The 71,190-nt window shown below is 34.7% G+C and overlaps 5 protein-coding genes and 1 long non-coding RNA gene across 17 annotated transcripts in view; 5 read left to right on the plus strand and 1 right to left on the minus strand.

Annotated features, from left to right (window-relative positions):
- The window catches only part of LOC107872800 (transcriptional corepressor LEUNIG), a 12,679-nt gene extending 2,117 nt beyond the window's left edge, over nucleotides 1-10,562 (plus strand). The window contains exons 5-19 of one of the 4 annotated variants that reach the window (XM_016719406.2): nucleotides 1,316-1,684; nucleotides 1,758-1,855; nucleotides 2,158-2,236; nucleotides 2,333-2,408; nucleotides 2,600-2,649; nucleotides 4,608-4,925; nucleotides 5,054-5,272; nucleotides 5,787-6,032; nucleotides 6,114-6,255; nucleotides 7,224-7,333; nucleotides 7,433-7,582; nucleotides 8,328-8,483; nucleotides 8,597-8,713; nucleotides 9,329-9,535; nucleotides 10,180-10,562. In XM_016719406.2, coding sequence (XP_016574892.1) covers nucleotides 1,316-1,684; nucleotides 1,758-1,855; nucleotides 2,158-2,236; nucleotides 2,333-2,408; nucleotides 2,600-2,649; nucleotides 4,608-4,925; nucleotides 5,054-5,272; nucleotides 5,787-6,032; nucleotides 6,114-6,255; nucleotides 7,224-7,333; nucleotides 7,433-7,582; nucleotides 8,328-8,483; nucleotides 8,597-8,713; nucleotides 9,329-9,535; nucleotides 10,180-10,323 — 2,481 coding nt within the window. In that variant the 3' untranslated portion in view covers nucleotides 10,324-10,562. The remainder of the gene's footprint in view (nucleotides 1-1,315; nucleotides 1,685-1,757; nucleotides 1,856-2,157; nucleotides 2,237-2,332; nucleotides 2,409-2,599; nucleotides 2,650-4,607; nucleotides 4,926-5,053; nucleotides 5,273-5,786; nucleotides 6,033-6,113; nucleotides 6,256-7,223; nucleotides 7,334-7,432; nucleotides 7,583-8,327; nucleotides 8,484-8,596; nucleotides 8,714-9,328; nucleotides 9,536-10,179) is intronic. The other 3 variants (XM_016719408.2, XM_016719407.2, XM_047413638.1) reach the window with 3 other exon arrangements.
- Nucleotides 10,563-11,423: 861 nt separating this feature from the next.
- On the plus strand, nucleotides 11,424-16,133 carry LOC107872801 (transcriptional corepressor LEUNIG). Of its 8 annotated transcripts, none has more exons than XM_047413644.1 (7): nucleotides 11,424-11,976; nucleotides 12,931-13,040; nucleotides 13,200-13,349; nucleotides 13,976-14,128; nucleotides 14,232-14,348; nucleotides 14,964-15,170; nucleotides 15,751-16,133. In XM_047413644.1, exons 1-7 carry the CDS (start codon nucleotides 11,961-11,963, stop codon nucleotides 15,892-15,894), a joined length of 897 nt encoding a protein of 298 aa, XP_047269600.1. In that variant the 5' UTR covers nucleotides 11,424-11,960; the 3' UTR covers nucleotides 15,895-16,133. The 8 variants fall into 8 exon arrangements, with proteins under 8 accessions (XP_047269600.1, XP_047269599.1, XP_016574896.2 ...); XM_047413643.1 differs by having other exon boundaries at nucleotides 11,704-11,976; nucleotides 13,973-14,128; XM_016719410.2 differs by having other exon boundaries at nucleotides 11,704-11,976; nucleotides 14,964-15,179.
- Nucleotides 16,134-34,798: 18,665 nt separating this feature from the next.
- Nucleotides 34,799-41,741, plus strand: LOC107872799 (protein TIFY 8). Its single transcript, XM_016719405.2, has 6 exons — nucleotides 34,799-35,707; nucleotides 36,422-36,609; nucleotides 36,760-37,205; nucleotides 37,304-37,391; nucleotides 40,425-40,656; nucleotides 41,299-41,741. Exons 1-6 carry the CDS (start codon nucleotides 35,431-35,433, stop codon nucleotides 41,376-41,378), a joined length of 1,311 nt encoding a protein of 436 aa, XP_016574891.2. The 5' UTR covers nucleotides 34,799-35,430; the 3' UTR covers nucleotides 41,379-41,741.
- Nucleotides 41,742-46,207: 4,466 nt separating this feature from the next.
- Nucleotides 46,208-51,472, plus strand: LOC107872796 (proteinaceous RNase P 1, chloroplastic/mitochondrial). Its single transcript, XM_016719402.2, has 6 exons — nucleotides 46,208-47,565; nucleotides 48,521-48,610; nucleotides 49,123-49,304; nucleotides 50,187-50,307; nucleotides 50,787-50,858; nucleotides 50,949-51,472. The coding sequence occupies exons 1-6, from the start codon at nucleotides 46,381-46,383 to the stop codon at nucleotides 51,057-51,059; spliced, it is 1,761 nt and encodes a 586-aa protein (XP_016574888.1). The 5' UTR covers nucleotides 46,208-46,380; the 3' UTR covers nucleotides 51,060-51,472.
- A 3,360-nt stretch (nucleotides 51,473-54,832) lies between these two features.
- On the minus strand, nucleotides 54,833-56,108 carry LOC107872798. 2 transcript variants are annotated; one of them, XR_001674976.2, is made up of 2 exons: nucleotides 55,785-56,108; nucleotides 54,833-55,258 (listed from the first exon to the last, which is right to left on the minus strand). It is a non-coding gene; the product is annotated as an uncharacterized LOC107872798 (long non-coding RNA). The 2 variants fall into 2 exon arrangements; XR_007056576.1 differs by having other exon boundaries at nucleotides 55,395-56,108.
- A 209-nt stretch (nucleotides 56,109-56,317) lies between these two features.
- Nucleotides 56,318-59,029, plus strand: LOC107872797 (psbP domain-containing protein 6, chloroplastic). Its single transcript, XM_016719404.2, has 3 exons — nucleotides 56,318-56,722; nucleotides 57,882-58,198; nucleotides 58,721-59,029. The coding sequence occupies exons 1-3, from the start codon at nucleotides 56,374-56,376 to the stop codon at nucleotides 58,889-58,891; spliced, it is 837 nt and encodes a 278-aa protein (XP_016574890.1). The 5' UTR covers nucleotides 56,318-56,373; the 3' UTR covers nucleotides 58,892-59,029.
- Nucleotides 59,030-71,190: the final 12,161 nt, after the last annotated feature.

Genomic DNA, 71,190 nt, shown 5'->3' on the forward strand with positions numbered 1-71,190 from the left:
TGTTGGTTTCTCTCATGTCAATATTTGGTATTACCACCAGCTGCAACTAAGGCAGCTGGCCTTTTACTTTAACTTAAAAATCTTTCTGGATAAAAATTTCACTAACTATTATCTGATTAGTGGGAAAAGATACTCAGGTGCTTTGCTTTTTATGCCTCAAATTGTGATAATTATGCAATGTTTTGCTGAACTTTATCGACGCTAACCGTGATAGTAATATTTTCATGGATTCATGGAAACTTTATCACTTCTCTTTAATAGTAATGACATTTTTGTTGTTGATATGGTTAGTGAGTTTTATGTGCTGTATTTTCTCTCCCATTGTCCGGATTCCTTTCCCCTTTTCTGTGTGCGAGGTCGCAGCAGAGAAACCCAGTTTGGGACATTCCATGTATCCTAGGTCCTCTTACCAACCACATGAACCTGTTCATATTTTGGGTCTTGTAAGAGCATGCCGTTGTCCTTGAGATTAGACTGCAGATTTGCCAGATAACTTCTTATTCTTACTGTATGGGAATACAAAACGTAATCAATTCTACGTTTTGACCTAAAGCATCTGATACCTGTTATGATGAATTCTAGAGTAACATCCTTTTACAATACCTGTTTTCCTGCTATAATTTTGATGTTTGAGTTTTTGGCACGTTAATGATCTGTTGTGTGGTTTATTACATTAATAAAAAATGATCTATTGTGTGGAAGGCAGTGGCAATTTTTAGGCAAAAAAGTGGGGGGCACGTGAACCCGTGATCCCTCCGTAAAACTAGGTATTTTATTTATATATTTTTAAAACTTGGTGTAATATTATATTTTGGAACCCAGCTACTACAAGGTTAAATGGTGCATTTGGTTGAATTTAAGTTATTTACCTTGAGGATTAGGAATCGGCTCCACTTAATACTTACATTTCACCCATGCTCTAGAAATTCTAGATTTGCGGGGTGGATGGGGATGATTGATTTAATTTTGGCTGTGATCATGGCTGGAGGTGCACTGTCAACCTCCTACAACTATAACGAACAATCAAATAGACAGACCAGAAAAACTGTTTGAGTTTGTAGGTCGTGAATTGTTGGAATCTGCAAGGTTTTATCTGATACCGAGAGGACATAATTTTGGGCAGTGAATTTTAGCTTCTAGAATGAGTTGTCATTCTTTCTACTAGTTGTATGTTTATTTGATGACCCACTGATTAAAAAAAGTGTTTATTTGATGACTGTCTCATTATCGGCTGGCTTGTTAAAAGATCATCCATTCTAAAGTATTTCACAGCTTTTCATTTGCTTTGTATACAACGTAAATGTGGAAATTGCAGACACAAATAATGAAGGCAAGGGAGCAGCAGCAACAACAGCAGCAATCCCAACAGCCTCAAAATCTGCAGCAACAACAGCAGCAGCAACAGCAACACCAGCAGCATCAACTGCAGATGCAGCAAATGTTATTGCAGCAGAGGCAGCAACAGCAGCAGCAACAGCAGCAACATCAACAGCAGCAGCAACAACATCAACAACAACAACAGCAGGCACAGCAGCAACAGCAGCGCAGAGATGGCAACCATCTCTTGAACGGCACAACTAATGGGATTGGTGGAAATGACTCTCTCTTGAGACAGAATACTGGAACTGCAAATGCATTGGCTACAAAGATGTACGAGGAAAGATTGGATGACGCATCTATGAAGGTAGTAGTCTTGGACTAAGGTTTGGAAAGAAATAACTCCTTTCAGCTATTAACTTTAGAATTTTTTGTTTCAGCAAAGATTCAGTGAGAATGTCAATCAGCTTTTAGATCCAAATCATGCGTCTATGCTGAAATCAGCAGCAGCAGCAGCCTCAGCTGGGCAGCCCTCGGGGTATGATTCTGAATTAAGTTAAATTTATTTACCTGTTCATACCAAAATGAGACATCGGTAGAAATAAGGTTAGCATTATTTTTAGAGAACAAAGTAAGGAGAGCAAGTAGAATGAGTTGGTTTGCACTACTTTAAGTAACCTGGTTTATACTCTTACTACACTTTCTAATTGTTTTTTCTAAAGCATAGTTTATTGCTTAAATGTAAACCAAGAAATTAGTTTATTTCAGTTGACCGCAAGCAATTTTACATAATTAATCTGTCTAAGTTCGACTAAGGTGTTTCTGGTTTCCTACGTTCAGGCAAATGCTGCATGGTGCTGCTGGTAGCATGTCCCCACAGGTTCAGACACGTAGTCAGCAACTTCCAGTGCCTACACCAGTCAGTATTCTTCTTTCTCTAGTTTCTTTGTTTGAGCGGTTTCATTTTCAGTAATTTCAATCTTTAGTTACATGGTTTATTGCCTCATTGGAGCAGGACATAAAGACTGAAATCAATCCGATACTTAATCCCCGAGCTGCAGGTCCCGAAGGATCCTTGATTGGAATTCCTGGTACCTTATCTTTGTTGATCCCCTTTGTGCTTTTGCTTCTTTTTGAAAACCCGCTCCTTGATATATCACTTACTTTTCTACTTCGATTATCAAATAATTATGTGATATTAACTTGAAGGAAATGGGAAGAAGGGATCTGTTTTCATAAACTTCTTGATCTACAGATGAACTGACTTGACTTGTTGTATTAGGATCAAATCAAGCTGGCAACAATTTGACTTTGAAAGGATGGCCCCTCACTGTAAGTTTCTAACTTTTTGCCTTGTAGTTTCTTCTTGCTTCATTGTCTTTTGACAGTACATTCTCTTTTAAATAATGTTTTGATTATATTTTGCAACCCCCCCCCCCCCCCCCCCCCCCCCCCCCCCCCCCCCCCCAACAAAAACAGACGTTATATGTTATTGGCTTCTACATACCAATATGAGTCCCAGTAGATCTGTCTGTGATTTTGCTGATGACTTTTACATGGGCAGTATACGGCTCAAATAATATAAACGTTAACCTATTTATAGAAAAGATATTTGAGTTTTGCCTGAAGGATATTAGTCATAACATGGTATCAGGAAAGGGTTCAATGCAGCTGCCCACTTGTTTTGATGGTAAAGGAGTTCGTTCAGAAACCTGGTTGTACCAATACCTTATTGTAGTTTTAAAGGTTATATTGTATTTCTGCAAATAGCATCTGAAACCTTTTCACGTGTCAAGTGACATTGTTTCCATGAGTGCATTTGTTGCAACTTGTGTTGTTGAGTTCAACCATTACTTGATGTTGGTAAACAGTTATTTTAGCAATTCTTGAAATAGGTGCACAGTTTTGATATTCAGTAAGCAGTGAATGTGAAATCTGTCTACTTTGGGTTCTGCTCCATGGTAATCAATTTTTAAGGCGTTCAGGCTTCCAAATACTATAAACTCGTAAAGTCAAAATTGCATATGTAAGACCTTTTTTCTCTCATCGACTGAGTGGGTTCCTTGAAGTTTGCTCCCAGCTAGCGGATAAGGCATATGCTTTGGGTTTTTGAAATTTAGCATGCTGCAAGGACATACTTGCTTTGGAATTACTTACTGATAGTTCTTAAGCTTGCAGTGAACTTTTGGTACCCCTTAAGTAATGTATCAGAATTTGATGAAACCAACATGGTGATTTCATGGAAACATTGTATATTTATCTAGGATAGATGGTTAGTGGGTAGGAGTGTGTCCTTATTAGAAGGGAGGAGTGCTTTGTTTGTGGTTGCGCCTGTAGTCATAGTGGTATGCATGTGTCTTCTAGTTTCTTGTTCGTTGTGGTCTGATGATGTTGCGATTTCGGATAGATAGTTTATAGTAGTACTCTGGGGTGTCTTGTTTCTTTTATTATTTAGTGGTGTGTTATCTCATTTTTGTTGTTTGTTTTTATGTTTGTTGTTTGTTATAATGTTATTTGTCTTGAGCCGCGGTTCTATCGGAAGCAGCCTCTCTACTTCATCTGAGGTAGTGCGCGTAATGGTATGGACTGCTACACTTTACCCTCCCCGGACGCCACTTTGTGGGAATACACAGGGTATGTTGTTGTTATATTTATCTAGGAGTAGGAGTAATGTAGGGCTTACCCTTGTGGGATTACACTGGGTTGTTGTTACTGTTGTAAGGCTTCGTTATTCATCCTCTATTGGAGATTATAAATAGCGCATCCAATTTGATGCTTTCTTTTTTTTTTTGATTAAATTTGATGCTTTTTTTTAAACTTGTAAATCAAGTGATTGGACCCTTGTACTTTAACATAAAAAATTGTAATCTTTCATCTTTTAGGCATTTTTTTCTTGTTTTTGGGTGTATAAAAGATTGACGTTATATATTAATTACTCCCTCCATTTTATGTGGCTTAGTTTGATTGGAACAAAGTTTTAAGAATGCAAAGTAGACTTTTTAATCTTGTGCTCTTAGACTAAAGATGTGTATAACATACGGACTTATCCTTTAAATCTTGTGATTCTAAACGTGCCATGTCATTCCTACATGAGATTGTCGCGAAGCGTAAAATGGGATTGTTGGAGCTAAAAACTAGTACTGAATATAGAGTGGCATTCTTTGAAATAGAGTAAAAAGAGAAGACACAAATTGAAATGGAATGAGTATATAGTTTCTTGACTGAGATGTATATTTGTAGTTTTGTTGATATTTTACAATTTACATATTTTTCTGTGTCATGCGTGTCAGGGCTATGATCAGCTTAGGTCGTCGGGGCTTCTCCAGCAGCCAAAGTCTTTTATGCAAGGTTCTCAGCCCTTTCATCAACTGCCAATGCTATCACCGCAACACCAGCAACAGCTTATCCTAGCCCAGCAGAATTTGACTTCACCATCTGCAAGTGATGTTGAAAGCAGAAGGCTACGAATGCTCCTTAGTAATCGGAACTCTAGTATGGGCAAGGATGGCCTTTCAAATTCTGTTGGTGATGTTGTCCCAAATATGAGTTCACCTTCACAGGGTCCTTGCCCTGTTTTGCCTCGTGGAGATCAAGATATTTTACTCAAGGTACCATATCTTTTTCTATCGCGCCGTGAAATGTTAGCTAAATTCTTGCTTGTGTTAACCATGTATTGCAGCGTGCCACATACATTTATCAGCATAGCTAATTACTAGATTTTCTTTCTCATGTATAGTTGAGGATGGCCCAATTCCAGCAGCAGCAGCAGCAACAACAACAACAGCAGCATAGTGGCAATCCACAACAGTCGCAACAGCAGCAGCTTCCCCAGCACACACTTTCTGGTCAGCAACCACAGAGTTCAAATCACAGTCTACAACAAGATAAAATCATGGGTAGTGGCAGTGTTACAGGAGATGGAAGCATGTCAAATTCATTTCGTGGAAATGATCAGGTCTCTATATTTCTGGTTTAGTACCATAGGAACTATTTTGCAGATAATCACGTGGCCCTTTTGCAGCACTTCCGCCTCTTAATCTATTTTGCAGATGGCTAGTTACTCTCTGATCCCCCAAAAAGAAAATAATGGGCCCATGGAAAGTATCCTTTGAGAAGAAAAAAAGAAAAAAATTGGGGATGTGACCCGGGTGATTGACTCAGCCCGTCACCAGTTTGAAAAGTTCTCTTTTTAGTGAAAACTTATCTAGTGCATAAACGAAGTGCTATGAGAATCAATCCGATTTAGTGAAAACTTATCTTTGCATGCTATTTCACCTAGTTTTCTCATCCATCCCCAACACCATAAAATCTAATTGTCAATACTATGAATGTGTTTATGGATAGAAGCCCTTGATCTCTTACAACTTAGAAGTGATCCATGAAAAGATTAATATTGGAGATTGTTATTCTCAGTTTCATAGGCTTGACGTTGTTAAAGATTCCTAATAATATATTTCTTGTCTTTCAAGGCTTCAAAAAACCAGACTGGGAGAAAGAGAAAACATCCTGTTTCATCTTCGGGGCCTGCCAATAGTTCAGGAACTGCAAACACTGCTGGACCTTCCCCAAGTTCTGCTCCTTCAACACCATCAACTCACACACCTGGAGATGTGATTTCAATGCCTGCCTTACAACATAGTGGAAGTTCTTCGAAGCCATTGATGATGTTTGGAGCAGATAATAATGGCACTCTTACTTCACCTTCAAATCAATTGGTAATAGAAGTGCTTTATCTTGTGCCAGTGGATGAAATCTTAATGGGTTATCTCAGTCCTCATTGAATGTAATTTTGGCAGTGGGATGACAAAGATCTTGTGCAGGCTGATATGGATCGTTTTGTGGATGATGGTTCTCTTGATGATAATGTTGAATCATTTTTATCTCATGACGAGGCGGACCCTCGAGATGCAGTTGGTCGTGGTATGGATGTTAGTAAAGGTTAGTGAGGTCCACTTGGTTCTCTGGCTTAAGATTTTGTCGTTAATTTGTTTGGTCTTGCTCTGAGCAGCTGTTGTTTATGTGACACCTCCTTTTGTGTTTTAAATGTTATGTAATCAAGGAAGCTCTGATAAGTAGCAAGTAACTGCTGTAATCCTTTCATCTCTCTAAGCCTTTCAATATCCAACTCAATCTTAACTTTGTGTTTGATACTTTGATTTCTGTGCCTAGTCCCCCCCCCCCCCCTCCTCCTCTAACACACACACAGAAAAAAAGAGTAAAGTCAAAGAAAGAGAATGATGATTTTACAGGGAGCTATACAAAAGGTTTTACGGAGATTGCCTACATAAGAATGTTCCTTCTATGGTGCATTTCCTTCCAATATTTCTGTATCTTTATGGTGTATGTCTATGGTTCATGTTTAAAAAATGGATCTGGGGCCTAATTCAACTCCAAAAGCTAGGGGAGGATTGCGCAAAATCATATAAAGAGACCACAATCCATTCCCTTAAAGAATATGGGACTAAACAGTTAACACTTTCCTGCACGCCCAGGACTGGCCAACTGTAGTGTGTTAACGTAACACAGGAACCCAACATTGAAAAACACAGCAACAGAATCACAATGTAGTTGGCTCTGATACCATGTTTAAGATATGCATCTTGTGCCTAATCAAGCTCCCAATGGGAGTATTGCTCTAGATTTGAGACAACAGCTCATTCCGTCAACCGGTGTGGGACTTAACAGTTTGTAATGGTTTATGAAATTGTTGTTTTGCTGATCTGGGTGTTGGTTGTGAAGATTTGTATTTTTATGTCAATTCATTGTGTTCCTTATTAGCAAAGAACGTGAATGCCCTACACTAAATCAACATGTATAATTTGTCAACTTGGAAATGTGTTGGCTGCCTAGTTTATGAAGAGTTGTGCATTGGGGCATATTCTGACAGGAAAAACCTTTGATCATAGGGTTCACATTTAATGAAGTGAGTTCTGTTCGGGCTAGTGGCAGTAAAGTTGTTTGTTGTCACTTCTCCTCTGATGGAAAACTGTTAGCTAGTGGTGGCCATGACAAAAAGGTTAGTCTACAAGTATCAAAAATCTTGCCATGACAAATCCTTATTGTTATGGTTCTTAAAAAATAACTTGTACTGCTTATTGTCCGTCTTTTATTTCAGGCTGTTTTATGGTATACTGATACCTTAAAGCAAAAAACAACACTCGAGGAGCACTCGTCTCTCATTACTGATGTTCGTTTCAGTCCAAGCATGGCAAGACTTGCAACATCTTCTTTTGACAAGACTGTCAGGGTTTGGGATGCCGACAATGTTAGTCAACACTGTTGTTAGTTTTTTCATAATTTTTTTCTCATTATTAGCATCTTTTGTGTTTTGGATTGAGATTTTTTCCATCCAAGTTGTTTCTTCGAGTGTGCTAAATTATCTGTTTTGGGATATTTGTCTTTAGTGCTTCTAGGCTGTGCAGTTTGATATCTCTCCTATATAACATATCAAAGTTATTGGTAAATTAAACAAAACATAACGTAAGATTATCTTCGGGTTTCTAGAATATTTAGCTTTTGTTTGTCAATATTTTTTATCTGATTTTGCCGTGTGGTCTGGAAGAAGTTTCAACAACAAATACACACCCAGTGAAGAAGTTTATATTTGTTTAAAAAGAAAAGTAATATGTAATTGAAATTGACGGAATCTGCTGAAGTAAATTATATTACGGATCAAGAGTGAATGTATGATACTCATATTACTTTTAGACGGGCCGTATCCATGTCGAACATTGAAACAAACCAAAGTTGGTTTCTTTAGAATGGGTGGAAGACCTTGGTGACTGTCATTTTGTCAATGCAAATTCATTTAAATGGTTATGAGGAGAGGTTGTGGTAAAATTGCATTAATGAACATCTTTAGGAGGATCATGGTGCAGTTACTTAAATGTCCAATGAAGAATAGAGGATCATGTTGCAGTTACTGAAATGTCCAATGAAGAAAAGAACAGAAAGATTCACTTGTTTGTTCTTCTTGAAGTTTTCCTAATGTACCCTGTAATTATTTGCAGCCCGGCTACTCACTTCGGACTTTCACTGGGCATTCTGCTGGTGTAATGTCACTTGACTTCCATCCTAATAAAGAAGATCTCATCTGTTCTTGTGATGGTGATGGTGAAATAAGATACTGGAGTATAAACAATGGTAGCTGCACAAGAGTGTTCAAGGTAAAATTCTTCATCTACTATTATATGTGCATTAGCATTGGGGATTGGGGACGCTGATGCAAAATTATATGATCCTCCCATCTCGTCTGAATGTTATTTCATGTCTCGAGTAGGGTGGGACGGCTCAGGTGAGATTCCAGCCCCGCATTGGTAGATATCTTGCTGCTGCTGCTGAGAACGTAGTATCGATACTTGATGTGGAGACACAAGCTTGTCGGCATTCATTAAAGGTTGGTGTTGCATATATAATGACACACTTGGTACAACTTAAGTTATTTTGTTATATTTTAGTGTTTCAGTAGCTGCTTTTGAAAGTTGAAAGATGTTGATCCATCTTGGCAACTTGGAAAATGACTTAGATAGTTACAAGAAACATGAGATATTTAATCATTTATTAATTCCTTACTCGACCTTCACAATTTCCATAGTATCATATTCCCAATGTTACTCTGAACGAAGATAGGATTATGTCAAATAAATTTCCATGTAGGCCAAGAAAATGAGTTTGCGCAGATAGCTTCATTGTCAGTTGTAAGGTTCTTTTAATTGCAGTAAGACTTCTGTTTCGCTAGTTACCATTGCTTTATATCTAGCTTTTATTCCGTTTGCAGATTTTAGGATCTTCACACAGTTTATGAGAATAGGCACCTGCTACTTACCCTAATAAAGTATGGAAGAGAGGTAGACATAGTAGAATGAGAGACGATTTTGTATAAATAACTTTTCGTATTGAGTTTTTTCAAGACTCTTTACATGCACTCATAGCTGTTATCGTATGTTTCTTTCTAGCTCTGATTGTGTTTCCAGTTCATTGTGTGCCTAACATATTGCTGTTGTTTCTGAAGGGCCACACGAAACCAATTCATTCTGTCTGCTGGGATCCCTCAGGCGAGCTCCTAGCGTCTGTTAGTGAAGACTCTGTCAGAGTTTGGACATTGAGGTCGGGTAGTGAAGGAGACTGTCTACATGAGCTTAGTTCAAATGGCAACAAATTCCACTCGTGTGTTTTCCACCCTACATATTCGTCATTGCTTGTTATTGGCTGTTACCAGGCAAGTCAAGTACATTTTTTTGTTTGGAAACGTCTAGCAGATTATATACACTTAGCGGTTTATTTTGTGATGTATATCTTTCTCCTGTTAAAATGAAAAAAATACTCCTAGAGAGTAGTCTTGGTGGAAAACTGAATATTCAAAAAGTATCTGAAATTTTGTTGCATGATTTAAAGTCAGTTTTGGAAAAGGACTAATTCCCCGTTGTACCTTCAGTATATCGTCTTCCTTCTTTTTTTCCATGACAATTTTGTGAGCCATTGTATCTGAATATCTTCACTTATATGTTTTTAACTTTTTAATCTTAAGCCTTCAATTTCTTTTTTGAGTCGGCATCTCTTCATATCAGTGTGTTCGTACTCTTAACATAAACTTTCTAGTACTTGGCTCCAAAATCCTACATCCAGGCCTGCTTGTGTGCACCCTGACTATTCCACCGGATACCCCTGCCACCCTCCACGAATATAGTTAATAGATAACTGTATCCACGAAGACTTAAACAGATGAGAAGTAACTGTTCTTATCTCTATGTCTATTGAGATTTGAATCCTGGCCCCCCATGGTTCAGCTGAGGGCTGAGGCTATTTTTCAATCCACTAGATCTATAGATTCAGAAATTTTAATGCATGAATTGCATTTTGCAGTCTTTGGAGCTATGGAACATGAATGAGAACAAGACAATGACCCTCACAGCTCATGAAGGATTAATTGCTTCCTTGGCTGTATCGACAGTGGCCGGTTTGGTTGCTTCAGCTAGTCATGACAAGTTTGTTAAGCTCTGGAAGTAATATGTTCTTTCCATGGTTCCTTTTGGAGCCCATGTTTTATGTCCATTGTAAAATATTTTATTGGGTGTCTGAAGAGATATTGCTGTCTTGTCTTACCTAGCGTTAGGTTTTGTATTCTGTTTTTCTTTTTTCCATTTATGACTGGAAGAACCATGTACTAACCCCATCCCCTGGTCATCTTGACTGTTGATGCTTAACTTCATCTTATTAAAACCTAAAAGAAGAAAATTTGCTGTTGAGTTTCTGCTATGTTCTCTCCACAATTGGTTATGTCAATTGGAATGATCAAAATGTAGTTACACAGTACTGGCGCATTACTAGGGTATTGAACCTTTTCTTTCTTGCTTTCTTGTTTTCCACCCGGTGTCCGGAGGCCGGACTAATTTAATTTCAGACTTGCACTGGGAAGTCATACATTAGGGGTAAAATATGCTACATAACAAAGATGGCTCCCTGTTGCTCAAGGGCGGTAACTATAATATAAAATAAAATAACTAAAAACGCAAACAAGGGCAAACATGGGAGTCCAAGAAGGATCGGGCCATGAGGATCTAACTTGATAGATAATATTTGTAAAAGCGTTACTCTGAGCATTCATGTATTTTGTTCGTGCATCTGAGATAAAAAATTCTTACGCTTCAGTGCATTTATGCATGAAAAAATTATCTTCAATTTGTTTAATTTACTTACCGGTATAGTTAAATTTAGGAAAATCACAAGTAAATATCAACTAAACACTCTATTTCTGCGCGTTCGCATATTTTTTAATCTATGACATAAGTCATACTGCATAACTTATAGTAAAGCATGGAGAGATTATTGTACCACTCTGTAAATGAAGTTTCGACATGTGTCTTTCACTTCATCAAATTCAAATAAAAAAGATAGCGTACTATATCACTCACTAGCAAAGTTGACAACTTTTGCTAGCGTATGATTTACGAGTGTTATACTTCAATTCCAACTTGTGTACATAAAGTTTACAACAAACATGTATGTAATGCCTAATATGCCAAACATCGTCACAAATAGACTAATATATCCTTTGGACCTAAAAAGAAAGAAGAAAAGAAGAAAGACAATATATTCCAAGATGTAATCATTCTTCTATGCATTTGTTCAACTTGCTCTCCCACTTAACATGCATTTATCTATTAATCTATAGCCTGTTTGATCCAAATTTATTTTATTTTTTCTCAAAAGCTTTTTTCATAAGTTTAAAAAGAATACCTTTTCCCTAAAAATATTCTTCTGAAAAGAACTTTTTTTAAAAAAATACTTTTATAAAGTTTGGTTAAACACTAATTAATACTCAAAATACTTTTAAAATTTATTGATTAAATACAAACAACTTTTCACTAAAAATATTTTTTTTAAAAACACTTATAAAAAAAAAAGCACTTTCCAAATAAGTTACATTTTAGAAGTTTGTCCAAAATTGTGGGTATTATCCATTTTAGCCTGTTGAATGGTGAGACTATTGCTATTTCTGCTCATTCATTGTACCAAACATAAGAGTAGTAAGATGTGAGTGGGCAAGAGAACCAAGAACACACAACCCTTTCTTGTCTAATTCTCCCTTGTCTGATTTCTTCAACTAATTTTTCCTTTTCTTGTTAAAGGCAGTTGGTGTTGGTATGGATGTTAGTAAAGGTTAGTCAGGTTTACTTGCTTTCCTGCCTTAATACTTTCTCCTGAATTTTTCACTTGTGTATGACACCCCTTCCTTTTTTTTTTTTCATTGTTATGGTAAAACTTTATGCAAAGGAAGCTCTCATAACTAGTCAGAAAGAGAATGCTGGAGATCACCAACAAAATGAATGTTTCCTCATGTGGTGTATTTACTTTCTAATATCTATGTATCTTTATGGTGTATGTCTATTGTTCATGGTAAAAAAAAAAAAAATGAATTTTGGGGCTAACGTAACTCCAAAAGCTAGGAGAGAATTACGTAAGATCATATTTAAGAGACGACAATCCCATTCCCTCAACTAAAATTGGATTTAACACTCCCTTCACGCCCAAGACTGGCTAATTGGAGTGTGGATACCCTAACAGGGGGACGGGACCCAAAGTTGAGAACAACAACGACAGGGTAGCTGGCTCTGATACCATGTTAAAGAAATGGATCTTGTGCCTAATCAAGCTCCCGAGAGGAGGATTGCCCTAGATTTGAGACCACAATTGCTTCAACCTATGTGGGGCTTAATAATGTTTCTTTTTTTTATAACTGTGGTGTTCGGACCAGCTTTCGCATAACTAGCCTAAATTCATGGGATGCTTGCCACCTCCCACCAGGAACAGTTTTTGGGTAACTAACTCTGTCCATCAAGGCTAGGACAGATGGGAAGAATCACCTAGTGTTTTTTTTGTCTCTGTTGGGATTCGAACCTTGGCTTATGAAATTGTTGTTTCACAGATTTTGGTGTTGTTTTTGAAGATTTGAGCTTTTCAGTCAATTCATGTTGTTTCTTATTGGCAAAGGATATGAATGTTGTACACTAAATCTATATGTATAATTTGCCAACTTGGAAATGTGTCAACTGCCTGGTTTATCTAGACTTATGCATTGGGGTATATTCTTACAGGAATAACCTTTGATTTCAGGGTTCACATTTAATGAAGTGAATTCTGTTCGGGCTAGTGGCAGTAAAGTTGTTTGTTGTCACTTCTCCTCTGACGGAGAACTGCTAGCTAGTGGTGGCCATGACAAAAAGGTTAGTCTAGAAGTATCAAAAATCTTGCCATGAACATTATCATTTTTTAAAAAATAAAGAAAATCTCCATTACGATGCCTTATTGTTATGGTGTTTAAAGCCATATTCCTGGTTCTTAAAGAATAACTTGTACTGCTTATTGTCTCTCTTTTATTTCAGGCTGTTTTATGGTATACTGATACCTTAACGCAAAAGGAAACACTTGAGGAGCATGCGTCTCTCATTACTGATGTTCGTTTCAGTCCAAGCATGGCAAGACTTTCAACATCTTCTTTTGACAAGACTGTCAGGGTTTGGGATGCCGACAATGTTAGTCAACACCGTTGTTAGTTTTTCATAATTTATTTCTCATTATTAGCATCTTTTATGTTTTGGATTGAGATTTTTTCCATCCAAGTTGTTTCCTTGAGTGTGCTAAATTATCTGTATTGGGATATTTGTCTTTAGTGCTTCTAGGCTGTGCCAGTTTGATATCTGTCCTATATAACATATCAAAGGTGTTGATAAATTAAACAGAACATAACATAAGATTATCTTCGATTTTCTAGAATGTTTAACTTGTCCTATGAGCTTTTGTTTGTCAATATTTTTTTAACTGAGTTTGCTGTGTGAAGGCCGGAAGAAGTTTGTATTTGTTAAAAGAGAAAGAGTAATATGTGAATAAAATTGACGAAATCCACTAGATTAAATTATATTACGGATCAAGAGTGGATGTATCCATGTTGAACGTTACCTTGGTGACTGTCAGTTTGTCAATGAAAATTCTTTTACATGGTTACGAGGAGAGGTTGTGGTAAAATTGCATTAATGACCAAATAAGAAAAGAAGATCGTGGTGCAGTTACTTAAATGACCAAAGAAGAAAAGAAGCAGAAAAACTTAGCTTGTTTGTTCTTCTTGAAGTTTTCCTAACATACCTTGTATTATTTGTAGCAGGGCTACTCAATTCGCACTTTCACTGGGCATTCTGCTGGTGTACTCTCACTTGATTTCCATCCTAATAAAGAAGATCTCATCTGTTCTTGTGATGGTGATGATAAAATAAGATACTGGAATATTAACAATGGCAGCTGCACAAGAGTGTTCAAGGTAAAATTCTTTGTCAACTATTAGATGTGCATTAGCACAGAAGATTGGGGACACTGATGCACAATTATACGATTCTCCATCTCTTATTGCATGTCTCGAGTAGGGTGGTATGGCTCAGGTGAGATTCCAGCCCCACATTGGTAGATATCTTGCTGCTGCTACCGAGAACGTTGTATCGATACTTGATGTGGAGACACAAGCTTGTCGGCATTCATTAAAGGTTGGTGTTCCTTACACACTGCTACAACTTCAGTTACTAACTTTATTATATTTTAGTGTTTCAGCAACTTCTTTTGGAAGTTAAAAGATGCTAATCTCAGCAACTACGAAAACAACTAAGATATTTAGATAATTAATCATTTCTTAATTCCTCATTCGACCTTCACAATATCAATAGTACCATATTCACAGTATTACTCTTAACGAAGATAGGATTATGTTGAATAAATTTCCGTGACAGCAGAGAAACTGAATTTTTGCAGATGGCTTCATAGTCAGTTGTAAGTTTCTTTTAATTGCAGCAAGACATCTGTTTCACTAGTTATCATTGCTTTATATCTAGCTTTCATTCCATTTGCAGAGTTTAGGATTTTTGCACCTTTAATGAGAATAGGTACCTTCTATTTACCCTAATAAAGTATGAGCATACATAGAAAGAGTTGAGGAGAGATGGAGGAGGTAAACATAGTAGAAAGAGAGAGAATTTTGAATTAATATACTTATTGATTTTCTTCAGGCTTGTACATGTACTGATAGCTGTTGCGTATGTTTCTTTCCAACTCTGGTTGTGTTTATAGTACCCGGTGTGCCTAACATATTGCTATTGTTTCTGAAGGGTCACACAAAACCAGTTCATTACGTCTGCTGGGATCCCACTGGTGAACGCCTAGCATCTGTTAGTGAAGACTCTATCAGGGTTTGGACATTGAGGTCTGGCAGTGAAGGGGATTGTTTACATGAGCTTAGCTCAAATGGCAACGAATTCTACTCATGTGTTTTCCATCCTACATACCCGTCATTGCTTGTTATCGGCTGTTACCAGGCAAGTCATGTATGTACATTGTTTTTTTGGTAACGTCCAGCAGATTATATTCACTTATCACTTAGCAGCTTATTTTTGTGATGTATATCTTTCTCCTGTTGAAAAGAAAAAATATGGTGCTAGAGACTAGTCCTGTGTAATTAACCATGAAATACTGTTGCATGATAGAAGTCAGTCTTGGACAATGAGGAATTTCCTGTTGCCCCTCCACTATGTCAACATCTTCCTTTGTTCTTCACTTTTATGTTTTTAGCTTCTTAATCTTAAGCTTTCAATTAATTTATCCTCCCCCCGTCCCCTCTCCCCAAAGGATAAATAAGTGAGGTGGTTCACGTTTATAATGGTGATATCCGGGCCTGCTTGTGTGCACCCCGACTATTCCACCAGCTACCTGCTATCCTCCACCACCAGTATAGGTACCAGATAACTGTGTCCACGAAGACTTGGACAGATGAAATGAAATTACCCAACTCTGTCCGTGTTGGGATTTGAATCCTCGTCCCCCATGTAACTGAGGCTATTCTTCAATCCACTAGATCTATAGGTTCACGAATTCTAAAGCATGAATTGCATTTTACAGTCTTTGGAGCTATGGAACATGAACGAGAACAAGACAATGACCCTCACAGCTCATGATGGATTAGTTGCTTCCTTGGCTGTATCGACAGTCACCGGTTTGGTTGCTTCAGCTAGTCATGACAAGTTTATTAAGCTCTGGAAGTAATTATATGCTCTAACCATGGTTCCTTTTGGAGCCCATGTTCTATGTCCAATGTAAAATATTTTATTGGTGTCTGAAGAGAGATTTGTTTCTGTTTTCTTAGCATTAGGTTTTGTGCATTTCTGTCTATGATGCATTAAACGTTCGTTATGTGTGTGGTTCGTACAAGGATTGAACTACAAGGGTCTAATTTAATAGTTAATATTTCTAATAGAATTTGCTATTCAAAAACTATACAAAAAGTATTATACATTGTAATTTTCCTCATATCAAAATAATGAAAAAATATATTTTAAAATGTTGGTTAAAATTTATGTTACTCAAAATTATGACAACTAAAAGAAAACTAAGGAAATAAATGAAATTACGCTCATGTTGCAAAAGGTGTCTGGCCATGAGACAAAGATTTTGGGATCTTTTCTTTGGGCATGTCGCAGCCCAATATTTATACTTTTCTATCACAATTTATGTGTCATATTTTATTTTTTTAATTCGTTCAAAAAAAAATATTATTTTTCTATTTTCAAAATAATTTGTTTTCAAAATTTTGATTTTCTTTTTAAATGAAATAATTTATGATCACACAAAATTTAAGGTTTATTTTATACCATAAATTTCAAAATTATTTTATTATTTCTACTTCATGCCTAATCAAATGGTGTCACATAAATTGAAACGAAAATTTAAAATTTAATTCCATTTTTTTATGTGTTTTTTGCTTCATTTATTTTTACCTAATAAAAATTACAATTTTGATAATTCAGATCTTAACTCGATTATTTAGATCTCAATGAGTATACTACTCTCATACTCCTTTTTTGACATAGATATTACTATCTATGGAAATGTACTTCATCTGATCATTTTTAGTTTATCACTTTATATCTATTTTATTCTTGTTATTAAATATTATTTATTTTCTAATACTAATGACTTATAACTAATTAAAAGTGATATAATATAAAAATAATTGTGAAAAAATTTAAGTAGGTCTCATATAAGATACCAAGTTACTTTAAAAGATCAATAGTTAATTTATCATTTTGTATCTATTTTTTAAAAAAATATTATTAATTTTTTTAATGCTAATATAACTTATGATAAAATTAGGAGTACTGTAACAAAATTATGATTAAAACAACTGAAATAAATATGTCAATATGCGTGATTGAGCAGCTTCATTCTCACTTTATTAATAGATAATAGAAAAAGAAATAGATATCCCTTTGGACCAAAAAGAAAAATAGATATATTCCAAGAAGAAAACATTATTCAGTAGATTCTGTACAACAAAACTTGGCTTTTGCACTTAACATGCATTAATCTATTTTTTTTTCCATTTTGAGGTACTATCCATCCTAAATCGGTTTAGATTGGCTTATAACTTATGACTTATAAGCTAAAAGTAAAAGTCATAAGTTAAGATTTCAAATATATAGATTTTAATTTATTTATGTTGTTTTGGTTAACTAAATAAATATTGAAGGGATGATTTTAGGTGAAGTAGAAGTAGACCGAGGAAATATTAAATGGAGTGATTAAATATGACATGGAGCATCCTTAGCTTACCGAGTACATAGTCCTAGATAGAAAGATGTGAGGATTATTCGAATTAGGGTAGAAGAATAATAGGAAGACGTGCGTCTTTGCTGGTAGGTAGGAGGATTTTATTTTGTTATCCGTACTAGGGGGCATATTGCGTGTCTTGTTTCATAGTGTTATCATTTGTTATCGTATTACTTAGTGATAGTATTGTCTATGTTACTATTGATGTGTTAATACCTATTATTTCTTGTTCTCTTTATTATTTTTTTTCTAGACTATTTTAGTTTTGAAACGATCTCTACCGAAAACAACCTCTCTCTCACCTTTGGGCTAGATAATGCCTCTTTATCTCATCTTTGGGCTAGGTAGTGATGTGAACTGCACACCTCACTTTTTGGGAATATACTACGTATGTTATTTGCTTAAAATTATTTCTTAGTCTTGCTCAAACAACACAAAAATGCTTAAAAGTTATTTCAACTTAAAATATACACCTAAAACAAGTCAAATCAGATAGTCTTTTAGCCTGTTCAATTTAAGAATTCAGTCGTTTGACTTTGTCTTGAGACGGAAGTCTATTGGAAACGAGCTCTATACCTCATCTCCGAGAAAGAGATATAAACTGCATACACTTTATCTTTCTCAAACTCCATTTTAATACACTGATTATGTTGTTTTCTTTTTAATGGGCATTTTACAAAATCAAATTTGATATCACTGAAATACTTCATGAATATATTTGTTAATATGTGATTAGAGATACCATTGGTCTCCATTTTCAACTGAAACTAAGTAGTAACGCGTCATTCTCTTTCACACACAAATGTCAAACTCCCATCTAATGTTGTCGGTCCTTTTCTTTCTTTCCTTTTTATTTTTCTCAGATTAATTTCACGATATATTCATTATCTTTCATCAGGTGGCACGTATTAGATAAATTTGTTCATCAATAACATAATAAATCGGCAGAAACATAGATCTTTATTGAAATTTAAATCTGAAACCTCATAATTTTCAACTATTTTACTAACCACTAAACCACACCCTTAAATTCTTCTTTTCCTTTTTATTTTCTCCCTCTCATAAAGTTTTTCCTCTCTTTTCTACAGTACAATCTTTTTTTTGAGAAGCATTTTGGCTAGCTCTAATACAATTTATTGGCTTCTTTTTCACTATCCCAAACTTAACATGCAATATTTTGTTCAATTGTTTTCCTCGATCTGAATATAAGCACAATATGCTCGAGTACAACAACATATCACTGTAATCCACAGATGAGATTTATAGAGGGTATTATATATACGAACCTTACTTCTATCTTAAAAGGTTGAAAGGTACCCTAAAAGAAGCAAAATATTTTCGAGTAATGTGTTAAAACGCTTTTTATTATTGTCCTTCGTAATATAAATAAGGCCAAACCCATCGGTGACCCCCTAAATTTGGCATCATCTTTCACTTAGGCACCTCAACTGGACCATGTTCATTTTAAACACCTCAACTAGATAAAAGTGTCTTACTTTGACATTTTTTGCCTTGTTGGCAAAATGCGTGTTTCATACACTGTAGAGGCGCATCCAAGCCCCATTATTGCTGATTTGGCATAAAAATCAGGCTCCCAACGGTTATTTCTCTCTTTCCACTATTTATATCACCTTCTTCTTCATTCCACCATCCAAAAATAACCCTAATTTCTCAAATTTCTTCATTCTTATTCAACTTCCTTATTTAAATTAGGCCTTAAATTGATTTCATATTTTATTTTGAACAGAAAATTTATTCTTCAATTTCTTAAAATTTAAATTTTTTTCTAAATTTTCTCGAATTATATTAGACAATGTCGAGCTCGGCGTTCATAATCTATTCTGAAAAAGATTACCGGTATTGTAAATGTGATCATGAAGCATTATTGAAGACTTCTTGGACTCAACAAAATTCAGGTCGTCGATTTTTTACTTGTAAAATTTGAAAGGTAATATTTTTGACTTCTTAATTAAATTAGTTGATTAATTATGATTTCATCATCAATTTTGTAATTGATTTTGTAGAAATTGGACGGCTGTGACTATTTTCATTGGTACGAAGACCGACACTCTTCACAAGCAAAGTGATTTGGGGTTTGTTGAAAAAAGTCAAGGCGTTTGAAAAAAAGCAAAATCGAGCAAGAAGATTATATATTATTGGTGTTATTGCAACTGCTTTGGTGTTGTCGGAAATATGAATGTTGAAACCTAATTGCTGAAGTTTTGCGTTGAACTCATTCTACTGATATTGATGTTAATTGCTGAAGTTTTGCATTGAACTCATTCTACTGATATTGATGTTTCAAATTGGACATTTAGGTGTATAGTTGTGATGTGCATTAGGACTTGTAAGGTGTAGTTTGTTGATGTAATGTTGGCCTTGTAATATTTCTTACAGGTGTAATTTGTTTATGTAATGTTGGCCTTGTAATATTTCTTACATTTGCTGAAATAAAATATTTATTTATCGTCAACGTCTGATCACACATTTATAGTAAAACAAGTGTCAAAGAAGACAAGCAGCAACAACTTATTATAGCTCAAAGCAACACCACCAACAACTTCACAAAGCAACACCAACAATAACTTCATAACTATGCTCCATTTTGAGCTCAAAGTCACAGTATTGTACATACAAAACATGCTTCAAACAACCCAATTATTTAGGTCAATTGTTTACTACATACACTAGCAAATTTAAGGCCAGATTTAAACTAAAGAAGTAAAGGCCTTGTTTACTGCTATACACTAGCAGATTTAAACTACCAAATTGTTTGGTACCATATGTTACACAACAAAATCACAAAATACTATCAAAATATACTACTTCTTTTTGTTTGTCATTTGCTGCAATTAATTGGTGGTGACAACATCTTTATTTTTCCATTTCAAGCCTCTTGGCTTATAACCAAGATCAACACCTGTAGAACTTGCATCCTTGTAAGTTGTACCACTTTGTAGGATCCTTTGGCTTGATGTCTCCGGCTATTTTTTTTTAAAGAAGGAACAATAATTAATATATGTACGTTTTTGTTAAAAAATAAATGTTTGAGTTAACTTACATTCAATATTTGGGTTTCCCTTGGACTTGTGTAGATTCCAAATTCAGCATTCTTTGACCTTTTAGATCCACCACAATCAACATCTATTGTTGTTTCAACTCTACCTCTCTTGTGCCTAACAGTTTTTCTATTTCTAAGAGGTAATTGATTTTTTATTTCTTCGGTAACAAGGATCCTAGTATCACAACAAGAGGTAGATGTTGCAGCTGCCTTCAAGCTCCTAACTCTGCTTGTATCAGCACAAACTGTTGTTGAAGTTGCACTTGACTTGAGCTTGTTGGTGTAGACTGACTTGAGCTACACTTTGTTGATTTATTTTAGGTTGAAGGTGCAGGTTGGTTTGAGCTTTTAGGCTGGCAACTTGCTTATGAACTCTGACCACTAGGCTGGAACCCTTAGCTAGGAACTTGTTCATTTGGATCAGAAATCTATAAACACATACACAATAGTTAAATCAATATGAAATTAACTTCTAAAATTAAATTAAAAGTCATTGTTTTACCTTACAATATCTTCTGTTATGGCCTTGTTGATGACACTTGAAATATGTTATCTTCACCCCTTGTTTTGACAGCTTTTCATATTTCTTCTCTAGTTCATTTTTACCTCTTCTTCTATTTCGTGCAGGTCTGCCAGACATTTTCTTAGGCTCAGGAGGCTCAATCTTTGGATTGTTTGTCTCAGGCCACATCTTCATATTAGAGATTGGTTGTATAAAGTGACTGTAAGCCTTCATGAAGATTTTCTTTTTATACCAATGCTCCACATAAGGTTCTAGTTCTTGTTCAACATGATACAAAGCACAAGTAGCATGTTGGCAGGGAATGCCTCTTAACTGTCAAGTTCTACACCTACAAATCCTGCTACTCAAGTCCACTGTATGTCTAAACTCCCCTTCTTCAATATCAAATCCAACATCAGCATTTCAAAGAACCTTGCAAGCCCTAGCCCTTTCCTTATTCTCCTCCAATATAAGTCTGGTCATAAGTGAAATATCACATTTCCAAGTATTGGCAAACCTAATTATATCTACTGTTATACCCATAATTTTTCTCCTAATGTCCTCCAACATGGTAATGATAGATTTGTGTCTAGGAACTAAGATACATGAGTTAAAGGTCTCACACATGTTATTTTCAATAGCATCACACTTACAATCTTCTTTAAAGAATGCCCTAACCCATGACTACCTAGGATAATGCAATAAATCACTAACAATATCCTTACCTTGCATATCAAGTTGCCTCATGTAATCAAGTTCCTCTTTGAACCTTACTTCAAAGCTTGCCTTTGAGCATTTTCAAAACTATTTTCTCCTCTCTTCTCTCTTCTACTGTTTACTTTAATTGGACCAAATGTGTCTAACACATCTTCTTACTTCAGCATTTGGTATCAAGTAAAAAAACAGCAGCAGAAAAGCCCTACATACAGAAAACAGTTAAAGTACAAGACAAAGAAATTAATTATTTTCATAATTAACAGTTAAAAAATTAAAATATTTCCTTCTGCATATCAGCCATCACAGTAAGACCTGCTCCAGTACCCAACTGCAGATCCTCTTTCAAATACTTAATAAAAAAACTTCAACTATGCTTAGTTTCCTTTTCCACAATAGCCCAGACTATAGAAAATATCTGATTGTTACCATTCTTCCCAACTGCTACTAGAAGTTCACCTTTACAAGCATCCTTTAAGAAACATCCATCAAACCCTATAATTCTTTTAAATCCTTTCATCCATCCATTTTTCAATGCATCAAGACACACATAGAGATACATAAATAAATTTTTACCAAGAACAATTTCTGTATTCATTCTCAACCAAATAGAACTACTAGGATTGGTTTGTTTTATCATCTCAGCATAATCACATAATCATGCAAACTCTATGGACTTTCTTAGAACCTGTAATCTAGCCTTATAACAGATTGTTCTACCAACATATAGTCTTAATTTTTCTCTACACAATTCTTGTATTTCCTAAATCCTCAAAGATGGTCGTTTAATTATGTCATCTCTAAATCTGTTAGCAACAAATTTAGTTGTACACATCTTGTTCTTGTTAGATGTTGTGCACTTATGCACTGGATTATAATTTTTAATCATAAAATTATCAGAATCTCTATCAATTACACCATAACACAACCAATTGTATTTTGGCTTCAATTTGCACTTAGCGTTCCCTCTATGAGTCTCATCAGGTATTAAAATAATTTGAACTCTATTTTCTACCTCATACCTATCCAATGTTTTTCTAAATTCCTTAGGACCATTAAAAATCATCCCAAGTTCAAAAACAGCAACACAATAATCATCATTCAATCTAATTTTACTACTTCTTCTACTTGGTAAGGCAGCACCCACAACAACATCCTCATCTACCAAATCAGTGCTATCAATATTATCACGGTCTGAACTATCAATGAACTCTTCATTACCTCTTAATCCACCCATATATCTATCTTTCTTATTTCTAAAAATGTCCTGAAAATCTTTGTCAATACCAGCTTCACCTACAGGTATTTCTTCTCTAGCTTTTGCTCCTTTTTTTTTGGATTTTTTTTTCTTCTACTTTCAGCCATAAAGGCTCTCAACTCATCATCAATTTCTGAACCATCCTCAACAAGGATTTCAACATCTGAATCAGTACTGGGCACATCTGATTCATTACCATTCAGATCTTCATCAAGAACCCTACCTCATGATCATCACTGCCTATATCATCTTCATCAGTACACATGAGTGGCCCTTCTAAAAGAAGAGAAGGCTATGACACAACCTCAATATCTTCATCAATGCCATGAAGAAGAAGCACATCAAGCTCATCACCAACCTTCAAGTTCTTCACAAAGTCTAATAACTCCATATGAGAATTAATTGGAACTAACTCTTCACTATCTGTATGTGTACAGTAGAACCCCTCAATATTTGAATACCCAAGATCTTTGGCGTAGGAAAGAAAGTCAAAAAAGACTATAGTGGTCTTTATCAATAGCAACAGCAAAGACATCAATCTCACCTTTATAACTAAGCTTAGGGCCGGCTACAACATTCCCCCCTGATGAAAACAGATCAAAATATAGTTGTCCATTATATTTTCTTAACGGCCCCCATAAGATTCTCAACAAAAGAAAATACCCTTGAACTATAAAAGTATCAAAATAATCATGTTTATCAGTGAAACCTAAAAAATTAACACACAAACTAGTGAAATCCCCAAAAAAAACCCACACAAAACCCTAACCTTGTCATTGAAATCCCTAAAAAAATTCTAATAACAAAAATTCAAAAAAAAATAGTACAAATTTTTGGTGTAAAACATCCATACAGTAAGGAAAATAGAAAAAAAAGTAAAGAACAACTTTAGTTGTACCTCAAATTTCTTCAATTTCGTCAATTTTTTTTTAAATCTTCAATTTCGTCGATGAACATTAATCAACACTTCATTGTATGCATTGTACCTATAAAAAATACATCGATGAACATTAATCAACACTTCATTTCATGCATTGTACCTACAAAAAATATCATTATTAGCTAGATCTCTCTACGAATCAACGAAAATTGAATCAAAAGTTAAAAAAAAATATATACCGGATCTCTTCAATCGGGTCTTAGAAATGATATGAAAATGTGAATTTTGTGGGATTTTACACCTTAATTTTGGACAAAAATGATGTGTAAAGTAGTTTCCTCCGTGGCAGGTTATAATTGGCTTATAAAATCCGCGTGGGTCGTTTGACCTCCACACGCGCCTCGCCTCAATTTTAATAAGGGCAAAAACTATCAAAGTAAGACACTTTTATCTACTTGAGGTGTTTAAAATGAACATGGTCTAGTTGAGGTGCCTAAGTGAAAGATGATGTCAAGTTTAGGGGACCACCGAAGGATTTAGCCTATAAATAAATTTTTACCAGGGACAGTTTCTGTATTAATTCTCAGCCAAACAGAACTACCAGGATTGGTTTGTTTTATCATATCAGCACAATCACATAATCATGCAAACTCCAAATTTTAGTCCTCCATGGACTCTCTTAGAACCTGTAATCTAGCCTTATAACAGATTGTTCTACCCACATATAATCTCAATTTTTCTCTACACAGTTCTTGTATTTCCTAAATCCTCAAAGATGGTCGTTTAATTATGTCATCTCTAAATCTGTTAGCAACAAATTTAATTGTACACATCTTGTTCTTGTTTGATGTTGTGCACTTATGCACTGGATTATAATTTTTAATCATAAAATTATCAGAATCTCTGTCAATTACACCATAACACAACCAAATATATTTTGGCTTCAATTTGCACTTAGAGCTCACTCTATGAGTCTCATCAGGTCTTAAAATAATTTGAACTCTGTTTTCTACTGCATACCTCTCCAATGCTTTTCTAAATTCCTTAGTACCATTAAAAATCATCCCAAGTTCAAAAACAGCAACACCATAATCATCATCAAATTTGATTTTACTACTTCTTCTCCTTGGTAAGTCAACACCCACAACAACATCCTCATCTACCAAACCAATGCTATCAATATTATCACAGTCTGAACTATCAATGAACTCTTCATTACCTCTTAATCTACCCATATATTTGTCTTTCTTTTTTTTCTGAAAATGTCTTGAAAATCTTTGTCAATACTAGCTTCACCTACAGGTATTTCTTCTCTAGCTTTTGCTCCTTTTTTTTGGATTTTTTTTTCTTCTACTTTCAGCCATAAAGGCTCTCAACTCATCATCAATTTCTGAACCATCCTCAACAAGGATTTCAACATCTGAATCAGTACTGGGCACATCTGATTCATTACCATTCAGATCTTCATCAAGACCCCTACCTCACTATCATCACTATCTATATCATCTTCATCATTATACACGAGTGGCCCTTCTAAAAGAAGAGAAGGATATGACACAACCTTAATATCTTCATCAATGCCATGAAGAAGAAACACATCAAGCTCATCACCAACCTTCAAGTTCTTCACAAAGTATAATAACTCCCTATGAGAACTGATTGAAATTAATTCTTCACTATCTGTATGTTGACAGTAGAACCCCTCGATATTTGAATACCCAAGATCTTTGGCGTAGGAAAGAAAGTCAAAAAGACTATAGTGATCTTTATCAATAGCAACAGCAAAAACATCAACCTCACCTTTATAACTAAGCTTAGGGCCGGCTACAATATTCCTCCCTGATGAAAACAGATCAAAATATAGTTGTCCATTATATTTCCTTAACGGCCCCCACAAGATTCTCAACAAAAAGAAATACCCTTGAACCAGAAAAGTATCAAAATAATCTTGTTTATCAGTGAAACCTAAAAAAATAACATATAAATTAGTGAAATCCCCAAAAAACACACACAAAACCCTAACCTTGTCACTGAAATCTCTAAAAAAATTCTAATAACAAAAATTCAGAAATGACACTACAAATTGTTGGGGTAAAACATCCATACAGTAAGGAAAATAGAAAAAAAGTAAAGAACAACTTTAGTTGTACCTCAAATTTCTTCAATTTCGTCAAAAAAATTTTAAATCTTCAATTTCGTCGATGAACATTAATCAACACTTCATTACATGCATTGTACCTACAAAAAATATCATTATTAGTTAGATCTCTCTACGAATCAACGAAAATCGAATCAAAAGTTAAAAAAAATAAATATACCGGAGCTCTTCAATCGGGTTTGAGAAATGATATGGAAATGTGAATTTTGTGGGATTTTACCCCTTAATTTTGGACAAAAATGATGTGTAGAGTAGTTTCCTCCGTGGCAGGTTATAATTGGTTTATAAAATCCGCGTGGGTCGTTTGACCCCCACATGCGCCTCGCCTCAATTTTAATAAGGGCAAAAACTATCAAAGTAAGACACTTTTATCTACTTGAGGTATTTAAAATGAACATGGTCCAGTTGAGATGCCTAAGTGAGAGATGATGCCAAGTTTAGGGGACCACCGATGGATTTGAGCTATAAATAAATTAGACATTGGATTATCTTTGTAAAATATGAACAAATTGTTTGGGCCAAGGAAAACCAGTTTCTTTCATTAGCACGAAAATAGTACCAATAGGTATTGGAATATCGCCATCATAGATTATAAAAATAAAATTGAAAAAAAAAAAAGTCAATATTTCATATGGGGTTGGGAAAATGTCATCCAACTTTGCTTGTTCGTGTGTCTGATGTGGGTTCCACTAGGAATTTTGGGTCATCAATGTCACAATCATACTAATCATCCTAGCTTAATTTCTCTAATCATCATTCTTATTTTAAATACAACATGCCATGTGGTTTTGTTAAATCAAACAAGCTTTTAAGTTAATCAAGTTTGTATAATTCACAACAGACTACAATCTTATTAGGTCTTTTACATCTCTATCTTATTTGATTTGAATATATCTACTTGAATATATAACCTCTTAATCACATGCTAATATAACTTTTATTATCATATCAAGACTCTCATTATTATTTTTGTCATTATACTTTATATATATCTTTTTCTTTTCTATGTTGATTTTCTATTATAATTTTGTTGATTGGACAAAAGAGGAATAATGTGAAATCTTAATCAAATAGTAGTAAGATTCTGAAGTACTCCTATCAGGCAATTGGATAAACGAATCATGCAACGACTCTAATTAATGCTAAGAATCATTTTTATTAATTGTCACATCAAAGTTTGTCACTCCTTTCAACTGCTTAAAAACTTGGTTACTCTATTTTTTTACATATATATTTTGGAACCTCTTTGAATTCGTGTCTAGATACACAAATCACTAGAAAAAGATATGAATGATAAAAGAATTTAAGTGTTAAGCATAAAAAAAATATTTTATATTATTAGATAAATTTTATTTGTTATTGTAGGTTATCTATTTTTTAAATATTTTTATGTAAAAAATTAGGTAATTCATAATAACAGATCAAGTTTATCTGATAATATAAAATATTTTATGCACAAAACTTAAACTCATTATAAATCGGTATAAAAAGATATGAATTAAGACGAACATATTCCGTCGCTTGAGATTATTTTTTCATAATTGATGTTTGTCAATTACATATTCGTAGCTAAGTACTTAGAACAGTAACATTTTCGGTGTAATTTCATACAAGTAGATTGAAAATGATAATACAAATCTTATCTCTATCAATGTAGAAAGATTTTTACCGCTAGCTTAAACCCTCAACTCAAGAAAAAAAAAATCTAAAGTAGTATAAAGAGAGAAATAACAAAAATGAAAAAAGTCATGTAGCATGGTAGACAACCTAACACATCAGCTTTGAACAGAAGTCATAAAAAAGTAATACAATAATCAAAGTAAAAAAATAAAAACATAGTAATTGAACTCAAAGAACAAGAAGCTACAAAGATAATACTACGACTGTAGTGTGATTACTAGTATAAAGAAATAATTAAGTGAGCCAATGCTTAACTATCTAACTAATATTATACCCTAATCCATGAACTCCATACCTCTCTATTTAAGTTTGTGTCCCCAGTAAACTGAAGTTGTATCATATCCTCTTTGGTCATCTCTCCTCAATACTTCTTCGGTGATCTACCTCTCTTGAAATCATTCACAGACAATGTAACTTCTCACTCCTCCATACATCTCTTCTGCACATGTCAGATCATCTCAACCTCTTTTTCTTATATCATGGCCTTTATCGAGGTCACTCCTACCTGGCTACCTTGTTGTTTCAGATATTTTCATTCCTAATCTTATCTCTCTCTCCTGACTCCAAGTATGCCCACACATTCATCTCAACATTCTTATCTTTTGCAACCTTCATCTTATAAACGTAAGAGGTCTTAACTGACCTAATACTCCGCTCCATGTAACATAATCGGTCTAATCACTACTTTGTAAAAGTTGTTTTTGTGTTTTGGTGGCACTTTCTCACCGCACAAGACTCCAGCTAGGTGCGTCTATTTCATCCGCTCTGTGTTAATATGATGCGCGATATCGTCGTCACTATATATAGATCCAAGATACTTGAAACTCCTGTTCTTTTAAAATGACATGTATATCAAGCCTCACTTCCACACCAATCTCAGGTGTTATGTCTTTGAACTTGCACTCCAAGTATTTTGTCTTGATTCTACTCACTCAATTTTCTGCATATAGCTTAGGAAAAGCCAAGTATCTTATATGATTTCCTCTGTTTTAATTTATTTGATCCATGTTAATATAATACCTCCTTAAAAAAAGTTTATTAGTGACTTATTTTAATAAAATTAACCTTATTAGCTATGTTTTAAAAATTTAAATTTGGTTAGAAATAGTAATACTTTATATCGTAATTTAATGATGATGAAAATGTCATTGAAAAGAAAATGATAATTTTTTGTTAGTTGCTAAAATGGACAAGCAAAAAAGAAAAATCTACTTCTAAAATAAAGGCCACGTAGTTAAATGAAAAAATCTGTAACTTTTTGCGCATGCTTCGAAAGAAAGTACTTTGTAATGTTGATAATGCAAAATCCCATTAGGGGGATTTATGATATTGTACTTAATTGCTAAATGACATGAACCACTGGGATGTGGTATTGGTATTTGTCAAGATTTCAATTATAATTACTGTTAATGGAGTAGTTAGTGATGATCTAATGATTTCACTTTCATCTTGTTCTTTGTTACTCTTTGTTAATACTAATATAATGAAAACTTGAATATATTTTTTGACTAAGTATTTGTTCAGGTTTCTTCGAATAGTACTCCCTCCGTTTTGGAATAAGTGAATTGTTAGGGTATTTATTGGTGTTTCAAAATAAGTGAATCATTATTTTTCTTTTTCAAATTTGCCTTTATGATTTGACAACTAATTAACTTTTGAAAAGATATTACAAGGTCGACTTTTTTCTTTTTTCTAGGGTAAAAATGAAAAGTTGTGTTAAATTTATGTCTTTAATGTTTTTCCCTTAATATGTGTGCCAAAATCCAACAATTCATTTTTTATGAAACGGAGAAAATATTATTTTACTTTGATCATTTAATTCTTTTCACAAAATTAACTAAAAGACAAATTGAGTTTATCAAAATTTAATTGAATTCGTGACAACAATGACTCAAATACTTCATATTTGTTTCAAATTATCTATCGTATTTTTAAAAAATAGTTACCTCTAATTATTCGCTAGTTTAGAACTTATTAGAAGTTACTCTCTCCGTTTCAGAATAAATAAATTGTTGGGGTATTGATTGGTATTTCAAAATAAGTGAATCATTGATTTTTTTAAAAAAATTTGCCCTTATAATTTAATAATCAATTAACTTTTGAAAAGGTATTATAAGGTCAACTTTTTCTTTTTTGGGGGTAAAAATAAAAAATTGTGTTAAATTTATATCTTTAATATTTTTTCCTTAATATATACGTGAAAATTTAACAATTCATTTATTATGAAACGAGGAAGTAAAAGACAAAATTCATTATTCTCATCTCATTTTACTTTTAATACAGTGTTTGTTGACTAGAAACACTTCAATACTTGCTTTCAAAGGTTAATTGGAGAAGGACAGGAATGTCATATGGGTGGCAAAATGAAACTTTCGATAAGTTGGTAGATATAATAACTATATTATTATATCATAATCCAAATAAATTAAATCAACTATTTATATTTTTGAGATAATACATCAAAATTTCTCCAAACTTATCGCAAAAAATTTACTTTAGCACTTAAACTAATATTTTATTTATTTACTGTTCTTAATATCTTTAAAGTGAATTAATTTTACTCCTTAATATATAATACAATTCTCATAATAGAGAGTACATCACACTCGCTGACACATCAGTGTCACATAAATAAAATATTTTTTTAATATTATATATATTTTTAAAAAAAAAAATTAAAAAAACACCCCACCCTCATTTTCCATCTTCTTCATAACCATCCACCCCTCATTCCCTTCCCCACCCTCCCGTCCACTCCCACACCTGCACACACACCCCGTCCATCCCCTACACTGCCATACCTGCACACACCCCCATCCACCTCCGTCCACTCCCACACAACAACACATACACACACATCCCATTTTTTCGGTGAATTTTCGTCGAAAAACGCCATTACCACCATTGAAAAATACCTTAAAATAGTGATAAAAAACTCAACTCACCTGATAAATTCGATCAAATTAACACCAAATTCTCTAAAATCAACAACCAAATATCCAACCCAATCATTTCCAACATAGAAAAAGATGCAAAACTTAGATAAGTTTATTAATTCTACATTACTAATTTTATTTTATCAAATTATCCTGAAAAAAAAAAAAAAACACAATCAAAGATGACTATCAGTGGGAATTTTGATGCACGTGTGTTGAATCTACAACAATCAAATCTACAACAACAAGAAATTACAAATCAAGAAATCAACAATTACTTTAGATTAAAAAAATTTGTTGTAGATTCAACAACAAATACAGAAATCTCATTTTTTTGTTGTCAAATTCAAGAAATGAGTGATGGTGATGGTGGCAGATATGGCAGTTGAAGAGGGGAGTGGGGTGGGGGTGTTGGCGGGTTGGATGGGTGAAGAAGGAGGGATTTTTTTTTCTTTTTCTATTATATATATATATATATATATATAAACAGTTATATATTTGAATAGTATATGATTTAGAGCTGAAAATAAACAATTAAAAGTAAAAAGATGCTTATTAATACCTTTTCTGTTACCTAATAAGATCATATTTTAGATTTTGCTAGGATGAATTGATATATATTTTTAATAAATAAAAATACGTCTTATTCATTGACATTTTAGAAATTTTGTATCATAGTTAAGACGATTAAAACTCTCACACAAATTCTCAAGAATTCATTCACAGGACTATCAAATTGTTAACACTAAAAAATAATTAGAATTATCTCAAACATTTTAGTGTTAAATAAACTCAACCAGATGTAAAGCTCCTAACAAAGTTAAAACTTGAACGTTTTAACATGATTAAAAGTAAAACTAAAGTAGATACAATTTGAAAAGTACACTCCATCAAATGTCTTTTTCCCACATTTGAAAGTACACTCCATTGTGATCATTATGATAACTATTCTCCTAAATTTAATTAGAGATTTTAAAATTTAAACTCTCAATATAAAATCCTCTACAATAGAATAGAATAGAATAGAAAGCACCACTCTCCTAACTTAAACTTTGTTTGGTTATGAATTTTTTTTACTTTTTTTAAAAAAAATATTTCACTTTAGTGAAAATTATAGTATTTGATCATAAGAATTTCAAATATATTAAAATTATATTTAAAAAAGTTTCACTTTAATTTCTCTCACAAAAAATTAAAATAAACTCTAATTTATTTTCATGATAAACACAACTCTAACTCAAATTCTCATTATTTTATTTTTTTAATTTTCATGACCAAATACCTATTAAATATGACTTTTCAACGTAAATTCAACACCAAATAAAATACAAGGTGGGAAAAGGACATATGAGTGATGGGGGAGAAAGAGTGGACAGAGTCAATACATCTACTCAAAATAACACTACCAATATTATGTGTCATATATGTGTAATGTGTTTGTGTAAGAGAATCAAAATCCCCCCACCCCCACGCCCACGCCCACCCCCCACTCAAAATAACACTACCAATATTATGTTTTATATATGTGTAATGCAATGTTAGTACCATGAAAAATTATGGTGCATCAGACGAAGTTGTTTCTCCTTTAATTAGAAGTCTCAAGTTTAAGTGTTGAGTATAAAATTATTTTTAATAGAAAATCTAATCAAATTTCAATACGAATATCAAAAATCGAATAGAAAACCTCCCCCAAAATGTAATGTGTAGAGGGTCAAAATTCTCCCCCGCCCCCCCCCCCCCCCCCCCCTCAAAATAACACTACCAATGTTATGTGTGTAATGTGTGTGTGCAAGAGAATCAAAATTCTTCCCCCACTCAACAATCTTACATTCCAACGAAAGAATCCAACCGCTCACGTGTTTCTTTTTTCGCGACTTAAGATATTATTAGTAGTTTGTTTTACTTATAATTTATTTAAAAAATAATATCACTCTTTAGACCTAACATCTACATAACATATTTACCATGAAAATTATAGTGAATAAATATGTATAAATAAAATAAATACTAAATTTTTTGAAAGTAATTATACTCTCTCTTATTTTTTAAATTATTTTACTCTCTCTATTAATATACATAATATAGCCGATATATACATAACATTCTGTGTATATATTAGGATTTTTGTAATATGTTTAGGGAGTTGGATTATTTGTAATATTGAAAAAATAAGTTGTGTATTTGTGTAAATTTTAGAATAAATATTAGACTATATTGATTAATTATAATAATCGGTGCAAGGTCCATTTTCTAAGAATGACATTTTCAACAAGAAGTTTCTCAATTTTTAGGGTTCTAAGTTTGAATTTTTTTATTAAGAATATTGTAATTATTCCCATATTAATGTTTATGTACACATTCACTTACTTATAATAATGATAACCTCAAGATTTACTTTTGTAGTTTTTTAATACCTTTTGGGATAATTTTAATTTGTATTAAGCTAAATATTTGAATCACGTATTATAAGACCAATACTAGCTATAGATTAATTGAAGTTCTAATACATAAGCTATGTGAATAATTGTAAATAAATTTTTGTTTAATCTAAAATGAAGCAATGAATTAATCATTCAATAATAACTTACCATTCTTGTAAAAATGTTTTATCAATGTTCCATGTTTAATCAAACTAATAAAATTATGATTATTTGGAAGTTTTGAAAGGAAATCAGTGTTTTTACAAGAGTATATATAAATCAAATCATGTGTTTTTTTTAAGAATCCCATCGATCCTCATTCAATCCCATCTCATAATCTTTTTTTTTTTTTTTTTTTTTTTTTTTTTTTTTTCTCCCCACATAGAAAAAAAAAAAAAAGAGAATCAAATTTAGGTGTCTTTTCCCCAGAAGTAGCAGCCACCATTTAACTTTTTTCCACTTTTTCTCCTTCAATTAAGCCATTTTTGAAGTTATGGACTATGATGTGTTGTTTTTAATTTTAAGATATAAGTGTAATTAAGACAAGCAAAAGGACAAATATTACAATTAACTACTCTTTTCATTCAAAATTATTTTTCATCTATTTCCTGATTAAGGCCCGTTTGACCATGAAAACATAATTTTCTAAAGCTGGAAATAGAGTTGAAATTGAAGTTAAAATTGGAGTTGTGTTTGACCATAAATGTAAATTAAAGTTATTTTTTGAAATTTTGTGAGAGAAGTAGGAGTGAAAAAAAGTTTTTCTTATTTTTTTCTTTTCCAAAATATAATTTCAAATTGTATTTGAAGTTTTCATGATCAAACACTATGATTTTCACTTTTTTACTAAAGTAAAATAATTTTTTAAAAAAAAAAGTAAAAAAAACTTATGGCCAAATGGCTACTAAGTTTTAATTTTTCCTTATTATTTTTTATATATTAAGAATTTTTTTCTTCAATTTTAAGAAATTACTTATTCTTTAAATTTATATTAATACACAAGACTCCTTCTGTCTCAAATTGAGATGACACATTAATTAAGAAAAATAATTAATAACATGAATAGTTTACCATAGTACCCTATTAAATGATGTTTATATTTGAAGAAAAGGTAATTAATACAAAGGGTAAAACATGATTTTTTTTGTCTTTTCTTGATTAATGAAAAAAGACAAATAAAATGAGAAATCAAATTAGAAAATTTGAGACGGGTAATTTGAAATGGAGGGAGTAGTAAATATGAAGTAATACAAATAGTATCATAAATAGTCATGTCGATAGTTATTTTTTAATGAATATTTTCTTTGTTTTAAAATAATTAAATTATTAGAGTAATTTTTAATGTTCAAAATAATTGAGTTGTTCATTATTTAAGATAGATGTTAGAATTTTTTTTCAATTTTACTCTTTATTAATTAAATTTTCAAGGATGAGTTTCAACGATCATTATTAATATTTTAGAGTTTGAAAATAGTAAAAATGGAAAAATATCACTAATTTATATCTTTGTCTTTTAAAAAAAAAAATTGTTTTAAAAAAGAGCAGTTCGGTGCACTAAAACTATCGCTTTGTATGGTATCCGAGAAAGAGCTGCACTACAAGGATGTATTATACGCAATTTTATTCGTGATCACCTAATCATATAACAGCAATTTTACCTGTTATTCTAAGACTCCACTTCTTGAAAATATGTGTTTCATATTTTAATAATTTAATTATTAGGAAACGGAAGAGGAAGCATGAGTTGAAATGTGATAAATTAAAGCTTAACAATCAACTAACATACTTTCATCTCTTCCAATAAACTGCAAAAGAAAAAAAAAAGAAAAGATCCACTACTATTATTCTCCTGCTTTCTCCCTTCCCAATGCTATGTCTCTGTATTTTTTGAAACAGAAAAGAACAAGCCCATAGTAGTAAGATGTGAGTGGGCAAGAGAACCAAGAACACACAACCCATTTATGTATTACTATGTGTAAGAAAAAGTCGGTCACTTTTGCTATTTAATGCCCCTTGTCTGATTCTTCCTTTATTTTATTTTTTTTCTGAAAGGCGCTACATACCTTTATCTTCTTTTTAACCTTTCTTGTGTATTATGCAGACGAGTTTTTGCACTTTTTTTTTTTTGAATTAATTCATACAAACAACAACTGTGTGGGTAAATTTGTCTGTAAAAGTTGATGCAGATAAGGTCACACTGAAGTTGTTATAGCTGTTGCCTTCTTTTTTACCCCCCTTTCTTGTGCAAAGATTGTTGCTTTTTTTGGTTCTTGAACACCCCCACCCCGCCCCACCCCCCACCTACCAACACACAAGACTTGAGGACTTGGGGTGTGTTGGTAATGGTACTGAAAGTGTTCATGTATGGCTCACATTCAAAGTAACAAAAGTGTTGGTGGTAGTACTGCAGCAGCAGCAGATGAAGTGAAACCACCACCACCACCACCAGCAGCAGCAGCAGCAGCTACTACAACTACTTTTCATGATTTTTTGGGTAAAGGGTATCATCAAGAATCATCTCCAGTGATGTCTGGCAGAGTGGTGTTGCCATCTGAGGCATCTCCATCTGCTTCTGTCTCAGTTGGTGCTTCTTCTGGGGGTGGCCGTGGTCCCATTTCCACCACTTCTGATCTGGGGTCTGGTAAGTGAAAAAGCAACCCTCATTCTCACCTTTCTTACATTTTCTTGTTTTGTACTCTTTTTTCTTTTGCAATTTGAAGGGAAATGGAGGTTGTTAGCTACTATATCTTTTGAGATGTAATCTACCATTTGATTCAGTTAGTACTACTTTTTATCTTTGCTTTTAGTTTAATGAGCATATATTTTGATTTTTTTCATGGCGCTGGTTTACTTTTATTTTTGTGTATAAGCTTGAGGTTTCTTGTTTGTTACTTGATAGTCTTCGAGAAACAACCTTTCTACCTTCTCGAGGAAGAGGTAAGGTCTGTGTACCCTCTACCCTCCTCAGACACCCTGCTTTTTGGACTACACTGGACTTGTTGTTGTTGTCAGCTTGGTGTTTCTTGTGATATATTTCTGTACCCAGCTAAGCCTATCTATAGTTGACCAAGCAAAGGAAATGCTTGTTATGGAGGAAGTTTGCTTGAGATGATTGATTTAGTAGCTTTTTGGGAAGCTCTCCTTTAAAACCAATAAGCATAGATTGTCTTTTTGTTAATACATGTCAATGGCTTTCTATTTTGGTATTAGTTTATGAAGACTTGACTCAACTTTTAAACTTCTTTTTGTGTTGCTATCATTGACTTTGATGAAGGGTGAGATTTTCTAGCATTCACAACTGATGTTGTCCTTTGTGGAAATTTGAACAGTATTTGATCATTTTTTATCATTGTAGAAAGACATGTAGGAAATCATTATGAAGGAGTGCCATTCTATGGCCTAAGGGGTGAACTTTCAGGGGCTGAGCCAAGTAATCGATTGTCGGGAACGAAAAGAAGCAATTCTGACTCTTTAATGGGGTCAACAAGAGATAAATTTTCAACGCTGCGACCAGACACATTGGAGAGCTCACATATGCAGAAGGTTTGTATTTCCTCTTTTCCCTCATTTATTAAACAAAATTCAGGAAAACAGAAAAAAGGAAAAACTGCTCCTAATTGTCTTCTGTTGGTTACTTACCATCCTATAGTGCCTGCTATTTACTCTGATACTGGTAGTTTTCTTCAAGTTCAGCTACTACGAAATGCAGGGGGCGAGCGACGTGGACGGCCACATGACCAAGAAATGTCCTTTGTTATGCATCCAATGAGGCCACTTCATGCCTCTTTAATATCACAACCATCTGCCACCGGTAGAACTGATGTCAATGCTTCCAAGTGGGATCGAGTTATTCCTCTCAATGTTGGTCCCACCTTGCAGTTTCCTCCACGTGCTAGTCATGTTTTACCTTTTGGCTATCAATCGTCAGCCAACAGGTTTGGAGATGCCAATGCTGGACCTTCTACTATATCTCAAGCTGCTGATGAAGGATCAAGGACAGGAATCAAAGGATCCGGAATATTGAGCTCCATTAATGCAAGTGGTGGAATCTCTGATAGAAGCCTTACTGGGGTGCCATTAAGTGGTGCCAAGCAGAAGTCTGCACTTCACTTGTCTGACCTAGAATCTTCTAACCCATGGTAATTTTAGTAGATATTGCACAAACTGCCTCTTGTGATGTCAGCCTGACTTTCTCTGATAATAGCATTGAGACTTCTTGATGTTTGTTGCATGATAGTCGGCAAGGATCGTCATCTGCTGGCTCTCAAATGACTATATTTTACGGGGGTCAAGCCCATGTTTTCGATAATGTCCATCCCAACAAGGTTTGTCTTCTGCTATGCCAAATCACACCTCTCTTCTGTGTTTTTATTTGTCTTTGTTTTGGTTTTTCTTTTTCTTTCTTTGTGAACAGATTACTCATTAGTGAATAAATTTAGTGTGTAAGCCAACTGATAAGTTATTGTCTAATTGCTCACTTGGCTAACTCCGTCAGTCTACTATACCAGGTATATTGTGTTAAATGAAAGTAACATGCTTCAATAGTAAATAAGATGTTTAACAACAAAGAAGACACGAATTCAAATATTGGAGGGGGACAAAACAACAATGACGTCCTTATACAACAAAGGACAATATAGCGAAAATCCTATTTAAAGTTTAGGCGACGTTGTATATCCAACAAAAGGCAAAAAAGAGAGGTGCATATAGACTGTCTATGACAAGTCTATGCAGCCAGCTACAGATAGTATCATGGAGGGTCTAAGGGCCAGTTTGTACTCTTCTTTGCCCTTCGTCTTAAGGTTGGTAGTTGGAGTTTATCTATTCTGAGAGGACCCTCACCATAGCAGGAAGTTCTCTTTCACTTGTGAAAATTGTCGGATCGTGATTGAGGGTGTGTCTTTGGCCAAAGCATCCACAACTTCATTTGCTTCTCCATAACAATGTTTCACTGTTATACTTCTCTGAAAAATCTTTGCTCTGATATTGTCAATAGTGCTTTGGATTCTCCAAGGTGCGTTGTTATTCCCATTAATCATTTGGACCACCATTGAAGAATCCAATTCAACTTCTAGAGATTCAAATGTTAAGTTGCACATTGGTTGAGGAAATGAGTTGTGGTCTCCTTATATAGTATTAGACAATCCTTTCCTAATGAGCTAGCGTATGGGTTGAGACTTGAGAGGATCCGTAGTATCTGCAGCCTCCCGGACTTCATATTCATCATTTTTGAAAGCGAGGGGAAGAAGGGATCTCTTTTCTTTAGGTCATATTATCACATTGCTGTTGTGTTTCTCAATGTTTGGCTCCTGTAATCCATGCTCCAGTTGAATCATGAATTGGGATTGTTGGGGGGGGGGGGGGGGGGTTAAGTCCCACATAGGTTGCGGAATATGGTCCTGGACAATCTTCCCTCGTGAAATAGGAGGTGGGGGGGAGGTTAAGTCCCACATAGGTTGAGGAATGAGTTGTGGTTTTCTCATATGGTCCTGGACAATCCTCCCTCGTGAAGTAGGTTTTGGAATTGAGCTAGGCCCAAGGGCGGTATCTCCCCCATAAAGTTTATTTGGACTTCTCCAGGAAAAGAATAATCTTATAAGTTAGATAATTTCTAACTTGTTCTAGACCGTCTGTACAAATTCTCTAATTTGTCTTCCCTAAATGATCGTAGGTCTACTGTAACTCACGACTAAATTCTTTTGTTCACCAGTTAGTATTCTTGTTGATTATGGTTATACTAACTTGGTAATGCATTAATCCACTTGAAAACAAGCTGCAGCATGATAATTTCCTCCCAGTTTGCTAATTGCTATTCCAGTTAGAATCTTCAATGTAGTGAGTCGACAGAGATTTGTCAGTGGTCACTTCTAATTTCCTTCTTTCATTTGTAAGAATCCTATTCCAGATGAGCTATTATTCCATAAGAGCCTTTACTCTTGCATATTTTATAAGAAGTTCCAATCAACTTAGATCTGCTTGGACAAGTTTTCAAAAGAACTCTTAAACAAGTTTTTAGGAAAGATAAAAAAAGAGTTAATGCCAAAAGAATTGTATTTCGATAGTTGTAGTTTTATTGAAGATTTGTGAATGTTTTGGAAGTGAAAGAGAATTTTTCTTCTAAAAACATCTGAAAGACTGAAACCCACTTCTTTGAAAAACATTTTTTGAAAAAAGCTTTGTGCAAAGTTTCTTTGAGAAAGCACCCAAGGGTGTGTGGCCCAATGGTTCAATGAAGTTGGGATGAGCATCATGAGGTCTCAGGTTCAATTCCCAGCAGAGACAAACACTAGGTGTTTTCTTCCCATCTGTTCTAGTCTTGATGGACAGAGTTACCTGGTACTTGTTGCTGGTGGGAGGTGGCAGGTATCCCGTGAATTTAGTCGAGGTGCGCGCAAGTTGGCCCGGACACCACGGTTATCAAAAAAAAAAAAAGTTTCTTTGAGAAAATTAAACTTAAACACAAACTTTCTTTGGAAAATCTCTTACAAGATTTTTTTTAAAAAAAGAAACACATCCTATCGAGAGGCATTTTTTGGTTAGTGATTTGGTTGCGGGATAATGCTAGCAATTGTCGTCATCTCACTTCTAACTTCTCTCACGTTATGCCTATGCATTTTTCAAATTTTTACTTAGAGAAGGGCCAAAATGTGTAACTGCTGAAGTTCGAGGAGCAAATGACTTCACAGGTATTGGACTGTGCACATTAGGTGGTGGGACTTTTCCTAAAGGAAACTAAAGCTGGAATCTTGTATTCAATTTTTTTTCTCATAGGATTAGGATGGTATTGGAGTTGCAGTTGAATTTTAGGGCAGAAGTACCTGTGAATTCACACCTTTGCAATTGATTAAGAAGTCTTCCGTTCCTGGTGATCCATGAAATAGCCGAAGCATGTGCATTGTAGCAGTCAATTTTCATTTAATCAAAAATTCGGAGTTGTTTTTCTCTAGTTTTATTCGTACTTGTACTCCTCACTTCCGTAAAGTTCACTTTTCAGAAGCTTCAATAATGTCTAGTCCCAGTTCGACTGATTTGCAATGTCTTAGAATTGAAAAGGCATTTTGCTAAAAATATGCAAGGAGCATCATTTGGTGTCTTACAATTCAATCATATTAAAGAAAAATTATTTAATCCCAGTTGCTGAACAGTGGCAAAGGCGAGGGTTTATATTTAAGGGGAGAAGTATCTAGAAACCTTTATCAATCTAGCTTAGCTTTGAATTTTCCCAAATTTCCCATTTAAATATTTCCAATAGATCGCATTGCACTTTGCTATTCGCCTTGACTCTTTAAGATTGGTTGAATCTTTTAAGTTCTAAACTTCTCTAGCATAACGTGAATGATTTTCCTGCTATGTATCAGGCAGATGTTATAATGTCCTTAGCTGGATCGAATGGAGGATCTTGGTCAACAACGTATGCTCCAAAATCTGCTGCAAGGCCATCAACTGGAGAAAATTATTCGCCTAAAGCAGAGAATGAGACAACCAACGGCAGTAACTTAGCTCTAATAAGAGAGTTCCATGGCAGGTCATCTGGCAAAGCAGGTTTCACCCACGGTATTGGTTCTGGTGATCACATTTACATCCCTCAAGGTAATAAATTCTACTTTGTTGATAGATTTTTGTATGTTGCAGCAAGGCAGTATGGAATGTTAAAATTCCAAGACAACAGGAGTATGTATATATATATATATATAAATTTGCAACATTGTATTGCCATTTAACCAAGAAATGTCACATCGTGCCTCACATAATTGACACAAGATGCATGCGAGTTGCGGAATTTGTGAACTCAATATCTTACATCATCCAAAACTTTTTCCCATTTAGGGTATGTTCGGCATAGAGAAAAAAATGTTTTCCAAGAAAACAAGTCGGTTATTACTTATTTTCTTGTGTTCGGTATGCAAGTAAAAAATACTTTCCTAAAAGCATTTGTATATTTCTAAAACAAAACAAAACAAAAAAATAGGTAGAGATAAAGAGTGATGGATATTGTGGTCGGGCAGGGGATTGTAGTGGGTGGGGCGGAGGTAGGATAGGAAGTTGTTTTCCTAAAGAAAATGTTTTCCAATCTTTTTAACCAAACGAACATGAAAATGTTTTCCTCCATACTGGACACACTCTTAATCTGTTGTGCATGAAAATGTGCCTTCTCATACCAGTTCATTGACCTCAGACAACATGTTTCATCTAATGTCTAATGGTATTCAAATATGTTACTGGTGATTGTAGGTATCCATCGAGGGTCTAAGGAAGCAAAAAGTGCAGTCCAAGCAGCAGAAAACAATACTGATGAAAAACGAGAAGTGTGATTCAGACTCCAAATTGTTTAAAACACTAGTGAAGAAGCTGATATTGTCACAAATCAGTCATCTTGCTCCTCTTATATTCCTTTATATCTTTCACCCTAGAAACCAAACCTCCAATCTTGTGCCACTCTTTGTTTAGTTGCATATTCCAAAAGAAATGCATGCAGCAGATGTTTTTGTAGACCTTGAACCCTCAAGACATGTATGCTCCATCTCTTGGCTAAAGTCTAAATGTGAATGGCTACAGAGGAATTCATTCATGTGTCTTGGATTGTAGTTGATTGATATTGGGTTTCTTAATCCTTTCCTTCTTATTCCAACAGGAGCTTATTAATCTTGAAATTTGAAGTCACCTATTTTAGAGTTTGAAAGTTTTTCAACAAAATGGAAAACTAGATGTGTTAATCCTTTGTGAAAGTATTTTCTCTAATGATGCTCCATTAGTTTCTCTGTGTAATAAGGGCATATATTATTCAGATAACTAACTAGCCAAACTACTAACAGAGGGAAATATTGTAAATTTTTCCTACTTAAATGACATTTTCAACAATTTTCCCAGAGTAAAATAATCCTTTAACATTATTTCAGTCATGGTACTTATTTGGCCATACACAGTAACAGCTCAAATTTAAACTTTCATTTTGCTATCTCAACTAGGCATTTTTCATTTTAGACTCTCGAAGTAATATTATTATGTGTGTCATTTTGATAGTCAGCAAAACAAATAAATTAAGTAATTACATGTGCTTTAAATTTTTTCTAACATCACCTTCCCCTTCCCCCTCCCCCCACCCCACACATACACCATAACCCAATCTTTTTCTCCGACACACCTTTTGCTTTTGTCGCAGGAACCATCCCATCCCACCCCAACCTTTTTTTTTTTTTTTTTTGGATTTCATTAAATTTTGATTATTTTCTATTTTTGTATGTTTAATTTTTTTTTTCAACTTTAAATTATATATTTTTCTTCTCTAAATTGATATTGGATCAAGTCAAAGATGGTGAAATCAGTCATGACATCATGATTTTTAGTGTTGAGTATTAAAATTTAGTGGTGGTATGTTTGAGGTGATATTGAATTCAATTGTGATGCGAAAATTTTGGAGGTGAATAGTGAAATTAATCGTTGGAGTGCGTCTCGTTCAGAGGAGGACGAAGGGAAAGGTGTAGGCTAAGATGGGTTTTGGCGGTAGAATTTGCGGTGAGGTTCACCAGTTGATTCACAGGTTGTTAATGGAGGGACGGTAAAAAGTGTTAGTTTGTACTTTTGGAAGTTCAAAAATGAAGGGAGAAAATTGCGGTAGTTCCAACAACGATTCATTCACGTCATTTATATTTTTATTTATTGAGGTGGGAACATTAATTAAATAAATATCGATACACGATTATACACCATTCATATAATGTCGATATATTACATACCAATTTATACAATATCGATACTCGTCTATATACTATTTATACAATGTTGATATATTAAATGACTATTTATACAATATTCATTCAAGTTTATACACCATTTGTACAATATTAATGCATATTTATACATTATTTATATAATATTAATACATTACATCAACACTACATAATTAAATACAGTACATGACTATTTATACATCATATATACATATATTGATATTTATGCAATATCAATATATTACAATACATAACTATTTGTACATCATATATACATATTTATACACTATTATACAATAATGATACATTACATATACGACATAATTATTCATATACTATTAATGACCATTTATGAAATGAAAGAAAAGAGACAATGAATGGCAGGACCTGAGCCTCATGCTATCACATGGTGATTTATCGGATATCACTATTCTTTCAGCTTTGTTGGCCATTTTAATTATTTTTTTCTATAAATAAAAGATAATTTAAAAAAAAAAAATTACTTTTTGTTATATGAATGAAATTATCCTTTTTTTTTAATCGTTATCAATACTCATAATGGACTATGAATTATCATTGTTGTTAAGAAAAAAAGGTGTTTCTTTAAAAAATTATTTAGAAATTTGACATTTTGATCCAAAAATAATAAAATTGATTATTTTAAAATAAATTATTAATTATGAATATTTATGCTCAATTCATTTCACATAATATAAAGATATTTGTTGATTTTTTATTAATTTAGTTTTTTGAAAGGTATATGAGGAGAGCTTTGAATAGAATCATCAATATGGGCCAAGCCCGTTGGATCGATTCGACTCAATCTATAATTTGATGGAATTGGGTTTTAGCTTTATGATTCATTTAAGAACAAAGCTTTTTAGCTTGGTTCGAATAAGCCTCGTGGCCAGTGAAATTTGAGCATTATGGGTTGAGCTAGCCCGTGGACCGGCCCGTAAGTCAAATATATGCAACTATTTAGATTGTTTATAAGTATTTTTTTGGAAAAATTACATAAAGTAACATACTTAAGACTATAATTACAATAAATAACGATACTTTTATAAAGTTACAGTTTATAGCAAGAGTAACATTATTTTACTCATTAACTATGCAAATGCATGTTTTACTCTCACCATTTTACATTTTTATATTTTCACTCCAGTATTTCACCTCCCCCAAATATAGTCATATCTTTTACCTTTTTTTTTTTTTTTCTTTTTTTTTTTTCTTTTTTTTCTCTTTTTTTTCTTTTTTTTTCCCTTTCTCATGTCTTTTTTTTTTTTTCTATTTTCATTTTCTTCTTCTTTTTTCTACTTTGTTTTGTTTTTTTTTTCCTTTTATTTTTACACTTCTATTTCTCTTTCTTCCTTTTTTTTTTCTTGTTTACTTCTCTTTTTTTTCATTTTTTATTTTTATTTTTTTGCTTTATTATCTCTAACTTTTATTTTGAAAAGACAAATATGTATATCACATACACATATTTAAAAAACATACAAAATACATAGTTATATAGATTCGGATATGTATTTACAGTACAAAATATATATATGCATTTACAAAATACTTATCATATTCATATTAAACAGTACAAACATAACTATACTGTATATCTTCATATGTATTTGCGAAATACAAAGGTGACTCATATAAAATAAGAATGTACATATGGATCAAGTATCTATTCTGTAAATACATATGCAGAGCTCTGTGTATTTTATACAGTGTTTGGTTTATTTTTGAACTGTACATACTATGTCATTTTAGAGGGTAACATATGTACTTATTTGTTTTATTTTACTGTTTAAGATATGTATCATGTATTTTTTTATTATCTATATGTATATGTATACAACAACAACAACATACCCAGTGTATTGCCACGTAGTGGGGTCTGGGGAGGGTAGAGTGTACGCAGACCATACCACTACATCAGGAGAAGTAATTATTCCTTATTTAACTCAACCAATTTGAGTAAAATAACGACAGTAAATCTTGTTATATATGTATTTGTATAACAACAGTTTACTTAAATACAAAATATAATTTGTTATTTTTCGTAATTATGAAACTATTGTTATAAAAGTTACATTTAAGGTTCTATAGTTGCTATTTTTGAATTTTTTTCCTTCTTTATTTGGTTCGAAGGATATCATGTCAAAAGTTATTTAATTTCGCTATTAGGAGTATTTTTTGGAGTGTTGGGGACTTGATTAACAAGTATTAACACTATGTAATATTTTTCGGTAATACTTATGTTTATTAATATTTTAAAATTAAATTATAAAATATTACTTTCTTAACGAAAAAAGGCCTAAAATGTCCTTCAACTATGTAAAATGGTGTAAAAACGCTCTTCGTTTACCTATTGGGCCTAAAATACCCTTTCAATCTACTTATTGAGACAAAAATGTCCTTTCACCTACATTTTGGACCAAAAATGTCTTTTCTGTCTACCTATTAGACATATTTTGACCTTTTATTTAGACAAATTATATGAAAAGGTCATCCGTAAAACTTAATTATATAATTAATATTACTTTTTCAATATTACAGAAAATAAAAGTTCTTTTTTTACATATATAGTCATTTAAAAAAATAATTATAATTCCTAATTTAATGCTATAACTAATTATCAATTCACATTAATTTAAGATATATATTTTCAATTTTCAAATTAAAATTGAAAAAGATAATCCCTGCTTTCAAATCTTTCTCTCTTATATTAAAAATTCAAATATTTATAAATAAACTAAGTATTTCATTATTTGATCGTGTATGTTTCGTTTTGTTTTCGTGCATGTTAATCATCTAGTATTATTTCATTATCGTGTATTTTTAATTCTAATGTAATGAATTAATCATAATTTTGTATGGATAAATATTTATGGAATAAAAATCATTATGTTACAAGTACATCTATACCATGTATTTTAGTTGTATAAATATAATTTATGTCAAAGCCAGATTATTATTATATTTTTGGCCATCATTTTGATGGACGTATTGACAGCTCTAGCTTTGAAGTAATGCTAATTATTAGTAGGGATAATACGTACAAAAATATCTGAATTTTGATTGGATTTTCAGTTAAGCATACTGAATTTTGCGGAGTTCTATTACCTCTAGACTTTTTAAAGTGTATTTAATCCCCTCTCTCCCAAAATTCTATATCCAGTTTTGGCGGCTGACAGTGTAATACACGTGTCAATCTCATTTTTATACGTGTATTGACACATGTCATACACGCGCCATCCTCATATTTATACATGTCCAAGTGGACAGATATATGCTATTAAAATATGAAAAAAAATATATTTAGAGGATAATTATCCTACAAAATTCAATATGCTTAACGTTGAAATATTTTTGTGAGTATTAACGCTTGTTAGTACCATCATATTAGGTAAAGATCACGGGTTAAACCCGTAAACACAACCTTAAATTTTATGGGAGCAGAACCGAACCAAATGGTGTTGCATTACTTCCTCAGTTCCGTCGAAGTATCCAACAGTTACAACTGTCGTACACCTATCTTCTTCGCACCCTTCCACCTTCCTACTTCCACGACCCATGTTATAGCAAAATGCTCATACGTCGCATGGGTAATTTCTCACTTTCCCTTCCCAATAAAACCCCACCTTTCTCCTCTCTCTTCACTATAACCCCTTCTCCCTTTCACCTTCCCCTTGCCCAAATCCAATTCTTGAATCCAATTCACACCAAAAAATTCCCACATACAAATCAAGCTAGGTGCGCTAAAGCTTCCGCTATGCGTGGGGTTCAGGGAAGGGACGGACAGCGAGAGTCTGTGATTCAAAAAACCCATCTTTCCACTTCATCTGCTTTCCTTCAAGAACCCAATAAAAAGACCACACCGTCTAACAGGTCCGCCAAGAAAGCTCGTCGTGATGCCCCTGAAAGTGTGTTGCGTCATCAGCTGGACCAGTGTTCTAAACACGGTGATTTACAAGAAGCACTTCGATTGTATGAAGAAGCTAAGTTAAATAATGTTTCGCTTAATGTTCATCATTATAATGTGTTGCTCTATCTTTGTTCTGGTTCGGGTTCCGAGGGTTTTGGGATTGAGAAGGGATTTGAGATTTTTAAACAGATGGGTGCTAATGGGGTTGCTCCAAATGAGGCGACGTTTACGAGTGTTGCAAGATTGGCAGTTGCTAAGCAAGACCCAGAAATGGCTTTTGATTTAGTGAAGAAAATGAAGGGTTTTGGTGTTCCTCCTAAGTTGAGATCATATGGCCCGGCGCTGTTTGGGTTCTGTGATAAGGGAATGGCTGATAAGGCGTATGAAGTTGATGTACATATGGGGGAATCAGGGGTTGTTGCTGAGGAAGCTGAGCTTTCTGCATTGTTAAAAGTTAGTTCTCTGTCGAAAAGGGAGGAGAAAGTATATGAAATGATGCATAGATTGAGGGCCAGTGTAAGGCAGGTGTGTGAAGAGACTGCTGGTATAATAGAGGATTGGTTTAAGTCTGAATCTGCTGCGGATGTTGGGGTGCAGAATTGGGATGTTGGGAAAGTGAAGGAAGGTGTCGTGAAAGGAGGGGGTGGTTGGCATGGACAAGGGTGGTTGGGAAAGGGGAAATGGAATGTGGTGAGAGCGGAGATGGATAGCTCCGGTGTTTGTCGTTCATGTGGGGAAAAACTTGTGTGCATTGACATTGATCCTAAGGAGACGGAGAACTTTGCTAATTCCTTGGCTAAATTGGCTTGTGAGAGAGAAGTTAAGGCTAATTTTGTGCAATTTCAGGTCTGATGATTTTCTTCTGGTGCATTTATAAATTTTAGTTACATATAGTTTTTCCCTTCTTCTCGAGTTAAATGGTAGAATTGTATGCTTTTCTCCTGTTGGTATTAAAATTGTTGGTTCCTGTCAACTAAAGTGCTGATTAGCTATTTGAATACTTACCAGGATATCCTACATGATTCGTTGTATTGGTGTTCTTTTTGAAGTCTTTTTCTTGTAAATGAAGTAATTGGGTTCATTATTGGCATTAAGAAGATGCAAAGTGATTATAAAATATAGAAGCAATGTTGACGGCGCCTGCTTTGATGAACTCGTAGGATATTTGATAGAAAGCCATTGTCTATCCATCAGGGCCAGGTGCCTTGTCCGGTGCACATGACTGTGTAGCTGCTAATACTTTTAGTAGTTTCAAATATGTTTGACATTAGATTGCATGAAGCATCTCCGCCTCATGGATGGCTTTTCCATAAAGTTAAGATTTTGTACCCCTGCCTCTGCCATCTCAAGAAGCCAAGCGTTCCAAGTTTTTTTCTCTGTTAAATCAACCTCACCTAATATAGATAAAAGAAATAAGAGGGTGCTCTGATTATATCTATAATTGTAGATTATAGGTTGGAGTTCCTTTATAGATTTTTGATGAAGGCCTCCATGTTTGTTGGTTTTGATGAAGTTATAAGATTTTATTGCAGGTTTGAGCAAAAAACCCGTATACAAGTAAGTAGTACACCAAAATAAGTAGAAAGTCTCAAAAGAAAAAGAAGAACAATTAGCATTTTAATATTCGTAGATGTAATGATTTCTTTAGTAAACATGAATCTTCTGAAAGATCGTTACCACATATATAATAATTTAAAGTAGGTAAATTGCTGCTGTGTATATCCAATATTTGTGTCTCCATGCTTCAGGCATTTAGTGCTCAAAAGAATATTGAACTGATTTAGAAGTTGCACTCACTCAGGACTGGCTTCAGAGGCATGGTCCATTCGATGCTGTTGTGGATGGTGCAAATGTTGGCCTCATCAGTCAACGGAATTTTAATTTCTCTCAGGTAGCACTATGTTTTTTCTCTGTTTCTTTTCTTTCATCTTTATGGGGGTATGAATGGGAGAGTAGACTGAGGGATGCAGTTTGATATGTGTATAGAAACTAATCATATTACATTTCAGCGGTAGAGGAGGGGACTCTTGGACTCATCTACCATCTTTCTTATCGTGGTTATATTTAGTATGACTGAGAAATATTTGACTTAATTTGTGTCCCTCTTCTCGTGTTATTTAGTATGAATAAGAAATAGAGCGAAACAGAATTACTGTCCCTTTTCTGTTCAACTTAATAGATACGGATATGGAAAAGGTTGCAAAATCTTCCAGTTTTAATTTATCAAAATGACCAGTATGAGTTATGGCCAGTTCCTTCTCTCCCACTGTCTGGCTAAAACCAAATATAGTATGGATACCTTACCATTTAACTCAGGATGGGGAACACTGCCAACTTCTTAAGATAATGTTCTAGATTGATAGTGTATGTGAAAGAATTCATAAAGATTTCTTTCTATTGCAGCTCAGATGTGTTGTCAATAAACTACAGCAGATGAGTGAATCGAAGAAACTTCCATTGGTTATTTTGCACAAAAATCGTACAACTGGTGGTCCTGCTCAACATCCTAATAACAAGAAGTTGCTAGAAAGCTGGAAGAAAGCGGGTGCACTTTATGCAACTCCACATGGTTCAAATGATGATTGGTAATACTCTTTACTTTGAGCTCTTATGTAAATAATATTTGGTGGTTACTAGGTAGGTGAATTTATTTGTTTCCAGGACGGCACAACTCAAATATAATTAAATTTCATGGGAGAAAATTATGCTGTTCAAATGGATGCCATCAACATAATAGTTTTGTTGCTCAGCAAATTACTGAACATACCAAGAAAACCCTTCTGTATAATTGGATCTGGTGGTAAATTCGTATCTCTTTTCTTCACTGGCCTTGCTTTCTTGCAGTTACTGCTAGTGTACCCCAGCTGTTTGAGTCAACATTTCTGCTGATGTTTCTTGCTAGACTGTTACTGTTAGCCTGTTCTTTTTCTGCGTCCTTCCGTTCAATTCTTCCTGTTTGTTGGGACCAAACTTGCTCCTGGACACTTTTATTCTTCTTCGAACTTTAACTGTTTGGTTGTCATCAACATTTTTCCCTACTTTCAAGAGCAAATTCTTCTTCTCCAAATTGCTCAAGCATACAACTTTTCTTTTTCTGATCAAAATAGCTTCAACTCATCATGGCATGAAGATCTTACGTTGAACCTGAAACATGTTACCAGTTCCCGAAAATTACACTGAACCTGAAACAATTGCTTTATCTTTCCCTACTTTGCCTGAAACTCTCACTTGGTGGCAGATGAAAATTCTAGGTTGTGCCAGACGCTCTTAATATAATCAATGTAGCTCTTGAGCATTGGTTTGGAGTGCTCTCATATTATGTCATTTAATTCTGAAGATAGAGGTTACTTCACATAATAAAAGGGTTTGCTAGAGTTATGGGCAACCTTGTAGCAAAATAAAGGAGCTCTCTTTTCTGCAGTTATAGGTTCCAATACAAATGTGTGATGCATAAGCTTATTCTCCAGGTACTGGTTATATGCTGCTGTCAGTTCCAAAGGTTTGCTTTTGACAAATGATGAGATGAGAGACCATTTGTTCCAACTATTAGGCACTAGCTTTTTTCCCAGATGGAAGGAAAAACATCAGGTATAATCTCTCTCTCTATTTTGACAAACTCTGGTACATCTGCAACGTGTTAAATAATGAAAAAATTAAAATCTTTATTACAGTGCGATAGAGTCCTCGATTACACTTCCTAAAGATGGAGTAAAAAAAGTATTACTCTTTTTGTGTATGGTAGCTTAATGTCTACTATAAGTAGGTTGCCCCCCCACCCCCCACCCCCCATCCCCAAAAAAAGTAAAAGGCAGTTATGGTGTGGAAAAGTTGAAATCCTGTTACACTGTTCCTGTTAATACCCAGGATTATTTCAAATTACTGAAATTCTTCATTATAGCTGGTTGTCAAAGAATGCAGAAGTAGGTCCAGGGATGTGAGAATTGAAGCTCTCTTAAAGAACCCATCTGATGGGGCTGAGAGAGTTTATGTTATTGGGGTCAATGTGATGCTTTCAAATTAGGGAATCAGCAGTTAGAATCCTAAACACTACTATTTGTATATGGCAGATCCGGATGATAGCTTCAAGAGATGACGGACTCAAGCTCCATATGCCTCCACCTTATTCAATTGTTATTCAGGTGAGCTATATCATGACTAATCCATGCAAGTTAAGCTCATATTTGCTGTTATTCTAGTGTCCAACTCTACTTCGTACGTGTGAAATGTAGGAGTCAGAGCAGGGTTGTTGGCATGTGCCAACTCTTACTGGAGATGACCTTGAGATACCAAGACAATGGGTATGTGCTACCAGGAGAAAGGCATTGCGCTCTATCTTTTGACGGACTGGGGAATCAAATAATTGACATATAAATGTGGTTTCTAGGACAACATCAGTGAAGCAACTATGCTGTATATGAGTGCATTCTTCCTTCGAAGATCTTATAATTTGAACTTCTCAAAGATTGTTGTGGATGGAGATCAGGAAGATCACTAAATGCAAAATTTATGGACAATCAACGTCTATATAGCAGCCTAGTCTCATTATCTTGTATACTGATTTTTGCTTCTGTATTCTGGAGTACTTGGTCAATTCTTTTGTAACAATTTTGCCCACTACAAGGGATAAAAGAAAGAAGTTCTGCCACAGTAGAATGATGGCGTTTTTGAAACTCAAAGAGGATATTGATGCATTTTTAATACTTAATTGGCTGGTCCCTGAATACAAGAAGAAAAACAGCTTATGAAGTTTAAATTAGTTCCCTTTTAAGAGAAATATTTATTTGATCAGTCTAACAATATGGCTAGAGTTTGACATCAGTATTATCTCCTCATAGAATTTCTGTGTATAGTTATTTGTTGCAGGGATCAAATTCTTCACAGAACACCAGGATTATGGTTTCAATTGATTTAATGACAACGGGATTGGAGGCTATGCATACCCCTCTGGTTCCAAGAACTTGGACAACTGCTGGGATACTTTTCCCATCTTGCAAGCAGAGCTACTGTTTGACGTTGATGATGATCATTGTTATTCCATTCATAGTGACTACATATTACTCCAATTTTGGTACTCCGAGTTCCAGTATCTTTATACACTGGACAAACTCATCTAGTTTTGTGTACAGACAATTTTCTTATTGAACTTTGTACTACTTTAGCTAGGTGGCTTCCTGCCAAAAAAACAATCTGGAGATTGACAGGCAGAGGCAGATCAGATCTGGAGGTTGAACTAGCTTGAGGATCAAATGCCAACTGCATCTCAGTCGCACGAAGCAGTATGTGTTCTGTTAATATATATACCAGTTATAATAATAGATTTCATATCAATATACAATGTCGGAGCTGAAAGCAATCCAAACCCTCACTACATAGCATAGTACATATTCACTCAGTTCATCCCTGCTCATATATATCCTTGTTTTGTGCATGCAGTCCTTATTATTCTCTAGAAATAATCTTTTTTTTCCTTCAATGTGGATGGCTGATAATGACGAGGGTAATTATTGGAAACAATGCATAAAGTTTTCTTGGCTAGAAATAGCCAGAGGATTTCGAAAAGGGAGGGAAAAAGAAGGTAGAAAAGAAACAATGGGATCTTCACCAGATGCACAAGAATATGACATGAAACTAGGACAATTTCTAACAAATATGTATACGGCGTTTGTAGGTTAAATGAAGATGAAAACTGAATGTGTATCTTCTATATACAGCAGACATACAAATCCAATGCTTTAGTTTAATCGTACTAGCTGTGTGAAAAATCCGATGCAAATAACAGAGAACTACTTTACATGTCTTTTAACCAAGATTGATCAAAACCATAAGAGCCAATATGGTACAGCAACCTTCACATCTAGAACAAACCAATATCTTAGAAGACAAAACTCGGTGATGTAACAGCTGTTTCAAAAGCAAATAATAGATCATGAAGACAATAATTCACTAGAAAGAATCTGTGAGAACATGAAAAGGAGATCCATCCACTACAGTTAGGCAAGTGCAGGTAATCTGGTATGCATATGTTATGTTATTACTGAAAGTAATTCAAATAGTCCCTCTTCAAATGAAACAAAGCAATAGAGGCAGGTTCTCATGTAGCTGCAGTAATTTTTTTTGTAGCAGATGACATTTCTCAACTTATGACATCTTCATCATCCAAAATTACGATCATCAGGATATGTCTATGTCGTTCGCTGTATTGCGGCATGGTGGATGAAATGGAGGCTCGCCTCGGGAGTTTTGTGTGATAAGAAGGTGCCCCCCAAGCTAAAAGGCAAATTCTATAGAGTGGCAGTCCGTCTGGCCATGCTGTATGGAGCGGAGTGTTGGCCAGTCAAGAACTCGCACATCCAAAAGTTGAAGGTGGCGGAAATGAGGATGTTGCGTTGGATATGTGGACTTACTAGGGGAGATAAGGTTAGAAATGAGACTATTCGGGTGAAGGTTGGAGTGGCTTCGATGGAGGACAAGATGCGGAAAGTGAGGTTGAGATGGTTTGGACATGTTACGAGGAGGGGCACTGATGCCCCAGTTCGTAGGTGTGACAGATTGACTTTGGATGGTTTCAGGTCGGGTAGAGGTAGGCCGAAGAAATACTGGAGGGAGGTGATTTAGACGTGACATGGAGCACTTACAGCTTATTGAAGATGTGACTCTAGATAGGAAGGTATGGAGGATGCGAATTAGGTCAGAGGAGTAGTGCGTGTGGGTGTAGCCTTACTAGCAGTTGTAGGGTTTGTGCATAGGTTGGAGTTTCTAGCTAGGAGGGTATGGGTTAGGTGTGTGCTTTTGGTTTGATAGTGTATAGTAATACTTTGTGGGTGTTTTATTTTGGTCATTTCATCTTGTTTCATGTTTTGTTACGCCTTTGTTTACTGTCTTTTTGTCCTGAGATGGGGTTCTATCCGAAACAGCCTCTCTACTTCTTCGGAGGTAGTGGTATAGACTGCGTATATTTTACCCTCCCCAGACCTCACTAGGTGGAATATACTGGATATGTTGTTGTTGTAGCTTTGACTAGTTAGGTCTGAATCTGACTAATGAAAAACTAATTTCAAGGAATTAAAAGACCAACAAATGATGAAGTTTATGTTGCGACATGGATACCTAACATAACAATAGCAATAATCTACTTTCAATAAGTCAGGATTCATAGACAAAAAAAAACGGTGAAAAGAAAAAGTCTGGATTCTAAACACAATTTCAGGGGGCTCTTGGGATTATGTTACATTTTCTAAAAAGCCACTTTTGATCAAGGGTTCTTGTTGAGATGTTTACATCACATATGCTTGAGGGTGACTATGAAAGGAATAATCCTGGTTATGATAATGTCGCAATTGATCAAATCAGTGTCTTCCGAAAAGCCAAGTAACTATTAAGCAGCATGTTCGGAAGAGCCCTTTCTATTCTTTGTTTAGCATTCTGGTTTTCTTTCCTTGAGGACTCTATTCTTCACGTTGAGTCCTATTTAGCTTCTGCTTATGAGGACATGACCCTAGATAGGAAGGTGTGGAGGTCGCGGATAAGGGTAGAAGGCTAGTGTGAGTGTGCGGGGTGTAGCAAGCGGTTAGGGAGACCTTGTGTTGCCGGGCTAGTAATCTTAGATTGGGTGTAGCAAGCGGTTAGGGAGACCTTGTGTTGCCGGGCTAGTAATCTTAGGAATCTTAGTATTCTTAGGTGTCTTTGGTATGTGCGAGTATGTTACAACTAGGTAGGTGTCCTTCGTATTTTTTTTTTGCATACTTCTTATTTTCTCTCTTTCGTGGTGCCCTTATTTATCGTATGTCGTATTTTCTCTGTTTTCTAGTGACATTATTTCTTATCACGGATTTTCTGTTGTGTCATTCATCCCCTTGTTACTGTTCTGTATCTCAAGCCGGGGGTCTATCGGAAACAGCCTCTCTACTTTTTCGGAGGTAGCGGTATGGTCTGCGTACATCTTACCGTCCCCAGACCCTACTACTACTTTGTGGGAATACACTGAGTTTGTTGTTGTTGTTGTTCTTATAAGAAAGACAAAAAAGTAGACTTTTTGATCTTCATGCCATGATCAATGAAGACCCAAGGATAGACTTTCTGATTTTCAATGTCAGACCTTCACGCCGATCAATGTGTTTATAACTTACTTTTCAGGTTATTATTTGAGTTACACTTTGTTATAGGTCAGTTTAACCTGATTGTGGTCAGAACATAAACTCAATCAAAATTATCCATCTTTTACAAGCACATTGTGACTGTTTTCTTACTGAAACATGTAGGCTGTATGCGCACTAAAGTTGGACATGCTTATTAATTTCCCATTAGGGAAACTTCAAGATCTTCTAGGCTGGAGAATTTCTTAAACAAGATAGTACTTTACTGATCTCAACTTGTTAAAGGAGCTTTAAGACATCCTGAGATCTTCTACCAGGTTGTCGGTTCCTTGCTTTTGGTCATGGTCTCTTGTGCAATGGCATAGTCCAGACAAGGCAATATATCATCTAAGCCGTATGAGCAATGGGGTTTTTGATTCATTGCTACACAAGAGTCTGCAGTCCAGCTGAAATGCCAGATAATTAAGAACAATTAGAGTTAATATGATAAAAGGATAAATCAAAAGTAAGACTATTAGAGGTGACTTGGAAGTAAGATTATGAATTATGAATGTTATATTTGATGTGATCCTCCAAATTTACCTTGAGAAACAAGTTGTGCAGGACCTTTTTTTCATATTTGGTGTAGTTGCAGATATGTTACTTCTTTTCTATCCACTATTATGTTAAAGTTCTTACTCTCTTTCATCCTGCTTTAGGAGAAGCTGCATCCTCAGAGTTGGCCTAGTTCGAGAAGAGCAACACACTCTCCATGTAATCTTAAAAGTGGGTTTAAGGAGGGTAGAGTGTATGCGAACCTTATTACTACTTCATAGAGATAGAAAGGTTGTTTCCGATTGATCATTGGCTCAAGTAGAGTATATCAAAGCTGTTTGAAAAAGAGAATATGGAAGTGAATGCAATAACAACAATGAAATGGAGCACCTATGGACATAATGAAATAACTACTGTGAAATACTTGCGAGAGCTTACTTGTGGAGGAGAAGAAATATGTTAATGTCCCAATGGTGAGAATCCACTCAAAAATTCGTTTATTAAATGACAATGCACCTCATAACTCTGCAGCTACTGGAGTTTTTGGTTTTTCTTTGAATGCAAGAATCTAACTTGCTTATATCCACCTGTTAAATTTCTTGTCAAGTAGTGTAATTGAGTTAAAACCCAACTCCTCGTGTGTTTACTTCACGAATCATACTCTGAAAAGTGTAGCTTATTTGATAACGTGACAACAAAAGTTTCTGATTCCAGCTACAAAGAAATACCACAACACATCAGTTTATTTGGGAATGCAGGATATACGTGGACCTTACCTTTATCTTGATAGAGTTGAGATGTTCTCTTGAAGTGACATGTCATAGTAGTACGAACAAATATCCAAAAAGTATTAGAAGAAGAAAGATACTCCCTCTGGTCCAAATTGCTTTTCTCAAAATAGACGATTCAAAATAATTTTCATTTTAGAAAATCAATATACTCCTGTAAAAAAAAAAAAAAAAGCTCATGAAAGGAAAAATGCATGGCAAAAGGCAGACCTCATCCACTAAACGGATAAAGGGACCCCATGATATCCAATCCAACAAGGCTCTGGCGTTTCTCCACACAACACAAACAGAAACTGAAAAAAAAAACTGAAATGGCCCTGAAGGCAGTGTCCTCCATGTTTACAAATTCAACAAATCCAGCAGCATTAACATCTACAAAACACCATCATCAAATTCAGAACATAGGCATATCAAGAAGAGATTTCATCAATGTTGGACTTTCTGTAATGCCACTCGTCCTATCTCCTCCACCTCCGCCTTCCATTGCTCGTGAAGTTGAAGTTGGTTCATTCTTGCCTCCATCTCCCACTGATCCTAACTTTGTTCTCTTCAAAGCTACTTCTAAAGACACTCCTGCTCTTCGTGCCGGTATTATCTCCACCACTCCTCGAATATCTTTCTTCTCCCATCCCTTTTTATCAGCTTTTTTATTATCATTTACTTATAATTCTGTTCTTTCTTTGTCTATGTTGTGTACTGCTCTCCAATTCACGTTATTTCATTGTTGTTATTGCTCTTATTTATATATTCTGTCTTTTCAAACTGCTTTATTTAAGTAGAGGGTCTATCAGAAACAACCTCTCTGTCTCTGTCTTTTAGTCTGCATCCACTCTAACCTTCGATCCCCTGACTCGACTTGTAGGATTACATTGTATGTGTATATATGTTGTTGTTGTTATTCTGTATAGTTTTAGTTTATACTGAATTATTTGTTTAGACTGCTGGTGCGGTTTTCTTTTTCGATATTGGGCAAGAACAGGTCATTCCAGAGTCAGGTAAAGGTTCATAGTTTCTGTAGTTGCTATAAGCTTCTGCAAGCAATATCCTGATAACAGACTCATTAACCTGAAAGAATATTGATTGTGTTAGAACCAGAAGCTTAGGCAAGTTAAGTGGATTCAGAAGCCATGTAGCTTTAGAATTGGACAGAAGACGAGTCTCTAATTCTTTGCGATTCTTCAATAGACTAACTTATAGGTCCTTAGTATATGTATTATGGAACTTGCCTATTTTAAAGCCCGAGTCTAAAATGATTTAACACTCGTATTCTCGTTGCTTTTGAGGAACTTATCATCTCAAAAACAAGTTCCAAGCTCCTTTGAGAAAATAGATTGTAGTCAGAAAGTAAAACTAACCTCTACTTTCGTTTAGGATTCAGACCTAAAATAGGCAAGGGATGCATGTCTGTGTAGAACCTAAGATGTGGCAACAGATTGACAGGTTGGATCCATATAGAATTCGCTGGGATTATGCAAATTTGGTCAAAAGGATCCTAGTCCATGTAACCTTGCATTTGAGTAAAACATTCTGCCATGTGATGTTTTTATAGTTTCTGGATTAGTAAATGGCGTTGGCAGTAACGTTGGTCAGTTTATAAGTATCTCTTTTGTAGTGCGAACTGCATCCTTGCTGAGAAATGAGCAAGCTCTAGTACTTCTTATTTTAGTTTATTTCATTCTTCTTGATATGCTTATGAAGGTTACTATTTACATAAAATGGTCTTTGCTTTATATTTAGTTGGTTGCAGGAAATGTGCAGCCTTACACATTTATTCTTCCTCCAACGTGGAAACAACTTCGCATAGCCAACATATTATCTGGAAATTATTGCCAACCCAAATGTGCAGAGCCGTGGGTGGAGGTGAAGTTTGAAGATGAGAAACAGGGTAAAGTTCAAGTCGTGGCTTCTCCTTTGATCCGTCTCACGAACAAACCTAATGCAACTATTGAAGACATTGGGACCCCTGAGAAAGTCATTGCTTCTCTTGGCCCTTTTGTCACAGGAAACACTCTCGATCCAGATGAACTCCTTGAGACTTCTATAGAGAAGCGCGGTGATCTAACGGTGATAGTCCTTTTCTTTTTCTCAGTCATTTATCATATTGAAAAACTAATCTTTTCCCCCTTATTTCCAACACATAAGAGGTCTGGCATGGGTAGCAACTCATAAGTTAAACATGGAAAGAAATGAGTCTAAGTTGCTTAGTTGGTAGCGTAAAATCTCAGCTGGGAAAATGGCATGAACAAATTATTCATAGGTTGTATTTGCAGCCCCTACAATATGTAACAGCCTGATTTGGCAAATGTTATTGTAGCATAGTTATGTTTAACCCGAAAAATGAAAATCAAAATCTGGTTCCAAGATAATGGTTTCTCGATTAGTGCTCTGGAACATGTGCTTTATGAGGGACATGATTGTTAGATCTGCCAAAATAAGCATGCTACTCGAGAGTCGAGAGACTCCTGTATGTTTTCTAATTGTTCCATTGAACAGTGTATTTCTATGCACTTGGTCTTCCTGTTATCCGCAACAGTTGCTCTTTAGATCTCCTGATGAAGAGAATGCTTCTATCTTTTTTGTTTGCAGTATTACAAGTACGTTCTTGAAACTCCATATGCTCTTACTGGATCGCACAACCTAGCAAAGGCCACGGCTAAGGGAAACACTGTTGTCCTCTGTGTGGTCAGTGCCAATGACAAACAGTGGGCATCATCACAGAAAACTCTACAGGCTATTCTTGATTCCTTTGAAGTGTAGTTCCTTCCCCTCTCGTCTTAATTTAGATGAACTGTCTTCATTATCACTGTGTGTTCCCTTACATAGAGTTTCTAATTGCAATTTCCTCATGTTAACTTACGGTATACAATTCAGCATCCAAGTTACAGTTAACAGAAATGTGTGTACATACATATATCATCCTTTAGTCTCTGGTGTGCCTATAGGTTACACGTTCGAGCTGTGAAAGCAACCACTAATACTTACATGAGGTTAGACTGTCTACATCACACTTCTCGAGGTGCGGCCCTTCCCCGGACCTTACTAACTCGGGATGCTTTGTGCACCGGATTGTGCCTTTTAAGAACAACCGGGATTTCCCTTCTTATTTCTTTTAATTGTTCAACATCGCTGTTCAAAATAAAACAATCTCCCTGTTCACGTTTTCATTAATAAGCAAAGGGAATTCATTAGTTTCCATGAGAATATATTTTGACCAGAAATTTGATCTCTCTTATTGTTCATGGATTTTGGTTTCTACTTTCTAGTTAGCTAAATATTCCTTGGTATAATAGTAACAAAAGAAGCATAAAAAAAGAAGCAATCGAGATTTCCCTCTTACCTTTATTACCATCCTTTCTGCATATGAAAGGTCAGTGTCTACATTGGGAGAATGTATAATAATATAATATATCTACCGAAACAAATGTCAAATTTGAGTTTCATTGATGGACGTATCAAATTAAAATATGATTTCACAATTATCAATTGACATGTTGATATAAATAATTTATGATAATAACAGATAAAGCCGTGGATGCTTCCGTTTCATTTGTTGATAGTGAACCTTCAACCTTACTCTATTATATTACTCAGAATTTTATTGACTAACTAATTAACAAAAGACCTTTTTTCTCTATAGATAAAGGCAAGCCAGTTGAAGAAAAGAGAAGACAAGAAGTGCCTCCTCAAAAAAAAATTAAAAAAAGAATAAAAAAAATTGATGTAAACCAAAATTCGATAGATTTGAGTCTTTTACATAATCAGTTTAAACACCTCAAATAACTTTTTAACATTATATTTACTTCTTCTTGACTCAAAATACTTATGTCCTTATTAAAAATATTTATCTTAAAATATTTATTATTTTATAGGCTCAAGATAAAATTAACTTATCATTTTCTAGCTTTACACTGAGTAGTAATCTTTTTAAGACACTTAAGTATCTTAATCTTAATACACAATTAGAGTAAAAATTCAATGAAAATAATTATACTACCTCAAGATATAAAGATATAAATAAGAGTAGTATAATCAAATACATCTCCTAATTGATATTTTTTTAAGAGACAATTAAATTAAAAAATACAACAATATTTTGAGACGGCATTGGAGTTATCATATATTCTCTTCATTTTAATTTATTATTACTTTTTTATTTTAGTTTATTTCAAAAGAATTGTCTTTTTTTAATATTTCCTCCGTTTAAAAAGAATGACCTACTTTCCTTTTTTAGTTCGTTTAAAAAAGAATGACCCCTTTCCTTTTTTGGCAATACTTTAATTTCAACTTTCCACATGGCATGTTTAGGGCCACAAGATTAAATGATATTTTGGTACATTTGACACAACTTTAATTTAAGGCCACTTCTTTATTTTCTTAAACTTTGTGCCAAGTCAAAGTAAGTCATTCTTTTTTAAATGGAGGAAGTAATAATTACTTGATATTAACTTTTCACGTAATAATTAAGAAGGGTAACATGGTAAATTTCAAAAGATGTGTAAATAGTTAGTAGAGAAAATTGAAGGAAAGGTGTCTTTTAAGTTTTAAATGAAGGATTGGTGATATTGACCAACAGATAGGGTCAAACATCATTAGAAAACTTGATTAAGTTAATTGTGGATTTGATTAATATTTTCAAAACTTTCTAATCTTTTCAAAAATACAAATCAACCCAACCCACACCCCTCTTCAATCCAAATCAACCACTCTCTCCTCTCTCTCCAGCTTCTCTCAACTCTCTCCCAACCAACAGTTTTGCAAAATTTCTCCCTTCAACCCTCGACGACTTCTACCTCAGGCGACAAATAGTTGGGCTTCGAGTTCCCTCTTTTCTCCCTTCAACCCCCGGCGACTTCTACCTCCGGCGATAAATAGTTGGCTTCGAGTTTCCCTCTTCAATTCAATCAACCTGTCTCTTATCCCTCTCTCGACAGCTTCTCTCAACTCTCTCCCAATCAACTGTTCTGCAAATTTCTCATTTCAATCCTCGGCGACTTCAACATCCGACTATAAATAGTTGGACTTCGAGTTCCTTTTCGACTTCAACCTTCAATTGACATAACAGCCTTGCTCTCCGGCCACAACAACTTCGAATTCTTCATCGTTCCTTTTCTTCTTTGATAGGTAAAAATTTATGGCCTTTTTAGTTTTGAAGAAAACGAGGAACTTGAGCCAACTTCTCTTATAGTATTGGTTAACAATTTCAATATTTGTTGCACTAATTTGAAATGCGGTCTGAAATGGCCTTTTTATTGTTTGTGTAAACGACAATTTGATTTGATTTGTTCTGTTCTTGTTCTTGGTAAAAATGGTGAAATTTTTTTTTATTGTTAAACAAAATCGTGCTATATTTTTTGTTTTCTCCGACAGATTACCTATCTGGTACAATATATTAACCATCTGATGCAACAAATTTATTATATGATGCACCAGATCAACCATCTGATGCACCAGAGAAACCATCATATTATAATTCTGATGCAATAAATTAATAATCTGATGCAACAGATTAACTATTTAATGCAACAACTTTACCATATGTTGCAACAGATTAAGCATCAGATAAAAAATCTGATGCAACTAATTAACCATCTAGTGCAATGGAAGAACCATCAGATTAATGATCTGATGCAATAGATGAACCTCATGTTGGATAAAATCCCATCAACTCTTCCTACAGAAAATGTCCAAGACTTGATTTTTCCAACTGATCATTCATCTGCCGCGATAGAAGACTCTATGTTGGAAGAAATCTAAACAATATTGACCATTGATAACTGCTCCAACAGATCACTCATGTGTTGCGACAGATATGTGACCTATTGCACAGACCATCATCTTTCTCAACAGATAAGTGATATATTTTGTATTGTCGCAACAGATTACTCAGTCGTTGCTGCAAGTTAGTTAACTGCTCTGACATATCACTCATATGTTGCAACATATATGTGATTTGTTGCACAAATCATTCATCTTTCTCAACAGATGAGTGAAATATTTTGTATTATTGCAACAGATTATTTAATGGTTCCAATAAATCACTTATATGTTGCAACAGATGATGTCACAATAGTTGTGTGATATGTTGAACAGACCATTCATCTGTCTTAAAAGATGAGCAAAATGTTTTGTATTGTTGCAACAGATTACTCATCCATTGTAATAGTTTGGTTATATGCTGCAACAGATATACTACCTGGTACAACAGATCGGTGATCTGTTGCAACTGTTATTTTACTGTTTTGCTTATTTGATTTACTATTATCCCTTTTTAATGATGCATTAATCAACAATAATATATTATTTTATGTTCCTACTAATTTTAGTTAATATGGTTCCTAAAAGAACAGAAACTGAATCAAGTCTAAGTAAAGAAATAAGTGAAGCAGCTAGGCTACATCTACTACTCTATGAGCTTGCTTTACAAGCGTTATCTCAATCGGGAGCAGAACATGATAAATACAGAGAGGAGGGATATTTCAAAATAGATGATGCAGATGCTAATAGCCCTTCCACCGAAGAGCTGGTCAAAGCCTTCAGCATTGATCGTTATCCTGTGAGAATACAGTGCGATGGTGCCACAGATTTAACGGGTGATTTCGTGGTTAATTCAGCCATGGGAAAATCTTTCGACGCCTTCAGAAAAATACTTTGAGAATAAAAATTGGATGCTTATTTTAGGGACAGCTGCTTTGGGAAATATCTTGATTTGTAGGAGGACAACAATGCTCATTTCCAAATGAAAATGGTATATGAACTACTCAAGCGTAGTTTTATGTATAAAAACAAAGATAAGATGGATGAGGTGTGGATAAATTACTGTGGCATGCCTGTTTGTTTTGGTTAGAAGGAGTTTGCCATAGTTACTAGACTAAAATGTTATCCTCCTTCTCAAGTTATACCTATTCTAACCCAAAAAAGCACCTCGCACACCTAAAAAAGGCAAAGGCAAGTCGTGTGATCGTGATGACCTGGTGTCCATGGTTGGTCCAAGCTTCAAAAACAAAAATTTGATAGAAGCGTTGAAAGGTAAAGGACTTTCAAAGAATCACAAACAGTTATTGTGCTTGGTTTGGTTTGTACATAATATTCTTTGGGCGAGAGACGTTAACAAAAACATAAGCCTCAGTTTAATAAAGCTCTCCGAGGATCTTGATGCGTTTAACTGCTATCCTTGGGGGTATGAAAGGTTCAAATGACTGTCAAATATATGGCTTCCCATGGGCTTTCATGGTAAATGTTTCTTTCTTCTATTATGATATCATTCATTTTTTCGCTCAATAATGGTTTTTGATTTAGTGGCATTATTTTATAGGCTTGGGCGTTTGAAGTCATTCCTTATTTGAGACAACAGGTGAACTACCAGGAAGGAGTTTTCTGTCCAAGAATCTTGAGATGGTTGTCGGCCAAAACTGATAAAAGTGCAAAGTTTCTTGATCTCTTTAACCCCTCAAAGGATGCAGTAAGTATAATTATAATTAATTTTTTCTTTTAATTAATGATTTTTTTGAATGATCTAATCATCATTCTAATATATGTAATGATTTATGTTAGATTGTGCATCCGTCTCTAGTTTTGACCAATCGAGAGTTTAAGATGCCATTTTTTCTTACTTTACGGTCTTTACAAACTTTATCGGATCCTAAGGTCATCGGCAGAATAAAAATAAAATTGTTTGGAGCAACAACCATTACAATAAAAATAATTTTAGAGGGTGGGCTTGTTGTTGTTGTTGATGGTCTTAGTGGTGATGGAGCTGTTGGTGGTAAGTGGTGCTGCTGTTGGTGTTAATGATGCTCCTCTTACAGTATTTAAAGCAAACCATTATGAGTATGATCATACTGGTTATACAGATTTTGCCTCTCCCAGTGAATGTTTTGCATGCAAATGTCAAGACTACAGGGCGAAATATGATGCAGTGATTAATGCTATTAATGTATTAACTGCTTCTGTAAAGGAATTGACATCTAAGAGGGGTCTCATTTCATCAAAGAAGATATTATTTCCATCTGCTCCATTAGAGATTAGGGCTGAGAGAAGAAGGAGAGTGATTTTCAGGGCATTATCAAGCATCCAAAAAAGCGAAATTGTAACTCCTCTGTCTCTGTGTTGCACTGAGCAACATACAATGTCCAAAGGAGAGCAGCACGAGCTGAAGAAGGTGAATATATTATATGTCTTCCAACTGACAAAACAAACAGACACATATCTGTTTCAACAAATGACACATCTGCTGAAAATTATCAAATAAATATATACATCTGTTGCAACAGTTGACTAACCTGTTGTACCAGATACTTTATCTGGTGCAACATATGTCTCGTCTGTTTTAGCAAATCAAACAGCTCTTCGTACCACTTTTATTTGTACCAACAGACGACCTATATGTTGCAACAGATGATTCACATATTGCAACGGAGGTTCATCCGTTGGAAATTATCACACAGTTATACGGAGAACAGAAAGCGCAGAAACCGTACGTAAGCGACAATAAAGATCCACGATGAGCAAAGCCTCATTTCATAGCACCGAATGAAGAACAACTTTCCCATACTGAGTAGATCTTTATAGCTAGATCTTGTCAAATCAAAGCAATTCTTGGCATTATACTTAAATTGTTGTTGATGTATTTGTTGAGATCAGTACCCATAATAATTTTTTTACATTTTATTTATTCGTTGACTTATTTCAACTAATTTATGAAGGGTTCGATTTATTTTATTTTGTCTACAAATTTTATTTATTTCTTAGATTTGAACTTATTAATTGAAAAGGAATACTAGATTCAAATATTGTAATAGATAATGTATTTGTTGCAACAGATGACACATCTATTGGAAAAAATAAACAGATTTTGACATATGTTGTAACAGGTAGGTGATCTGTTGGAATTTATCAAACAGGTCTTCCCACTGTTGCAACAGATGAACTTTAGATAAAAACATCGAGATAATGCAACAGATGACCAACCTATTGCAATAGATAAACTACATGTCAAAACAGGTAGAATAACTATTACAATGGATGGAGAATCTGTTGCATTATAAAAAGTCAACTTTTGTTGGACATAAAAAATTGTCACTACGTGGAAAAAGGTTAAAGTGAATTGAATTGAAATAAAAAAGGCGCAACCCATCGACGATGTTCAGTTCAAACACTTAAAATAAGATAGACATCAAGTAGATAATGTTCATTTTAAACACGTAAAATAAAATAAGCATCAAATGTGTCAGTGTCAGTCTGACACATTTCGCTGACTTGCCGTCGCTTAGCCCCCAACGATCAGTTTTTCCCCCATTATCCTATATATTCATCTTTCTCCTAAAATTTAACCCTAAATTCCCAAATCTTCTTCTTCATCGTCGTCTTCTTTTATCTATTCAAATTATTTCTTTCCTTTTTTCCAACTGAACTTGACAATGTCGAGCGCATCTTCCACTGCTTTTTGTGATAAAGATTTTCGATATTGTAAGTGCGGTCATGAAGCTCTGTTAAAGACTTCTTGGACTCAATAAAATTTGGGTCGTAGGTTTTTTACTTGTAAGATTTCAAAGGTAATATTTTTTATTTAATGAATTAATTCATTGACTTGTAATTATTTTGTAATTGTGTTCTTTTTTTTTTTATAAAAATTGGGTGGATGCGATTACTTGGATTGGTATGAAGAACGACACCCTTCATAAGTAAATCGTGTAATCTGAGGTTTGTTGAACAAAGTCAAGGCTTCTGAAGAGAAACATAATCGAGCAAGAAGATACTACATTGTTGTCGTTATTGCTACTGGTTTGGTGTTGTTGGACACATGGATATTCAAGCCTAATTGCTAAAATTTTCATGATGGTGTGTATATTTGCTACTGGTTTGTTGTTGTCGAGCACATGGATATTCAAGTGTAATTGTTGGATAATATCAAAAAGATTTAGGCATATGTTATAAAATTTAGGTCATCTGTTAGAAATTATCAAACAGGTCTTCCCACTATCGCAACAGATTAGACCCAGATTATTAGATTACTCATAAAAATAACATCATCGTAATGCAACAGATGATCAACCTATTGCAACAGATAAACTATCTGCCAGAACGAATTAAAGATATTTTACAATAGATTTACAATCTAATCTATTGCATTATAAAAAACTCAACTTTCATCAAAAAAAATTATTGTCACTATATGTACATGTAATAAAGTGAATGATGACTTGAAATTAAAAATTTCTATTTCACAGGCTCTTTTATATGCACAGGCTTCAAGCGTCCAGTTCTCTAGTTAGAACCCCATAAGCCCAGACCTCTTGCAGGTTTGCCACAGCGTTGTCGCACAGAAAAGTCATTGGCTCGGTCATTTCTGTGCCGGTTAACAAACATTCGATGTGTGCAAGAGCGTGCGAGCCACTCGCTTTAGCGGCATCATTTTTTGGAAGGATCATTCCCCTGTTTCGACCTTTAAAATTCCATAATTTCTTCATTAACAATTCTTTTGATAAATGATTCATCAGTTTACTCTCCCTCAACAAGATGGGAAACAACACCATCAGTGTCTCCACGAGGAGAAAAAGATCGAAATCATCGATGAGAGGTACGTTGGAGTCATAAACATTGATTTTTCCCTCCTCGAGTAGTATCTCAACAGCCCGATAATGCATGTCATTCACGCTAATGACTGCAAGAATTCTTTTTGCCTCGGTCCAGCTCTTGCCGTGTGGAGTTGGCCTGTCCCCTTTAACATATCTTAACATTTTTTCTTCATCCAAGACCAAAGTAGGAACTAGGAAATCAAGTCCCACGCCAAGAGCTGACGCTTTTTTATTGAGTTGATCGTACCTATCCTTGAGCTTCTTGCAGAAGTCGACGTCCATGATCCTATCGGCAGCGTCATAAGCTTTTCGGTATGTTAATTGCCTTTTCCTCATGAGGCAGAGAATTATGTCAACATGCTGTGAGATAAGAAGTCAATTTTTAAATAGGTTGGTAATTGTAAAGATGCAACGGATGGTCCATCTGTTGCATAGGGTTCTCTGAATCAATAATCCAATGCAACTTATGCAACAAATGGTTAATAAGTCGCAACAGAACCACTACCAGTTGCACCAGTATACCCAGCTGTTGCAACAGATGTAAAATCTGTTGGGTAGCTTCTTCTTCATGGGGTATATTAGAAAGGCTAGGTTAGGAAAAGTAAACTTGTCTTGTCCTTGTACGGCATACGCATGTCAGTTATAGTCTGGAAGTCTTGGGGGGAAAAGGAAGGCCTGGGGTAATTTGGTGCGCCTGGCTTGGCATTCTTGGCCTATCGCAGATCCCTCTTCTCTTCGGCGCCAAGTTTCATGTATATGTCCACCTTCTTGACTGGCCCCTGAACTACAACAGCTTCTGGAGAGGGAGGAATTACATTTTTTTTAAATTTCGAGCAGAGAGTACGTCTCTAATTACTCTTTTCTTTCTCCTAACCAACATTGTAGGAGTGTGTGGCTCCCTCACCTTCTTGGATGGTATGGCACACCTCTTGGATTTTAATTTCTCGATAGCTTTAGAGATAGCCTCTACTTTTTCAAAGAGTTTATCCTTTCTGTCCTTACACTCATTGCATTCGCAACGAGAATATGAGGGTGAAGAGGGGCGAAAGGGACCTATGTAAGGGCAAAAAGGGGTGTTTTCAAACATATTTATTCTTTCTCGAGCATCAACATACTCATCATCACGAGTGGTAGCAGCATCAACATGCCTGCCTCCAATACTAACAACTCCACCAGAAGAAGCACCCAGATCCGCCTTAGTAAAAGGTTGGTCATGAAGAGTCTCAACATTAGGCTGACCTTGCCTAACTGCTCTTCTTATGACTGTTGCTCCTGCCAATTCCTTCTTTATTAACTCCACTATTGGGTCTACTATAGTATCAACATGACCTAGAGTAATATAAGAAGTCATCACCGACTCCTTCTCAGTAGGCACGATCCATGGATGCACAACCTATAAAAAAGAAAAAAAAGATAGATGCATTTAAATCATATAATATAATAATTTTCACAGTTGGGCTACGTTTTAAAAAAAAGACCCATCTGTTGCATAGTTTGCAGTATATGGTTAAAATCTGTTTGAGTCTGGTTCAGAGAAACAGAGCAACACTTAGGTAATTTAATGCAAAATATCAATCATCTGTTGCAACAGTTGCACAAGACGGGTAATCTGTTATGCAACAGATGATCTGTACGTCTTGCAGTAGATGGTTAATATTTTAGGAGTCAGGTTCAGAGAACCAAAGCAACAGATGGGTAATCTGAGGCAAGATATACCCTGTCACAATAGATGTCCCATCTGATGTATCAGATATAACATCTGTTGCACCAGATATAACACCTGTTCAATATCTTTTTATCTTTGAGTAGAATTATTTTACTTGAAGAAGATGTACTGCATCATCCGGAGGGTTAAAGAGATCAGCCTCCTTAATATTGTTGTTGCTTTTTGTAGCTAACCACCTAAACATCCTTGGATGAGAAACCTCATCCGGGTAATCCATTAACTGCTTTCGGAGGGGAGGAATGGCTTCAAATGCCCAAGCCTAAAAAATGTAAACAGGAAGAAAGCAAAAAAAATCATAATAACTATATTCAATATAAATTAATGAATGAGTAAAATTAGTGATTAATTTTACCATGAAAGCCCAAGGAAAGCCGTATAATGTGGTCGTCCTTAAGGATAGCTTTGTCAGTAAATATTGGACAGTCAAGTAGAAGTTGTCATATCCCCAGGGATAATTGTTGAATTTATCAAAATCTTCAGCACACGCCAACAAATCTTCTATGACCTTGTTGACGTCTCTTACCAATATAACCAAATGGGCAAACCAAACTAAGCACAATTTCTCCCTGTACTGCTTTGGTATGGTTTTATCCTCGAGATCTGTCAACAAATTCGATGTTTTGTAGCCACGTCGAGCAATGTCAAATAACCCATCTATTTTTACCTTACATTTTCTTGTCTTGGATCTTTTACGGGGTGGTGGTCCTTCTGGATGATGGCATCTCAAGCCCGTCACTATGGTAAACTCTTGCAAGCCAAAACAAATAGGCATGCCACAGTAGTTGATCCATATTTCATCCATCTTCTTTTTGCTCCCCTCCTCCGGATCTTTATCATCCCCTGCATACTTGATCCTGCGCTTGAGAAGACCATATACCATCGTCATAGGGAAACGAATACGGGCAGTGAGGTCCTCAGACAGCTCGAGAAAGCGTCCAAAGCAGCTCTTCTTAAAAAGTTCGCCTATGTTTTCGTTCTTCATAATTTTTATAAAATGTTCAAAAAATTTCCCCATCTGACATTTAAGTACAATTTGACCAGTTAGTTGTTTTCCTTCTGGGTCATTTATCGGCATCACAACTTGAAATCTGTCAATACTAAAAGTTTTGACAGGATCATGCTAGGATGTCGATATTAACTCATGCCCCGTCGGTGATCCATTATCATCATATTGATGATCATCCTATTTCTCTTTTTGACTCTCCAATTCCTCCTCTTTCGCACTTTTATTTTCTTCATCACCATCTATGGACCTTTGTCCATCTCCCTCAATGTTGTTTTCACATCTCTCCTCAGCTTCACTTTTTTCTGACTAAGATTGTTCAGGAAGCTCCTCCGAATCCCTCTGTAATGTAGCCTTTTTTTAGTGGTCAGACATTGATCCACTTTTACTTTATTTTCTTTTGGGAGACATGTTTTGCCTACAAACAAAGAAAAGAAAAAATTACATTACAGTTGATGTATGCATAGATTTTAAAAAATACATTATAAACACCACGAATACCGACACACCACCAATCACCACCACAAACACCACCAACCAATTCCAACAAACAAACAAACACCACGAATACCGACACCACCACAAACACCACCAACCAATGCCACCACCGGTGCCATCACGACGACCACAAACACCACCACCAACACCACAAACAACATCCAACTATACCACGATAGTCAACAAAACACTGCAACAAAAACTAGGTATTTCTCAAGTTTTTCCTACGATTTTACCATCAAAATTCAAAATTGTAAACCTATTCTCGAAGATAATACAACTAAAAGTTGTATTTTTCATCATTAACTTAAAAACCCTTATTTTTTAGAGAAAAAAAACAAATATCGAGCTCTTCTCGAAATCTGTTGCCTATGAAGACAAAGAAAGTGACTGATACAAGCAAGAATAAAGTCAAAAATAATACCTATCTGGTTGGAAATGAGAAGAAAGTGATCTGTTGTAAAGGGTTGAGCAAATTTATTGAGTAGTTGTTGTCTGTACTGTATTGTTGAGTGAGAATGAGAGAGAAAGAGCCAGACCTCAAGATTTGAAATGATGAAATATTTTGTATGGGTTGATTTGTATTTTGGAATAGAATGACAAGTAGTTTTGAAAATGTTAATTTTATCCGAAATGATCTTAATTATTTTTAAAATCATAAAGTATATATGTAATTTGTAACACTCTCATCATGCAATTGCCAAAAGGGTAATTCAATTAAAATTGTATAAAAATAATTGAAGTTGTAGTTGACCAAGTACTCTAGGAGGTGACCCTGTGAAAACTTACCCCTGGTCCTAGATTAATCAATTTAGGTATTATTAGTCTAACATATGAATCAATTAAAATTGTAAAAAACAAATGCTCAACATGTTGCGTCAGATTTCTCATCTGTTGTAAATTATCAATCAGATTAGGTAACAACAGATTATGAATCTGATGTAAATTATCAAACAGATTAAGTCATCTATTGCTATAAATTACCCATCTGTTGTAAATTATCAAATGAATTATCATATGTCGCAACAGATTACCCATATGTTGTAAATTATCAAATAGACGCTGCCTTCTGTTGTGGCTGACCCTATGAGAACTCACCCCTAGTCTTAGATCAATCAATAGTTTACCCTATGAGAACTCACTCCCAGTCCTAGATTATTTAATTAAGGTATTAGTACCCTAGTCCTAGATTAATCAATTAAGTTATTAGTCTAACATATGAGGTAGTAAGAATCGGTTCAGCTCAGAGTGATCA

This window comes from Capsicum annuum, chromosome 6, assembly GCF_002878395.1.
Source record: "Capsicum annuum cultivar UCD-10X-F1 chromosome 6, UCD10Xv1.1, whole genome shotgun sequence".
Lineage (NCBI taxonomy): Eukaryota > Viridiplantae > Streptophyta > Magnoliopsida > Solanales > Solanaceae > Capsicum > Capsicum annuum.

Excerpts from the sequence above, each read along its gene's own strand:
- LOC107872801 (XM_047413639.1), top strand. The coding sequence starts at position 12,119 with ATGCTGGAGATCACCAACAAAATGAATGTTTCCTCAT. Across the intron at positions 13,350-13,972 it reads GGGTTTGGGATGCCGACAAT|CAGGGCTACTCAATTCGCAC; the intron begins GTTAGTCAACAC and ends TATTATTTGTAG. Across the intron at positions 14,129-14,231 it reads GCTGCACAAGAGTGTTCAAG|GGTGGTATGGCTCAGGTGAG; the intron begins GTAAAATTCTTT and ends TGTCTCGAGTAG.
- LOC107872799 (XM_016719405.2), top strand. The coding sequence starts at position 35,431 with ATGGCTCACATTCAAAGTAACAAAAGTGTTGGTGGTAGTACTGCAGCA. Across the intron at positions 35,708-36,421 it reads CACTTCTGATCTGGGGTCTG|AAAGACATGTAGGAAATCAT; the intron begins GTAAGTGAAAAA and ends TTATCATTGTAG. Across the intron at positions 40,657-41,298 it reads TCACATTTACATCCCTCAAG|GTATCCATCGAGGGTCTAAG; the intron begins GTAATAAATTCT and ends TGGTGATTGTAG.
- LOC107872796 (XM_016719402.2), top strand. The coding sequence starts at position 46,381 with ATGCTCATACGTCGCATGGGTAATTTCTCACTTTCCCTTCCCAATAAA. Across the intron at positions 48,611-49,122 it reads GGAATTTTAATTTCTCTCAG|CTCAGATGTGTTGTCAATAA; the intron begins GTAGCACTATGT and ends TTTCTATTGCAG. Across the intron at positions 50,308-50,786 it reads GATGGAAGGAAAAACATCAG|ATCCGGATGATAGCTTCAAG; the intron begins GTATAATCTCTC and ends TGTATATGGCAG.
- LOC107872797 (XM_016719404.2), top strand. The coding sequence starts at position 56,374 with ATGATATCCAATCCAACAAGGCTCTGGCGTTTCTCCACACAACACAAA. Across the intron at positions 56,723-57,881 it reads CACTCCTGCTCTTCGTGCCG|GAAATGTGCAGCCTTACACA; the intron begins GTATTATCTCCA and ends AGTTGGTTGCAG. Across the intron at positions 58,199-58,720 it reads AGAAGCGCGGTGATCTAACG|TATTACAAGTACGTTCTTGA; the intron begins GTGATAGTCCTT and ends TTTTGTTTGCAG.